Source organism: Apium graveolens, chromosome 3, assembly GCF_009905375.1.
Source record: "Apium graveolens cultivar Ventura chromosome 3, ASM990537v1, whole genome shotgun sequence".
NCBI classification, from domain to species: Eukaryota; Viridiplantae; Streptophyta; class Magnoliopsida; order Apiales; family Apiaceae; genus Apium; species Apium graveolens.
The window spans coordinates 25,595,136-25,667,224 of NC_133649.1; the positions used below are offsets into that span (position 1 = coordinate 25,595,136).

Genomic DNA, 72,089 nt, shown 5'->3' on the forward strand with positions numbered 1-72,089 from the left:
ACAGATCAACAACTAGCATATTTCTTCACAAAACCATTGTGTGAAGCTACTTTTACAAGATAGGTAAATGAACTTGGAATGGTTTCAGGTTCTTTCTCTAAATCTGCTTAGTTTTGTTCTCTTACATCAGATTTTATGATCAGTATTTACAGAATTCAATCTCTTTGTGTATTCTGTGCTTAAATGAAAAATATGTTTAAGTACTGACTGTTGTCTGATCAATGTTTCTAAACTCTGATAGTGATATGTCTGTTTAGGTAACTATTCAATCCTATGAGGATAACTGTGCTAGATGCTGACCTAGTAGTCTTCAATAAACAAGGGATCCCATGTAAGAAGTAATTATTTCTGTGGAAATCTATTGACACAAGCAAATTCTGATAATTGAGCTTAGTTGAGTTTACTTTGTCTATCTTATTACTAAGTCACAAACTAGAACAATGCTGCTCATCTATTAAGTTTTGATGCTAGTAAACCTGTTGAATGAACTAAGTGCTGATAAACCTCACTTATCAAAAGAAAAAAAAATGAAACAAGGATTAAAAATCAGGTACTCCTTTGAGATCTAGAGTAAAAATGTGGAAGGGAAGACCCAAGTGCATTGCTGGTATTAAGTAATACGCATCAGAAAAGCAAATAAAATATTTTCTTGGTGACTTTTCACACTCTATGATTACTGGAGAAATATTCTGATAATAGCATAAATTCTGATAAGCATTCGTGACTCACTTACACTGAGAAGCCACTGTAAAAAGGAATTCAAAAAGATGCACAAAATTAGCACACAATAGTTGAGGTGGACTCAAGCATGAACTCATTCACCATTAGGTTTCAGGATAATGACAGCTCTTTAGCAAAGTTTTAGTTATTCCTTATTTCTAAGATGTACAGAAGTGAATCAGACTTTACTCTTTATCTGATATTTAGCTTAATGCACACACTAACCACTCCATATGAATGATGAAAATCACTGTGGTGATCTATGCTGTTTTAGATGAACAGTCATTGTGTCACATTGCACAAATTCTGAGGACAAGTTTTGATTGTATGTTCTGATGATTATGTTCTGAAGAATATAAATCAAAATTTGTGTGAGGATTTACTAAGATAGGCATTCATTTTTCGAGTTAAGAGATTATGTTCTGATGACTGTTAAGTTCTGATATAAGTCTAAGTTCTGATATTCACGTCTGATTCTTTACTTGACTTATTTGTGGATAAAATTTGACCTAACAGTCTCAGTTTAAACCTGAATATGTTAAAGTGGAAGATTAATAGTCACTATGGTTAGGGATAGTGGTACTCGTACTTGAACAGTCAACTTTTACTTGCTTCTTGTGCGCATTAAACCATGTTTTCTCTTTCCAATGAATGTTTTTCTTTTTCCAAATCCGGGGAGACGAGGTAGAATTAATTCCACCTGTAAGCATTAAATTTCTTTACGTCTCCTGGCATTCTCTTGCCTATATAAGCAACCACTTCACATCAGCCTTCCCATCAAATCTCTTCTCACAAACTCACCTTCATACTTTTTATATCAAAAATACCATGGTCAGATACAATATGTTTTTGAACTACGAAACTTTCAACATGGAGCTGAGTTGTGCTGATTGGCAGCAGGAATGGCACGTCACTGCCATTCCTGATGAGATATGGGACTCTGTTCCCCAGGAGGTACTCACCCACCTCCTGTTCTTCTATATGGATTACCATCACCATCTAGAGCGATTGGAGGAGGAAAGGCTGGAAGCTCTCCGCCAGCAAGAGCGAATCATTCGACTCGCTATTATGTTTGTCGAGAGTAGGAAGAAGAAATGATTTATTTTCTTCTTCCTGTTTTTCTTCATCATCAGCCTTGCCCTGCTTCTTGAGCTAGGACAAAGGCTGTTGACGTTAGGTTTAGCAGCTTAGGGAAATCTTGTACAAGTTCTGATGTAATTTAAATTTCATGAATGTATTCTCTTGATATATTAATGAAATTTGTTTTTGTTTCAAGATCTTGTCTCTGAGATATTTTGTAATGCATTGATAAATCCTGATATATATTCATATTCTGATGACCATATAAATTCTGTTTTCACTTAAGTTCTGATTTTATTTTATCAGTACTTGCTCATCTGATTTATTATGGTCCTTTTCACTTGAATTTTTTTTCAGAATATTGATGTTGCAGTGATAAATAATTAAATAAGTGGGAACGGTTTCATTTTTGAATTAAAACTGTTTCATCTTGATTAATGGAATAACTGGGTAAGTGGAACGTTTTTTTTCCTTGAAAAACTGCAAGTGGGTAAGTAATGATTACTGTTTTCTCGAGCCCAGTAACTATCCGTTATTACTGCATGTCTGACAGGTGTCCAACGGTTACATTTTTTTTAAGGTATAAGTAAGACAGAGAGAGGATTTTTTTTTTTTAATCTTTTATTTCCTTTCACACTTTTTCTCTCTAATTGCTTTTACTCTCTTACTTCTTCTAACGTTGGTTTTTCATATAGACATTCTATCAAACACCTAACAGGCACTTACACATCTCGATTAATTTCATGGCACCAAAGGATTTAATCATTGATGGAGCTAAATTTGTTCCAAACAATTATGCTGCTATTCTTGATAATGCTGAAGCTCCATCAGAATTGCATTTTGTGCAAGATCTTCTTGCACATAGTGAAATTGGGTATGCGTTAACCCAACCTTCCGTCTTCTCCAGTCTACAAGTTCTGACACTTTGGAGGACTGGAAACTTTGATAATGGTGGTCTAAATGGTACTCCTAGTATTGTTTTCGAAGTGGGTGATTCTTCATATGCAGTCACTCCTGGTACAATACGTAAGGCTCTACATCTCCCAGAAGGATGTACTTTTTCAATTCCAGAGAAATCAGCTCTTCAGGAGTTAATGGCCAGTTTGGGATATGAACAGAGTTTGGCAAAGCTTGGGCAGTTGAAACGGGCTCATATCAGGAGGGAGTGGAGCTTCTTCTTCGACTGCATCACTAAAGCTTTTAAGAACAAGTGTTCGAATTTTGATGTCATCCCCATAATGAGTCAGCACATCGGGTATGCCATTATAAATCAAACTCATTTTGATTTTGCAACGGCTATAATTGGTTTTATTGGGGATAGGATGACAGAGGATAGGAATGTTGTCTACTTTGCTCGATTCTGTCAACTTATATATACTTTTTGTACTGATGAACCTCAACTAATTAGTACCTCAACTCCACCTTTTAAAGTTGCAAAATGATACTTTAATGACCTGGTAAATGCTGACACTAAAAAACCAGTGGTTAGACCTTTACAGATTCCTCAGTCTGTAAAACAGATCTTAGTAAATGGTGCTCCTGATATTTATAAATCTATTTATCCTGATATCCAATCAACAACAACCTCCCAAACTCCACAACAACCATCAGCACCTACCACCCATACTACTCAACCTACACTAAGGAAATATCTTAGATCATATCTCTCAACTTCACAGACAGTTCTACCCTCATCCTCAGAACCTCCTGTGAACCCTTCATCTTCTAAGCCTAAGAGGACAAAGACTGTTCCTCAAACACCTCAAAAGAGAAGGAGGATTGCTTTGAGAGATGAATCTGATACTGAGGAACAGGTTCCTTCTTTAGAACATGTTGTTAAAGTAGTTGAGAAAGTGACTTCTCAGAAGGATTCTGGAATTGGGGGATCTAGGCTTCTCAAGAGGCTTAGAATAATGACTGTTCCTGAAACTTCCAAGGAATCCATATCTACAAAGAGATACAAGAAACAGAGGGAAAAAAGGCCAGTTTCAGATGATGAAGAAGCAGCAGCTAAGGAAGGGGATCAGGAATCTCTGATCTCACAAGAAAAGGAATCTGCTCCAGTCCCTACTTCTCCATCAACTCCATCTCAGGAAGCTGTTACTGAAAAGGCCAACACACCATCTGTGTCTCCTGTTTAAAAGTCTGTATCTCCTGTTGTTCCAGGCACAAGTGCTGAAATTGATATCCGGACCTTGGTTATTCCTGAAGTACTTTACTTAGAAGCTCCAACAGCAACTAATCCATCAACAACACCTGTTACTGATGCTGCTCACACTCCAGAATTATCTACTACACCTTTTCTGCATCTAGATACTGATGATCAGAATATAGGTAAGCATCAGGATATGGCTGTTGATCAGAACTTGGAACCAGATTGGCAATTAGAGGATGTTGAAGCCTCCATTGCTACTCACACTGTTGTTCTATCAGAGGATACTGATTCTGTAAGTTCTGATGCTGCAAATGCTGGAGATACTGGTGATGCTGCTCTACAAGCAGATACTGATGAAGCAGGTCCTTCAGGACATGCCCCTCAATAAATAGTTCTTAAATCTGAACTTGTTAAGAAGTTTGTTACCAGAGAAGCACCAGTGCCTTGGAGTGAAACTCCTGCTGGTCAGGAGTGGACTACGGAATGGAACTCAATTACTTGTGTTCCATCTGCAAAGAATCTGGCTGAGCAATTGACAAAAGCTGATGAGATGTTAAATACTGATGATTTCAAAACCCAGCTTAGAGTCACTGAATTGAGTACTAAACATCTTCAAGGTCTCCATTCAACTACTCATGCAGAGCTACATAAGATTCAGGAAGAATTCATCAAACAGGAACAAGTTCAAAAGATTGATAAGAAAAAGTTCTTCCAACCTACCTTTGACAGGATTGCTTATATTGAGAAGACTCAAGAGAAGCAACAAGCTCATATTGATGATATTCTGAAAAATCAAGCTTCTCAGCAATCTCAACTTACTAAAATCCAAGCCTCAGTGGAATTGCTTGTCTCTCTTCTACTACCCGCTGATGCCAAAAAGGGGGAGAAAGTAATTAAGTCCAAATGCAAGACTGACAAGACACTGAAAGGGAAGGATGATGAAAATAATGATCAAGGAAATCCTGGAATGGGTAGAGGTCATAGTCAAGGTAGAGGTTTCTCATCAAGAAAAGCTGAAATTACAAGTCACAGGACAAGTTCTGATGCTGGTAAAAGGATAAGTTCTGATGAACTTTTAGATCTTGATGAAGAAATGTCAAGACAGTTATTTCTTCAGGAACATCCAGGAATGGACTTGGAGAGTTTAATGGAAGAAGAAGTCAGACGTAAATCAGAAAAAGTCACATCTAAATTTGAAGCTTCTGGTAAAAAGACACTTCCAAAACTTAAAGGCATTGTGATAAAAGAAAGGACAAATACTGAAGTAACATTAGCTAAATCACAACCGCGGATAGATCCAAGATCCAAGGGTAAAGAAAAGGTTGGTGAACCTATCAAGGTTTATGTTCCTCCTGAGAATGAAGAAATCACTGATGAAAAGGATGATCTTGCTCTGACTTCAAGAAAAATTCTTAAAACAACCTCTGACATGGCTCAAGTTGTTCAGAGTCAAGAGACAGTAAGTTCTGATATTCCAAAGAAGCAAGTAACCTCTGACATAGCTCAAGTTAACTTGATATCAGAAGATAGACCAAAGAAACTCCTACCAGGATTCACTAAAGCAAAACAGACTCAACCTTTGAAGACTGCTGCAAGTGGTTTTGAAGCAAGAGTGGTTACTGGAAAGGAAGCAAGAGATAAAACTGGATTGGGAAGTGCTGATGAAAGAAGAATACAGAACACTACCAATGATCCAACTTCCTTAAGTGAACCAGGTATTGGAGCAACTCCTGAGAGATTGAATCAACTGGAATCTGTACAAATGGTTTACCATACATACTTGAAAGAACACATCTTGTTGTACTTCATGACAGATGGTAGGGTTTATCATATAAGGCAAAATGCCATTCCATTGAAGTATTTTGAAGAACTCGAGCATGTACTATTCTTACTTCAAGTGGATGACAGATTGACAGGAAGTGCTGCAAACTATTTGAAGGATCAGATTCAGAGATAGAAAAGACTTTATTCTGTTAAGTCTGACAGCACATATGTTCCAAAGTACAGAGATCACAAGGGTGATATAGTTGAAATGAAGCCCAACACTGCTAAAATTATAACTACCTTTCTGGGTTACAGGGTTGTGGAATTCAATCTTGAGTCTGATAAAGCTTACTTGATCAGACTGGATTAGGATATAAGAAAAGCAAAGATTAATGATCTCAGGGCTGCAATCTTTCAAATTGGTGAAGATAATGCAGAGCTTAAAGATGCTAAAAGGAGGATGATTGATGAACTTAGATATGCTGAGAGATGTTTGTTGAAGAACTATCTCAGAACAACTCCTGACATCAGAGAGATCGGAAGATGAAGCCAAGTCAAGATCTACAACTGATTAAATTCTGATATTTGTACAGACTGAAGCTGTTATCAGAAGTTAAATGTTGGTAAAGCTTTAAGGACTGTAAGTTATAGTTATCTAGTCTAATTCTCATGCATTTGTACTTAATGTTTTTGACATCATCAAATATATGTTAAACTTGTATATTATGCTAATTTACAAGTTGGGGGAGATTGTTAGATATATTTGATAATGTCATGGCTAATATGATTTATGTTTAGTTTTCATATCTTACTTAAATAGGATAAATCAGTACTTACTGGAAGTCAGGACTTAAGGATATCTGTACTTATATTATCAGGAGATAATCATCAGAAGATGGATATCAGAACTTAAGTGCTGGAGTATGTTTAGATAAGGATAGTAGCTGATTAAAGGAAAGAAGATCGAGATAAACATAAGAAGAGATATGCATGAAGAAGGAGTACCGTGAAGAATGTAATACTTGGAAGAAAAGATATCTGATTGATGTATTTTAGGAAGCAGAATTATATTCCATATCAATTAGCGATTATCTTGTAACTGTGTAGTATATAAACACAGACATAGGGTTTACACTAGAAGTGTTTATCATATTTGAGAAGATTATTCGTAGTAACCCTAGAAGCTCTCGTGATATTTGTTCATCACTGAGAGGTAAAAGTTATATACTGTAACAGACTTTATTGTTTCAATAAAGTTTATTTTCTGTTACTTGAGATATTAAAGTTTGATTTGATTGTACTTTACACTGTATTCACCCCCTCTACAGTGTGTGTGACCTAACAAATTCCATTCTAATTCATTGACCACTATTCTTTTTTTGAAATAGCAGACTTCATGGAAATTGAACCTAAATACCCTAATGTTTGGTAGATGCTAATTTTTGTTTTCATGATGGTTCCTCCGGTTTCGCTGCTAATTCTTCTCCTTCACATTTCTCATTCTTATCTCCTTTTTTATTAATGGGGCTCTTCAATTTTCTATCCAGGCTTGTTTTCACTTATGTTGGGGAGGATGTTTTGGGAAGGCACGATGCACATGTCTGTTGTATTGAATATTATTATACAACCAGTACCCACATTCTTCCTATCTGCTTGTTATTGATTTTGTGTTTAAAATTAGTTCTATAATACATTATCATCTGGTAATTTATCATTTTCCCCATTATACCAACCATTTGTTTAATTTAAACCGTTTTTTAGTCTAAGTGGTCAGTGGTAGTTGGGATAAAAACCTTAACTGTTGGGACCTTAGAGAATTATTGGTCGGGAACTTATTCTTGTTGAAACTTCACATCCAAAAACGTAAATTAATATAATTAATTGATTTGTAATATTTGAAGTCAGCCACGGTTGTCTTGTACTATTAAATGCTTCTATATTTATGCGATGTGAATCTTAGTTCAGACGCATATAGGAGCCAACTTGTAACTTCTAACATTGGTTAAGAGCGTGAAGTTTGGAAGCCCATTTAAGAACTAGCTACGACTTATGTGTATCACGATTGCATGTATATATGGAATGAGTATTAGTATCGAGTGATCTGGTATGCAATGTGGTGATTGTAGCAATTCCATATTTCTTAGATAATTACCTAAATGAAAACATTGCATTGCTTTTTGTAGAAAAGCAAACATATATCATTCTAAATTGATGGACTTGAAACATTTCTTGTTACTGGTATGCAGTATGAACATGCTTGAAACACTTGAAAATATTACATTACTTTATGTAGAAAATCATATCTTTATAATGTAATTAACCATATTACTATAACTTGATATTTACTGATATTTTGAACCAATATTTGTAGGCTCTTTATTTTACTGTTTTACTTATTGATTGATGTTGATATTGCACCATACTCATTTTTATCCTAATACCAACTACAGGTTAACCAGAGGATAATTATATTGCATATCTGTATGTTGGATTAGCTAGTGTACATGTATGATGGATTTATCCGTATGACCCATGTGAGTTATAAGATTTTAGAGAATGCTTCTATTAACATCATTCTTATTCTTGTTTAGATCAAAACTAGTGCTCCATGCTGAAGTGGGTGATTGGCCAAATATAATCAGGTAAACATTGAAATAGAAAGTAAAACTAATTACTTAGTATCATTTTTAGATTTTATATCTATCAAGTGTAATTTTGAATTTTGGCATATAATGTATCAAAACTGTCGTGCAATTTGCGGCTTTGAAGAAATCTATTGGTCAGCAAATGTTCATTTTGGTGGGGAAGCATTCACATCACCATAAGATATAAGAAAGCTTAACACTCGACATCCATTTAATAAGAAGTTGAACAAGAGCCTTCTGGCTTGAAGATCAACCACACATTCACAGAGATGTTGGCAAGTTGGCTACTTAATCAGAGAAGTCATTCCATGCGGCCTTCTTGTAGCTGTAGCCAATACTGAAAGTTATTATTTCTTTGCCATTATATGTTTGGACTTTAGACTCAAGTACTAGATGTAAGGTGATGTAGTGGTATAGGCCGATTTTGTTTGGGATGTATTAACATTTATTTTGTTGGATTCGGTATCGAGCAAAATTTGGAATGTGAATGCTTTTTTGGTATAATTTTGTGATAATATATGAAAAATAAAACATGATAGTAAAATCTGGATTAATAAAAAGTGTTGCACATATGTGTTGCTAATATAATGTGAAAATATTATAATAGGAAATCATGTGTTGCAGATAAATGTTGCTAAAAACTAAAAAGCATTGCAACATGTGAAATAATATTGCAGCTAAGTGTTGCAATAAATTTACCTTGCAATACTTTTACCTCAATAAGTGTTACAAAAAAATGTTGGAGAGGTCTATTGCAACATCATATGTGTTACTAAAACAGAGAAAAGTGTTGCAACAAAATGATTATTGTAATATTTTGTGGGGTCGGGGATCCGGGTTGTCACGAGTTTCATTTCTGTTAATAACACTTAATCTTGAATAAACAACTAACTACTGCATACTATGACCCCACAATACACACACACACACACGCACCACACGTTGTAGTCTCAGAGATGAACCCAAAATAGCACAAGTCATATGATCCACAAATTATAAGTTATTACACCTCAAAAGAATTTCTGAATAAATTTACATGTTCCTTGCCATTATAACAATTCATAGATATACATAAGTCTGATATATCAAAAGTTGAAAGCCTAGCATATTGGTAGCTCCTACCTCGGCCACAGCAGCATCGACGCCTACAGGAAATTGTGGAAGGTTTCCTGTCCGTTCACGAATTGGGAGCTTGGTCACGTTCATCTTGTCTAGTTCTTGTTGTGTGATGAATGAATAAAGCAATGGTGAGCAACACAACCCACCAAAATAACATATAACTGATTAACAATATATGTACATTTTTATAGTATTTATGAAAGTCTTGGTCAAGCAAATATGAACCAAGTTTGATATCTTAACGTGATAAAGTCGCAAAATACTCAAAATATATATATAGTTTGTTCAATAGTGCAAAGTATCTTTATCGATAACTTTATGAAAATATTTTTAAGCATAAGATAATCAAAAACTAGATATACTCACTTACAAGATACTTTAAAATAATTATATATCTTTCTCATAAAACTTACTTGAAAACTTTAGTTCAAGAATAATTAGTTTTCAAAAATTCATCTCATAGATGAAGTTACATGGTGATTCAAGATACAACCTTTTCATAATTTGAACATATATAATAAAGGTATTATATAAGTGGAAATGTTCAAAGCACCATTTAAGTGTGAGTTCTCAATCACTAACAACACTTTTGATAAATTAGCCAATGAGCTTTCCCATACAGAGTTGTATTCAAATTAAATTTGAGGAAAGAAAGGAACCTCTGGAATAAACCACGATACCTTGATGATCAAGCAATTTATAATTCATTTTACTTTACTACTAGTAGAAGGACGAATTTCCTTTTGGTCATCACCATGGCTGCATTAGGGCATTATGATGGACTGTCCCACAGCCTCCTACACATTGATGGACTGTCTCACGGCCTCTTACACTTATCCCGATACACTAGGTGTCGGGCACTTCCAGTTCCTTAAAAAATCCTATCTTTATAATTGAAATCCAAAATTAATCGTCATTCCCCAAGCGTATATTAGCTCGTTGATAGGTACAATACTTTTATGAAATCACTTCCAAATATTTGGGAAGTATTTACGAATATGGGTTGACTTGAAGCCACGCCCAAAACTCGTTACTGGGAATCTTCCTGTAAGTAAACTGGTTTCAAGACTTACTTCCCAAATGTTGGGTAAGTAATAAAATTCTTTTTGTTTATTCAGCAACTTCGTTGCAAATATAAAAAAATACAACACTGAGCAGGATCCCCTATTTTTGAGCGAATATTTAAATCTCTTTCATAGAAAAGATTTACACTTAAAATGGGGTTGGGGGTCCTCTCTATTTTTTTTTGAAAATGGTTTTAATAAAGTTCGAAAATAATATATTTAAAGTAAGGATGATTTAAATAATATCAATCATTTTCAAAATTATTAGACGAATATTGAAACATTATTCTTTAAGGATATAAAGAATATTATTTAATAAAATAAGTGTATCCATAAGTCCTCGAAATAATATTCAAAATTAATATTCATTTAATAAATAAAATAAGTTTCATAAGCAGAATCTTTTTTCGAATAATCAAAATAATCTTTGATCGTAATAAAAACCTTAAATGAATACTCATAAAATAATATTCACTTATAATTTAAAACTATCGAATAAGTATTATTCGATTAATAGTTTTAAAAACTATATATATAATATACTCGGGAACATTGTCTCCCAGGTTTAGGTAAAATGTTCAACTTGTATGTCTTACTCTAAGGGGATACGCAAAATATCACTAAATACTAGCATAAGTATTATGCAATAGGGCTGAGCAAAAAATCTAATTAAAACTGAAACCGGACTGAAACTGTAAAAACCGGACAAAACCGATCCGAATAAAACTGATCTGAAACCAAAACCGGAAAATAAAAAAAAACGAACCGATTTAAATGGCTCGGTTACGGCTATACGTTCCAACCGAACTGTTAAAAACCGAACTGGTTACTAACTTTAGTAAATAAATATTTTATTTACATATATAATTTAATTTTTAGGTTATATTATAAATTTTTTAAAAATTTACAACTGTCTTGTTATGTAAACCTTCTATAGCCTCTCTACAGATTATTTTCGTAGTCTGCATACTTTTATAAATTATGAATGTGTAATTGAAATTATCTAAGTTGTTACATTACTAGTGTTTTGCTTGGGTTCAGTATTAGTGTTGATTATTCTTCAAATTACATGTGCAAGATTTATTTGCACTTAAAGTTGTTTTTTACAGAATCTGAAGTTATAATTATAACAACCCGAATCCGGGGTCAAGATTTGGTGTCACTAAACAATCTTTACATAAAATAAAATAATATACAAATAACCCCTTAAATCCGGATCATTTACAGGTTATGATATGAAACAAGAATCTAACCTTCTACCATTCACAACAACTAGAATACAATTTAATGACATTCCCTCTTGAAAAGTTTAGATTCTAGCTGTTGTGAATGGTAGAAGGTTAGATTCTTGTTTCATACCATAACCTGTAAATGATCCAGATTTACGGGGTTATTTTTATATTATTTTATTTTATTTAAAGATTGTTTAGTGACACCAAATCTTGACCCCGGATTTGGGTTGTTAAAAGTTGGCATCAGAGCAACAGGTTATTGGTCCCTGAAATAAGAATAGGTGAGAATAAGATAGGAGTGATAGGCCATATAAGATAGGAAAGACCTAGGCATACTCACTTTAAGTTCAAATTGAGTGCGAATTAGGATTAGCAGATCCGATAAGGAATTGGTAAGATAGGATCGTTGAGGAAAGTGTAAGGCAAATATAGCAACGCTATAGATATATTGAGTTCTCAGACCCTATAGTAATGACGAATCAACAGCTCGACGGAGACTGGGTATGTTACCTTATTTTTCATGTGGTTTTAAAGAAAAATGCAATTGATTCTTGTGAGAACTTCGTATAAGGGAAGCTAGGTGAGTTTTAGTATGATTTAACTTAGAATTAGGTAGTAGGACAAGCTCCACGCTGGAGACAACAAGTTGATGGAAGCTGATGAAGGGCCAAAGCTGCACGTTTCAAAGGCACCACCGTTGTGAGAAGATTCTTATCATTTATTGGAGCGTTGCGCAAGGAATGATATCTACCTTATTAGGTATAGGTAAGACTAGCAAGAAGATGCGACCTTATCTACAGACAGAATGTTGAGTTGCATTAGTGGTTGTAAGTATAACATCAAAGACGATGACGAGAATATCAAAGATAGTGTCGAGTTAGAGTTACGAATAAAATGGTATACAACGGTAGAGGATATTTCGTCGACTGATCAATACGAACAGAATCCAAGGAAAAATAGAAGACATACCAAAGTGGAGAGAAACTTATATGGGCATTCTTTTAATTAGATATTTCATTAGCGGATTATAAGAATAACAAGTAACTTATATAGTAATGACGACCAAATATTTGATTTTCAAAATTTTAAAATGAGATTTCAAAAAAGATTTTCTTAATCAACTTTCAAAAGATCTTTGCATAAAAATGAGTTTCACAATTTGGTTGTCGAAGTATTACTTAAGTTCTTGTTATTATAAATAGAAAATGACCTAGAAGGATAATGGATCTAGACTCAGTGTTGTTAGTTCGGAGGACCAAGTAGACCCACTAGCAGGAAGAAGGTTTAAAGTTTTTCCGTGAAAGACAAATGTAAACTTTGTTTAATAACATCAACAATTGAACCAACATGTTAAAACATTATTTACCCAATTCATGAAATTATTAAAATTTAACAAGATTCATGATTCGAACAGACAGAGGATGATTGAAGGAAATGGAAGACTCTTTCAGATGAGTGGTAAATAATCGTATTTCTATCGACGAAGTTGAGGCGTTACGTGATCGATGATTATTCTACGTGGCATAGGTGAAATCAGAAGCATTGATCATAAATTTTGTAAGGACGCAATTATGATCGAATTATTAAAGGATTTAATGTGAAGGCATTTCCAGACGACATTCCAAAGTGATGATGTGACCAAAATTGTGAACCCGTTATTCAAATGATCCTTGAAGGATATTTAAGTGAAGCGTGGACGGTGACCAACAGTGTCATTTTTTTTCTCTAATACGACAACATATGTTCTTCTTGATTTGTGAATACGTATGAGATCCTCTTTATTAATAAATTATATGAAGCAAAAATGATAGTAAATGTATTGTATTCCTTCCGAACTATTTCTCTTCTCAAAATATTGCTTCCTGATTGAGAAAAACGGTGTTGTGATGAGACACTTTCTCGGAATGATGAAAAGTCTGGTGGGACGTCACTTAATCATGTGATGTATGCCATATAGTATAAAAGACTGGCCATCTTGAGTACAAATATGGTTGTCTCATTCATATCTAAATCTTCACTCATTCTTCTTCCTTCAATTTATTGACTTACAGATTCTCCCAATTGTTTTGTCGCATTATTATTCCTTACCCAGTTGTTCAATCAAAATCATATTCACAAACTCTCTTCTATTCTTTGAAGATTTTAGAAGAAGTGGAATAGTCCCGTGTAGCAGATGGAATTAAATGTCGAACATAGATATGAATGCAAGCTGATAAATGGTGGACATCTGCGGACGAGGAAGAATGGTTACACCAATAATGTAGTTGTTACAAAGACATCAAATCAGACAGTTTTTTGTGTTACGGGGATTTCATCAGTACGGTAAATTGCATGAACACGATGCACTTTAAGTTAAAAGATTTTGACGTGAGATGAATAGTTAGCGAATCGTAACAAGTAAATTAACTATAAATAATTAAGTAATGTTGTGCACATCAGACAGAGCGAATGAGTGTCGGGACGACAACCGAAAATCAAGGAATTCTGAACAATAACTCAGACAGGCAATTAATTTTTCTCAAATAAAGCATTAATTTTCGTCGCGGGAAGATATTTGTCGTGAAGATTCAAGATCGAAGAAATCTTAATTGCAAACAAATTTCGAACGTGTTCTTCAGGAAATTGTGAGGTTTTCTAACTTGAGTAAATAAGTTATGGTGAATTTAATACCCACAATTGGGTCAGTGACGAAAGTTTGATACGGGAACATAAGTGGAGACGAAGTAATGATGATTCGACTGTGAAACCTTTTAAGAAATAATAATATGATGATTGAGTTTTCACCAGATTGTGATGATGATAATTAAGACCATGCATGGTTATTAAAAGATCAATAGATTAGTTAATGAAATTGAGGGTGTATCGTCAAAGATAGAGGGTTGGTGTGATTGGTTGAAGAATGCGGTATAATTCTTAAAAGTAACTATACACAATTAGTAATGGCAAGAAATAAGTTAAAAGAATCGTGAAATAGGTTTTTTGAGAAACAATAAGATAATTTTAAGCTCATTAGTAATATTTTGTAATATTATGAAAGAACTGAGAAAAGCATGGTTATATTAATCATTGTTGGTTTAAGACCCTATTCCAATTAAAAGATATATGTTATGTTAGTAGTATATATGATTATCAGCAAGATGTATTCTGAATTATGTTAAATTGATGAATTTGGTGGATGGAAGTGGATGAATATGATTGTGGATGCTTTGGTTGATTGATGGTGTCGACTTGAGCCGACTGGTAGTCGATGGTATAGAGGAAGTGGTGCCCAAATTTTCAAGAAATTTCCTTACTTTTAAGGATAAAGAAGTATACTTTCATATGTTATTTAGATCCTCAGTGGTACTCCAAATAATTGCGATCTCGGTTCTTGAAAAAAAAGTTGTTATGACCAAACCGACTTTATATTATTGGTCTTTGATTTCATTTAGCTAGTCATCACTTGGTTTAATTGATCAATTAAAAAAGTTAATTGATTAACTTTACCAACTAATGGGTAGTTAACTGGAAATCGATTCCAATTAGATTAAGCCAGATTCTGACAAGATTTCCAGATCCGAAATCAAAGCAACTAAGAATTTTGGGGAATTAAAGATCTTAGTAGAAATCGGATGTCTAGTAGAATTAGCGCGATGTTACTGCAAGTCTGTGCAAGATTTTATCTAGATGAATATGCCTTTTTCGATAAAAAAGAGGAACAGAAAGTTATTGGTACGTGCTAGTGAGAAGAATATTTTCAAGAACTGAAGGTTCAAGATGGAGCAAAGAGATTTTATCATCTGTAATAGCGTTCCAGGAAGGACTTGAATGTATACCCATATCGAATGATGATTTAATGGAAGTTACTATAAAATACTAGAAAGCTCGTGAATATAAGCATCTATTGTGAGACAAAGGCTGACAAAGTCCGCAGGTGCATAGGTAGAAAAGAAGATATTCAGATGGAACAGACCTCAGTAATCTGAAGGTTATCGTCAACTGGGAAAGGCTAAATTTGAGATAGGGAATAGTGAGAATTAATCAGAAGTAAAAGTGTGTGATCAGTAGTGATTTAAGTAATGCTAAGAAAATAGCTGTCAATGGGTTTGGATGATTTTGGTGGTAAGAAATTTTAATGTTTACAAATAACAAGCCTTCATTCCAGTGTTAACTCCAGAAATGGCTTATCTAATAAACAAACAAGATTAGTATTATCAAGAAAAAGAAATCTCTTATGTTTAAAAGAAATAATAAATAATGATAATGGAGAACTAATTAAGAAAAGAAGTGGAATCAAAAGGATGATAAAGAGATTTTATAAAATGGTTCAGGGTATAAGCAAGCTGTGAACGTCAGTTGTGCCAGAACTGATATGAGAATGAAGTGAAATGCCAAAAATTGGAGATAGGAATTTCATCCAAAGAATGCACGTAAACAGGGAAGATTAAACAAAGGTATTGGTGGCGAATGTATGCCTTTTCTGGCGCCCTATAGGTACCGTATGGCTGCGAGATACTAGTGTTGTTTCGTGACTGATCATCAGGAACAGCATGAAATATAATTGGTTCTAATCTAAACTGTTGTCTCTAAATTATTTTAATAATCATAGAATAAATGATTTATCAACCGATTCTGTTTTGAATAAAAGTTAAATTACAGTTTTGATTCAGTCCTTAATGTATGTTGATACTTATTTTGTTGTTAAATATCAAAGGTGGTATTAGTATAGATGATTGATGTTGACCTCAGCATGGGATGTTGTGAGCATCAAAGTTCGTACTGATATCTAATTTGATATGACAACAAAATGAGTATTAACATCAAGAGTTCGGTTTTGAAAGGGAAGGACATGCAAGTAATTGTCGTAGCTACTGAAGAACCAAAACCTGCATCAAAAGGGGTGAACATGATATTGTAATGATCTCAAAATGAATATAGTTCAAAAACCAGAGGCGAAGAAAGCGTTATTTGAATTATTAGGAATAGGTTGACCAAACCTGATTATCCTTTTATTGTTAAATGCTTTACCCAGGGAATAAAGTTTATTATTACTTCAAGGAGATTGTAGTATGTTACCAGATTCAAGTATAAATTGTAATTAATCGATCTGATTAACATGTTGGCAGAAGTGTGGGAAATACTACGAACCGTGATGAATCAAAATACGTGATACCCTTCATGAGTAGATATGCACAAATAAGGCAGAAGTAAGAGATAAGGGTTGGTTAAATCGTGGCAACTCGTGAAATTCAGGTTACTCCGAGAATATAATACAAGACATAAAGATAAAAGATGGTTTTTGATAATGTGGCGTGAAGAAAAGAAGGAGCGTTATATGTGGCGGAACGTCAGAGAAGAACATCGCAATAAAAAATTTATATCAGGATCCCCTAGAATTAAATAAATGATAAAATAGGTTATAGTATAGGGGAAAGGTATCCAAATTAATAAATTATCTTTCAGGTAATAAAAGATTCCCGCTCGATAAATACATTCGATAGTGAGTAACAAGAAGTTAAGGTATACTATTAAGTGGTGAGTTAAATGCAATTGCCGAAATTTTCTTTTGAATTTTAAATTTTAGAATAGATTTAAGATATTTAGAAACCGAGGACGCCATGAGCTCAGTATATCGGGCGCAGATGGATGAAAAGTATAAGAGATCGATTAAAGGTTCTCGAATACGATTAATAACGATCATAGGTCAGGCTAATCGAAAAGAAAGAGATATGGAAAGTAAAGTAGAACAGCCAGTGAAAATGGGAGGCATTCATGAGCACGAATTATTAAAATTAGAAAGAAAAAAGATTAGTATAGATTAAATTAGTCCTTTAAGAAGGTAAGATAGGTGGAAAGATTGCGAATGAGTTGGCCTTGTTGTCACAGGTATAACGAGTTCAAAAGACGTTTATATGTATATAACCAGGAAGAGTAATTTAGCTCCATATGTATGAAATGGAGGTTTGAGTCAAGTTGCATGGACAACTGATAGATTTGATGTCGGTAGGAAACCGTTGAGTAGTGGTTAAAACGATGAGTTCTGAGAAATTCTAAGTGAGATACTTGAAAAATATCATTATATGTTCCTTAGTATGATTCTGAGGACAGAATTTTTTTAAGGGGGGAAGGATGTAACATCCGGGAAATATCGTGTAATTATTTTTATCAATAAATAATTATTATGTGATTAATATGTGAATTTTGGTGAATTATTTGATGATTGATGTTAATATTTGGGTGTTTATGTCTGATAAAATTAGGATATTTTAATTTTTAATTATCCTGAATATGATATAGATAATTTTGGTATTTTTCTGGGAGTTCTTGGATTGTTATGTGATTTTATAAGGATTTATAGAATTAATAATTATTACTTTTATGTAATTATAAAATTACTTTTTAGAATTGGAACTCGTCCCACTTCAACCGTTTTGCATTTTTACAACCCAAAACTCTTTCGAAAACTCCTTCCTAACCTAATATGATGATTCTGAACACTTTTCGTGTTTTGACTTTTTCAATCCGGGATACGGTTTGACCTGTACGAGTCCCGGCATAAAATTTTCGATCCGCTAATCATTTTACAGTTCGATAAAACCCGTATTCCCGAAAGGCGAGGTCTTATTACCTTATTTTTGTATAAAATGTTTTATAAGAGGCTCTGTTTTGATAATTATCCAAATCTGGTGTAAAATTATATCGTTATATAGTTACTTAGCTGCTAAGTAATCTATTTTCGGATCCGATATGTAAATGTAATTATGGAATTATTAAATAAATAAAATATGTGATGGTTCTGTTAGCTGTGTGTTGCCTATTGTTAATTTTAGGTGATTGTTAAGTACGAAAATTGCTTGTATGATTAATGACTGAGATGTATGAATTTATTTTGTTTTTAAAGTGATTTTATTGAATATTTATTCTCATAACTGTTAAAATTGTTTCTAAAATTATTTTTCTTACTTTATAATTTTATTTATTATTTTTAGGAATTTATAAAATTTAGAAATCAATATTTTATTGATTATTTATCTCTAAATGATTTTCTGATTGCATTTAATTGTAAAATCAGTATTTAAATCCAGAATGCTTCAAAAATCATGAATATTTTATTTTATTAATTCTTGAATATTCTGAGAATTTTAAAATTACTTTGGGAATTGTTCTGACCAAATTTACTTGTGCGTTGATTCGTTTAATTGTTAAAATGCGGATACGAGTTGCATTTTAAAAATGGGTTAAAAATTATAAACAATTTATATATTACTAATTTTATGTACTTCGGGATTTTTAAAACTATATCCGTGAGTTTTCGAATTATTTTATCCGCTAAATTCTCGTTCCAAAGTGAGAGTTGTCCCGATAAAGATAGCAAAGTCAAAAGGGGGCAGATGTTAATCGGGTTTAACTCGTTTCTTCTTCTTTTCAGTTCATGTTCCTCCTCCTAATCCCTCAATCAATCTCTCTCGCGCGCATATCTTCCCACTCTCTCTCCCCGTCGATTTCTTCTGTCTCTCTCTCTCGATTACCTTCTCCTCTCCTATTTTCTCCGTTTATTCCCCTGTGTCGTTCTTTTCTCCGTTTCTCAGTTGCTCCGCTCGCTGCTGCCACCGCGTTTTCCGGTGAGAGGCAGTGCTGTTGCTTCTTTTTATTCCATATATATATATATATATATATATATATATATATATATGTTCCTGTGTATATGTGTGTGTTGTGTCATGTATGTGTGTCGTATTATGTGTGTGTGTTGCGGTGGTGAAGGGGCGGTGACGCCGCCTTGATTACCTGTCTTACCGATTGTATTTCTCTGTTCTGTTTCTTTGCTGCGCGTATGCGCGTGGGATGGTTGGTTCATTTTTTTGATATTATTTCATTAATTTCTGCAAGAGTTAATTGATTTGGATTTCGTGAAATGAAATATAATTTTGGTGCGGAAATTTTTAATTAATCGGTGGAATTTATTTGGAAACACGAATAATATCGGGCACCAATAAATTTTACCGCCATCGGCGATGAGCCTCGGCGAGCCGACGGTGGACGATGATGATTGATTATGAGTCCTAAATTATAAATAAATAAAATCAGTTGTAAAGTTAATTTTGAAACGAAAACGAATAATAATAATTAATAACTGAATTGTACTGGTGTTTTGGGATTGTGAATGAGACTGATTGTTGAATTGTTGTCGTCAAATTATTTTGACGAGTAGGCTGATAAACAAAGGAGACGCTGCCCGACTTTTGGGAAATTAATTCTGAAAATACGGGAACGTAACCTATAATTATCGGAGCCGTCGAACAACAAAATATAATTATATTATACGAAACCTAATTCAGTGGCATGACCATATATTTTGTGAATGATCGATTACCCTGTTTTTCAAGATGACGAATATACGTACTTTCCGAAAATAAATACCAAACCGAATTTCGAAGAGGTGAACCATAATTGTTATGTGTATTTCAATAATACATATAATTATGAATCGGGATATGAAATGGAATGGGTAGAAGTGATAGTGATATTGTATTAAGCTTAAGCGATTATCTGAATTAGGGTATTTCAACCTTGTAGGTTCTAGTCAAAAGACCCGAGGATTGACGTCAGACTAAGAATAGCCTAGTGGTCAATCGTCAGGCTCAACAAGTTTCCCATCGAAGGACATGAAGGATAGAATCGTATCCAGAATAGACTAGTATTTTGACGATAAAGTCGAACGTTCGAGTCGAACCAAAGTCAACCAGTAATAGTGGTTAAAGCTTATCAAGGCAAGTATTCCTAACTTTTCTCGTAACATACTGCAAATACTTCATTCCTATTCTAAGTTCAAAATAGTCAACTGTTTTATATTTTGCTGCAATTACTCTTAATTATGCAAGTTCCTTTTATTATTGTTCCTATATTATCGATTGATCTCTTGAGCAAATACTTATTCTTCCGGGTTATTTGTGAACCCTGAATTGGAATGTTTTGAAATCAAAATGATTTGACATCAAAATACTCTACGGGCTGGATGGTTACTATATATATATATATATATAAATATGAGGGCCAATGATGAGCTGGACCCTATGGGCCGGGAATGGACCGGACCCTTGGGCCATAGTGCCTGGGTACCCGAATGGATCTATATATTGAGATATAGATCTACACTATATCCTGACTAATCAGCAGGGTATGAGTGTGAATGTTATATTAGTGTCCAGTCTAATTTATTGTTGATCACCATTAACGACATTCCCTCTTGAAAAGTTTATGATTCTAAAATCGGACAAAACCCTGATTCAGGAGATGAATTTGGGAATTGCTTGTTACTTTTGATTTATATTTAAGGGTTGGTACAACCAATGTTTATTCGCTCAACTCTCTCAAATAAATAGAATTGTCTAAAATTATTTAAAGATTTTGTCCGGAAATTTTCCTTTGATATTGATGCGTGGAACTCAGTTATATGTACTTGTTGGGCATTTTTGGCTCACTCTTACTTTGTAAATTCTTTTTTCTTTCAGAAATAAATAAGGATAAAAGTGAATAGCTTTTGATAGACAATAGAAGTTAGAGAGATCTTCGCTGCGAGAGGACGAAGATGTTAGAGAAATATGACAAGGGCATTAGTACAAAGGTATTTAAACTTGTATTCTAGTTGTGAATGGTAAAAGGTTAGATTCTTGTTTCATACCATAACCTGTAAACGATCCGGATTTAAGGGGTTATTTGTATATTATTTTATTTTTTGTAAATATTGTTTAGTGACACCAAATCTTGACCCCGGATTTGGGTTGTTACAATAAGTTGCAGGTAACCAGACTTTTCTTTACCAGCAAAACTTCAACTTCTCTCATGCTCATCTCTTTAACATCACCTTGGTTAGATTTTTAAAAATAATTAAGACATATTTTACATTAAACTTAATAATTATTTCCTAAAAAGCAAACTGAATTTTTCATTTTGCCTTTTCTGTTAATTACTTAGTACTATGCGAACTTTGCACTAATTTTTCATTATTTTTATATTTCGGATAGAGGCCGGTACCCTTTTATTAAATTGCTCGTTTGTATATAACTCTTCATTTTTGTTTTTGTCAGTTTTGTAACCGAAACCGAGCCGATTATAACTGAGCCGGTATTTTTTAAACCGAAACTGAATCCAAACAGGCGGTTGCGGTTTTTTATTTTAGAAACTGAATATGTATGGTTGCGGTTCCGGTTTTATCCAAAAATCGAGCTGAACCAACCACGCTCTCCCCTAATATGCAAGCTCTACTTTAAAGTAATTGTATTTGACAATGAAATATCACGATTTCAAAATATGCATGCATATATGTATATATATATATATATCATATCAACATGCTTCCCAAAACATACATATATATATAAATATATATATATATGTCGCAAGATTTTTCTAACAATACTCATACAATTATCTCAAGAAAACGCAAATATATATATATATATATATATATCATCACAGCAACGGTAATACGGGTAAAAAACTTGTCTAAGCGTCCGAGGGTGGTAATGAGCTTAGGGTGGGTCCGGTAACCTATAAAGAACAACATAAACCGGAATTAATCCTCGATCGCTTAAGAAACTAGACTTTACTCATGTATACCTTAACGCTCGCTTTCACACTTAAAGGTTTAGGTTAGTCGCTCGCGTACCCTCGGCTCCACCCTTTTAATAAAATTGACTGTTAAACATTTTAAGGTGAATCCTTTGCAAGAATCTTATTAACTGCCTAAGCCACTTTACATAATTGTTTCATGTTCCGATAAGTCTTTTAGGGGCCTTAAACATGGTCATGAAACATCGTTACTTAAAACGGTCGTTTCTTCTAAACCGTAAATCGGATTAAAGTGATTCACATATCAAAATGAAGCTTAAATCATAACCTATCAAATAATGGCAGTGGTTAGTTCATAGAAGTTGGTGTTCGGGTCCAAAATTATGCACAAAAATAGTTCTTAGAAAAATGGGCATTACGACGGCTATACGTTAACAATTCCCAAAATTTAACGACACCAATTCACCCCATTCCAACAACAATCCAACCACAAATCAAGATTTAAAATTTTACAACTTAAACTAAGTCAAAACATGCTCAAGAACATCCAACCAATCAATCTCACTCATGGTTCAACAATCACAAAAACAACTTTAACAAACATTACACTAAACATGTTTAATCTCTCATTCACTAATCAACCATCAAAACATCCATTTACAATCCTTAAAACATAAAATTAAAACTCATACAACACAATCTTGAATACTAAGATTTCAAGAGTTTATACCTTCCTTGGAGTGTGGGTAGTCCATAGCAAGCCTCTAGGAACCTCTAACTCTCTCTACCAAGCTTGGATCTTAAAGAAAACATAAGAAAGCAAAATTTTAGTTCTTGAAAACACTGTTCATCAAGAACTTTGATGAATTATTTAGCTAAGAAATCCTTAGAATCTTGGCTTCAAACTTATAGCATAACTAAGTTATGAATTATGGAAGCTAAGGAAACAAACCTCTTAATTTTTGAAGGTGTGTAGCTTGAGTTTTGAAAATTCTTTGCTTGCTTTTCTTATAAAAGTCTATTGCAAATAGATGGAGGGAGAATATGAATTTTGCTTGCTTGGTTGCTTTGGTAAATGAAATGAATGGCTTGGTTTATGCTTAACCTTGGTTAATTGGTTGATTAAAATATTTGGCTAAGAATTAATCTTGAATAAATATCTTGGCCAATGCTTGCATCATCTTCTTGCCACTTGTCATCTCCTTGTGGTGTGATGGTGTCACTATTTTCTAATTCCACTTCATTAATCTCTCTAGCTGCTTGTACAAACTTGTTTCTTGACCGTTTATTTGTTTTACGATTCGCTTATCTCTCATTCTCATTGATCGTTTGAGGGATCATGTCAGGGATCTTATCATTTGGGTTTCCCTAAACCTTTCTTAATATCTTATATTCCATTAATGATCCTCTATTATAATCCTTAAATTGAATTCATTTTTAATCATGTTACCGTATACTTAATTCCTTTGGTATCTGATGGATATTTGGGAAAATCAAAGTGTCTGAATTCGAATTCTGAGGACCTTTACATACACTCATTTACATTATAGAGTACTAACATGATCTCGGAATTTCCATAACAGAACTCTTATCTAGGGTGGTCTGATAATTTTACTCAATCAGCAAAATCAGCAAAAGTTACTATTTATCAGGGTTTCAAAAATTTCCAAAAATTGGGATTATTACATATTACATCTATAATATCTTTCTATGTTTGATCCATAAAGGCCTCATTCTGAGAAATCAAGATATGTTGTTTGTTCACTCTCACTTCCTCTGTTTTTTCACAAAGAACCTATATTCTTTTGCACATCTCCTTAGCGGTCGTATATATAAAGATACTACCAAATATTGACGGATCTATGGAATCAATTATAATAAGTTACAAATGACTATCAAGGGCAACTTTCTCCTTCTTGGAATCATTCCACTTAAACATATATTTTGGAATAGTTCTTCTAGAGTGATGAATGTGCCTATTATATTTTCTTTGATGACTTCAACAGGAACAAAGGTACCATTCTTGAGAATTTCAAGATATATAGGGTTTGTAGCTTTGATAAACAGGAGTATCTTCATCTTCAATAGATTTTAATGCTCTTTGTCAAACTGAGATATCTTGATGCTGCAAGTCTTTTGTCCACTCATCATCTTGATCTTTACTATTGTTTGATGAATAACCTGCTCTGATACTAATTTTTAGATATTTAGTGTACTAGGACTTGAATATAGGAGTGAATGAATTTTGATTTTTTTATGTTTTTTTAATCTGATCCGGCAAATTATTGTATAGCAACTTGAATTTTGTGTGTGTGTGTGTGTATGTGTGTATTTAAGTCTGAATGTTGCTACAACTTGTATTTGCAAAATACAAACTCAACTTTTGTTTCTTAGAGATTTTTAAGTGTTTTCACCCCTAAACTCTTAAAAACTTGGATACAGAACATGCAAAACTAACAGAACTTCAAAGAAGGTCGAGTACACTTATAAAACCGTGTGTAAGGATGCCTTTTACATTTTTGGTATGACTTGTAAATAATGTAATATGATTCCTAAATGCCCTACTACAAGTAGAATGCGCCACATTTTTAACTTTACTTTCTTTTATCCATAAGATATACCAGGTCCTTCAAGCTGTTTTTTCTTAAATTACTCTCCAAACTAAGTCGCAGACTTTACCTTGTCAATCCATTTTCTATGAAGTAATCAGTCATAGATTGATAAGCTGATTAATTTTTCTCTGAAAAATCTTCCAGTTGTTTGTCTTTATTGTGAATCTCGGGATTGTCTAAGTCTTCATTCGATAAGTCTGAGTTAATTGTTAGAGAACTGCATTACTTGAGTCAGCATTTAGGATTTCTCGAATTGGCTATATGGCTGGCTTCTAGAATCCGGTTTTGCATACTTTTCGAATTAATTGAAACTAACAGGTGGCACGGACTTCTCGAATTGGTTTACTTGACACTTCTTGAATCTATACATTTGTCCATCTCGAATTAGTACAAATGCACTTTTCGAATCAGTGCAATGTGCATTTCTCTGATGGACGTCTCGAATGAACTGTGAGACATCTCGAATTGGTCCATGTAAGCACTTCTCGACTGGTTTAGTCTGGACTTCCCGAATTGAGATTTGGTGAAAATTCATTATTTGCTGCAACTCATTTATTTGATATCTTCTTGATTTTCAAGGCATAATCACAAATCTTCTTCTAGAAATTGTCCAGTCATCTATACCTCTATAAAGTACTGGAGTTGCTCCAATGTCCCACTCCAGAATGAGCTTGTTCGGATGTAAGGGTCCAAGGTTAAGTGGCTATACAAGTAGATAAACTTGTTAAATACATTATCACGCATGCCTCTTTAACTAACACCGTTCAACCCGATTTTTTGTTCAAAATCAACCCAGCAATACAAACCAGCGCATAAGATCAACAAAATCAACTAATCACGGGAACCAAAAACTGACGGTCAAATCAGAAATTGGCCAAACCTTATCAATTTATATACCAAATCGAAACTTACGACCATACTAATCTAAATATGTAATTATATCGAACAATCAACAATGAAGCCAAAAAATTGAAAGAGTGAAAAGAAACCATATTTCCCACGAAGAACTCGAACATCAACAAATTATACATCAAATGATTGCAAATTGAAAGATAGAACTAATTATAACCATCAAATTAATGAAAAATACTTTGGAAAAGAAAAAAACCAGTTTGACGAAGAAAAGTCAAAACTGAATTGTTCAAATCGATTACCTTTTAGAGAAACTGTTTAGAGAAACTGTTAACAGACATAGGTAAAGATTATTTGGCTTCGATTTGAGAACTCAAGCGTTGAATTTGGATTTCAGATCTCTTTCAAATTAGAGTTGATTCTTAGAAAGCTAAAAGAATAAGGTTTGGAGAATTTTTCGGAATTTAGTTTATTTTCCTATTTTTGGAAATTTTCTAATTATTTTGAAATTATTTATATAATCACAAAAACCCACCTAAAAATATTTGCGGCCTAATTATTTCATTTAATTAAAAAATTATCCCAAAATTTATAATTAATTAGGAATAATTTTAAAAATATTATTTTTTTAATAAATATAAAAATCATGCCAATATTATTTAAAAAATAAGAATTTTTCATAAAAGTTAAAAAAATTATGATAATCTTGATTTTATAAAAATGAAAATAAGGGCTACATATTTTTTAATGAAAACATATTTCTAGAAATTGCAAATAATTACAAAAAAAATCCATAAAACTGTCGAAGGGCATATGGGACTACTAAAATATTAATGGGGTATCTTGATTAATAAAATGGACTCATTTTGAATACTATTGGCTAAACGAATATTATTTGAGATAAAAAAAATCATAAATTAATACATAAAAATACACGATACCATGTCAATTACCATGTATGAGATAACACCCTTTGAGATGGAAGTGCATCAAACAAAATAAAATATGTATAATTTCATTTACGAATTTTATAGTGTATACTCATAAATATATGCTACAATTATCAAATTACATGAATTTATTGATTAATACATATTTTTTAATAATAACGATTTATTTAACGCATAATAAAACATTCAAAAAATATTCCTTTTTTGGATCAATTTTTCCCAGATTTTTTTCTCAAAGCGCCCCCTGACTTATGCGCATCATGAGATCAAAGCCATCGATAAAATTAAAAAAAAAAGTCTTAACATGCATTTGGAAAAATAAAGGAATTAGGGAGAAAATTCCAGGGTACAAGTAAAAGTGAAAGCAGTGTATGAAAGCAAACCCGCCTGACAATCATCAAAACCAAAACCCTTGAGTTGGGGCTGGGTAAATTGTAAATTAATAAATTTTGTTCAAGTTGTAACATGGGGAAAGATGAAGAAGAGAGTAGAGGTGTATCAGATGAGAGACAAATAAACGAGGAATACAAAACATGGAAAAAGAACACTCCATTGTTGTATGATTTGGTTATTACCCATGCTCTTGAATGGCCTTCTCTTACTGTTCAGTGGCTCCCACCTTCTCAACTTCCTCACAAGCTCATTCTTGGGACCCACACCTCTGAGAATGAACCCAATTATCTCATGCTTGCTCAGGTTAATCTCCCTTCTCAAGATCTAGATACTAATCTTGATACCAACAATGCTGTTTCTCCTCATCAGCCTAATCCTCAGGTACTTTCTTTTTCTGTAAAGATTCAATCTTTTTGTTTTCTTGAGTAGAATTGGTACAGTTTTTGTTGTGGGCTTGTGAATTGCTGAGTGAATTATGTTTTGGTAAAGATTTTGCGGGCAAAGATTGAATCTTTTTCTCCTTTCTATTTTTCTGTAAAGATTTAGTCTTTTTTGTTTTGTTGAGTAGAATTTATACATATTGATTTTTGTTGTGGGCCTGTGAATTGCTGAATTAATTATGTTGTCATAAAGATTTCGAGGGCAAAGATTGAATCGTTTTCTTCTTTGTATTTTGGGTTCTTGTGTAGTTCTAGCATTCAATTGCAATACTGTGTCTCTGCTAATTGTTACAAACTTTTATATTTATTCCGATAATAGAGGATTTGAAGAGAAGAAGATATGAAACAAGGATGTGAAAGTATTCTCGATATTCAGTTAGAATTACTGTTAAATATTTCACACTAGTTTAGGGAATAAGCAACAATGCTAGTAGAAATACAACTAACCCATTATATTAAAGATGTCACGATAACTGGAATAACTAAAAGAACAGTTATATATGCTTTTTGGTTTATATCTGTCATGTACTCCTATATGAATTTAGATGTTAAGTAGACTTCATCCCTAATCTTACTTTAATACAAGTTGCACATGTATCTTAGTTATTCTAAATTGCGTACTGTTTTTGGTTGTCTGATTAAAACTTTCATTAATAGGTGCAAATAATTCAACAAATTAACCATGATGGAGAGGTTAATCGGGCTCGTTATATGCCCCAAAACCCATTTATCATCGCCACAAAGACTGTGAGTGCAGAAGTCTATGTGTTTGATTATAGCAAACACCCATCAAAGCCTCCTCTAGATGGAGCTTGTAGTCCCGATTTGAGATTAAGGGGCCACAGCACTGAAGGATATGGCTTGTCGTGGAGTCCATTCAAGCAGGGCCACTTATTGAGTGGTTCAGATGATGCTCAGATATGCCTGTGGGACATTAATGCAGTTCCCAAGAATAAGGCTCTGGATGCTATGCAAACATTCAAGGTATTACACTCACATTCCTTATATATATTTTTGTATCTGATAAATCCTCACAAGTTCATTTAATTTTGCGTAAGTGATAGATAATACTAAAGTAAGACATATTGACCAACTAGAGTTGTTTCCTGCATATATATAAATTCTGAAAAGTTTATAGTTCCGAAAGACTTAGTTAAAAAGAAAAAGGCACAGAGTTGATTAGTTAATCTCCAAATAAACACTGTTGTGAATTTTGAATCCGTGCAATTTTTATTTACATCTTACTCTCCATTGTGTATGCGGTATGGTTTTTTTGGTTCTTACAGTAGTTATATTTTCTGGATATAGGTTCATGAAGGTGTTGTTGAAGATGTTGCATGGCATCAAAAGCATGAAAACCTATTTGGGTCTGTCGGTGACGATCATTATTTGCACATATGGGATCTACGAGCTCCAGTTGTAACCAAGCCTAGTCAATCTGTAGTTGCTCATCAAAGTGAGGTGGGTAAATGGATTTTATCATAATGGCACCGTAATTCTTCCAGAAAAGCAAGTCCAATGCTAAATGCAAAATAATTATAGCCATTGATATAATATGGCACGAAAAAATGTTTTTGGTGCTATAATAGGACTTGCACTTTAATGCTAGTTGCAGTTCGCAACCAAGTAATTCCATATTTAACCAACTTTTTATCCAACTTTTCCAACTTTCATTTCAAATCCACCCTCTTTTATTTCTTATATAGTTGATATATTATGTGGCCAGGATACTAATTCTATCCTTGGTTGCAAATTTGGAACCAACTATGCATATTTGCATACAAGTATGCAATTGCTTTGGAGTGGTGAATTTTTCCTTTTGGTTCCAAATTGTAACTCAATCAAGTATAGCATTGCATTGGACTTACTCTTAGAAACTAGGTACCTCTGATTGTGTGTGTGTGTGTGTGTATTTGTGTTAGAGATCTGGTAATAATAATCAAGTACATATCTTTTTTAGAAATGATTAGTGGTCACCCATTAGATGTACTTACATCTCTAACACCAAATATACCCGGGAGTAAACCTCGATATTGATATGTGGATAGCGATAAGCAAGTACTTAATTCATCTACAAACTATTGATATCCTTGTACTTGAGTCCTTGCTTAGCCTGAAACTGTATTATTCTTGCCAGTTTTACAAATTTGTATATTTACAAAATTGCTTTGAATATACAGGAAATTTGCGTATAAAAAATTATTTAGTATATTGTTTAATTTTACCTACATTCTCTATAATATATGTGCTGCTGTTGCTTGGAGATGATCATAATTTGTTTTTCAAAATGGTTTTGTAGGTGAACTGTTTAGCTTTTAATCCTTTCAATGAATGGGTGCTAGTGACAGGGTCCACTGATAGCACTGTTAAGTTATTTGATCTGCGTAAACTGTCCAGTGCTGTCCATACCCTTGACAGTCATAAGTAAGACAACTCCCTTTCATGTTTTACGAGTCCCTTTCTTTGGATTTCATGAATACTGTTATGCATTTTTTGAGAATGAATGTGCTGTTTATCTATGTACTACTTGGATATATGTAAATGGAATATGTTTAGTTAATTCTTACTTGTGAGCTCAAGGTCTTTTCTTATGAAACAGAGAGGAGATTTTCCAGGTTGGGTGGAGTCCACAACATGAAACAATGTTAGGTTCATGTTGTCTTGGCAGGAGACTAATGGTGTGGGATCTTAGCAGGTACTTTTTTCATTTACTCTTAGATATTGTGTGTTTGTATATTTACTAATAAGGGAATGTATACCTTTTGTTTTTGCTTGAGAACCGAGAAGTGAGAAGCTTTACGTAAAATTTGTACAGTGCTTATGCACTAGATTCATAATAACTAAAATATCACAAGTTGAGAATCAAGTATGATTAATCTCTTATTTTGTAATGTCTGTCTCTCAGACCCATTTCAAATACTAATCTAGCTACGTCATTGGTATTTTTTGCAATGTTTGCCCACTTTTTCGTTTTCTTGATTATCCTATTATTATTGAAAACTATCTTGTTCCTGAACTTCGGTATTTGGAGATTATATTTTTGTAAAATAAATTTTCTGTTTATGTACTATTCTCTTCCTTCTCCTAGCCACCATGTGCATGCTATGTTACCATACTTTCATAATTGCTTCTTTTTCCTATTTCCCTATGTATTTGTGTTCTTGTATTCTTCACCGTTTCATGACCAGAAGTTACGTAACTCATATCTGCGTTTTCCGTGGCCATAGTTTTCTTTTGGGTATAAACCGAGATAATATAGCAGTTCCTATCAGAGTGAACTCTGAACACATAATTACAAGGACAGCATTGGGATGGTTTTTACTTTTTACTTGGTTTCTGGAAGCTTCGTAGCTTTATGAATCCTCACTAATGCTTATTTCCTGAGCAATAAGCATTAACCTTTGAATTCATTATATGAGTCGGGTTGATGCATGGGCTTGATTTCTGTCTTCATTGTAGTAAATATATCGTACGTGATGTTTGTTTTGATTCACAATGACAGGATTGGCGAGGAGCAAACACCACAGGAAGCTGAAGATGGGCCACCAGAGTTGCTTTTCGTGCATGGTGGCCACACAAGTAAAATTTCAGATTTCTCTTGGAACCAGAGTGAAGATTGGGTTATAGCTAGTGTGGCTGAAGACAACATACTTCAAGTCTGGCAGATGGCAGACCATATTTACCTTGGCGAGGAAACGGCACCTGGAGACAATGCAACTAAAGGTTCTGGTGCATAAGTTTCCTGATCTGAAGAGGAGGGATTTGTAGGCTGAACAATTAGAAATTCAATTTCTTTTAGTTTCTCTGTTCCTCTATGACAAGGAGCAGGAAATTAAAAGATTAATTTGTATTTTCTTATTTAGTAACAAAAATAATTGTAATTTATTATGAACTTTAAAGATATAAGATAATTAAATTATTACAAATATTTTAGTTATATAGTAGTAGAGTAGTAAAAGTTTTTGTATCCTTTATTTACCTATATGCCAAGTATATTAATATGAGGGAGGAGTATATACTGTAAAAATATTAAGATTTCCTCTTACATTTTAAGAGTATCTCCAAGGGGTGCACCTGTTAGTAATAAAACATAGATAAAACCTTTTATGCTAAAATTTTAATATGTAAAAAAATACAACTCCAAGGCAGACATGAGTGACAACTAAAATTTTAAAAATATAGATAATACGTAAAAAAAGTACAACTCCAAGGCAGACATGAGCACCATTATCTAAATTTTAAAAATATAGATGATATGTAAAAAAATACAACTCCAAGGCAGACATGAGTGGCAGCTAAAATTTTAAAAATATAGATAATAAGTAAAAAAAATACAACTCCAAGACAGACATGAGCACCATTATTTATCTCCAAATATGAAAAATTCTCGCGTTTTATCACACACATATATATTATTTTAATTTTATGTAATGTGAAAAGTGGAATTATTTTATAAAAAATTGTAACTTTTTTCATTGTTAACCAAATTTCATTAAATACTTATATAATAATTTTAATATATTTTATAATTTTAAAATTATTAATAAACTAATATAATAATAAAATTAGTTAAATATTTTATAATATATGAACATAATATTTTTAACTAATTTTTCTGATGTTTATATTATAAGAATAATATCCTTACATATGTTTAATTAATTTAATATTTTAGTTTCACTTGTATTCACTAAAAAATAAATAGTTGATTATTAATAATTTATTCACAACTATATATGTTGAAAAAATTATTTAATATAATTGTTGAAATTTAAAAATAACAATAAAACTCATTTCAAATATAGCTAATCATTTTAGCAAATTTTACATAATATCTATTTTGTTCTATTTTAGCTAATAAATATAGCTAATAGGCTAATGAATATAGCTAATAGTTCTTATTTTTCACTTTGACATGATCTTGAAGATGGAGGTAGGTTAATCTATCAAGACTTTTGAAGGTTTTTTGAATTTTTAAAATGTTGTGTATTCAATTTGGATTTTTGAAAATTCATTAAAGTGAAAATATTTAATTTGGATTTGAATTTTTTTATTTAAAATATTGAGATATTAAATCAGGCTTTTTTTAATTCATTCATTCATTAATTAATCAAATTTAAAAAAACATGTCTTTTGTAGCATTCTGAGTATTGAGTATTTCGATAGGAACTATATATGAAATCTGAAAAAAATTTCATTGCAAAAGTTGAAATTTTACCAAGTAATATGCTAGAATTTTGTTTAATCGATTTATGATTTTTTATTATATTATTCATTTTAAACCAATCAACTGACCTAACTTGAACCAACTTGTAAAAAGTATAGGGTTGAAGTGTATAATACTCCGTCCTCCCTCTTAATTATTATTATTTCTGAAGAATATCTAACACACATTTTAAAATGAATAAAAATTATAGTTCTATATTTTTAAAAAAAAACTTTTTCTAAAGAAAAATAGAATATTTAAACTTTTATACAGAAAAAAAGAAATTATAAAAATTTATAATAATATACTTTTTATTCTTCTTTAAAATATGTGCTGAACAATTTATCAAAAATGATAACAATCTGGAGATGCGGACGGAGTAATTACTTTTCATTTCGTGTTAAAATTATCAAGACTATTTAGCAAAGGAAAAAGAAGTTATGAAGACTGAGTTTATTGGGTTGGGCTGTTAAACTGTGCAAAGAAACCATGTAATAGAAACGGAAACAGCACAACATGAATTGGGCCAAATTTTAGGCCTCAGGAAACAAAAGAAAACCGGCCTAAAACAAGAAAACACCAATCTCAACATCTATTATCGTATAATAAAACCCTAGCCGAGAGAAGAGGATTTTACAAGTTGAGTTTTCACTTGTCAGAGAGAGAGATTGAGAGAGACAGCAGCTATGCCGAAATCAAAGCGAAACAAAGCAGGTGAGTAGTCTTTCTTTGTTTTCTTTATTGTAGATATAAAATAATATTACATACATATGTTGAAAGTACTTATGATATGAATTGATTGCAGTGACATTGTCTAAGACAAAGAAGAAAGGGAGAGAACATAAGGAGACAATAGTCAACTCAATCAGAGATGCTGTTGAGAAATACAACTCTGTTTATGTTTTTAATTTTGAGAATATGAGAAATCTCAAGTTTAAGGAATTTAGAGACCAACTTAGAGCTACTAGCAAGTATGTACTTAGATATCTACTCTCTTTTTTATTTACTTGTTTTGATTAATGAACTTGGTATCGGGCTCGATACGATATGTTGCGGTTGTTATAAAGTTTTAATTTTGTGGTATTTTGGAGTTGGACTCTTTGGAAATAAAATAAAAAATTTGATGGTAGGTACATGATACGGTTGTAAATTTTCTGTTGAAGGTTTGATTTTTATCTTTTTTTTGTCGGAGAAATGAACATTTGAAGTGTGTTTAGGGTGATTGATAATGGGTATTTTTGGATTATTGTGTTTTTACTTGAACTTTTGTATGTGTTAGGTTTTTTCTTGGATCAAACAAGGTGATGCAGGTGTCGTTAGGGCGGTCTGTTGGTGATGAGATTAGGACTGGACTTCACAAGGTTTCTAAGGTATGAGGGGACCCAAATACTTATATGTGAGACCCATTTCTGGAATAATGAAAATGTTGTTCTTATACTGTTCGATGTTGTTTTCAGCTTCTTCGAGGGGATTCTGGTCTTTGCTGCTCCAATTTGCCCAAGGAAGAGGTTGAAAAGTATGTTTTCTCCTACCTTTATACTTGACTTGTAAATTCCTTTTCTCTGCAGTCATATCCATTGGACAAATACATAATTACCTCTTCCTTTTAAATATTCATCTTGGATCCATAGCCAATTAGTTTGTTCAATAAACTGGCTTTGTGCTTTCTCATTGTTAACATCTATACTAAAATTACTGCAACTGATTTTGAAAATGTTTGACCACATCGTTCACATATGGGTAGCTACTAGTACCTTATATGTTATTTTGTAATGAACTGTTTCCAAGATACCTTGTGGCTTTGAAGCTTTCACTGTTTATTAACTCTTTCACCTTTCTTAACGTTTTTTCTTTAACAGAATATTCAATGAATATGAAGATTATGATTTTGCAAGGACTGGTAGCGTTGCAACAGAAACGGTATCATCTCATCCTTTCTGTACATATGAGTTGTATAAGACTAAGTTGCAAGTTCGTCCGTTTGTCTCAACCGTACTTAAGACCCATACTTGACACCCTATGTTAAATTCCAATCAAAGCCCCCTGCATGTAAATGTGTTCTTAGGGTTTATGTAAAACAAAAATCTTAAACACAATTTAGCCTATAGTCTTGACCTTATGGGCCCCTAACTTGCATTTGATAGCATCTTTCACACACACCCACGGGTATACAATATTTTTTAAAAATATTTTAAGTTTATTAACAGCTACTGGCAGGAGTTACTATATCAGATTTTGAAAAAAGTTCATGATCATGGTTATATTTGCTATACTTCAAACCAAATTGGATTGATGCATAGATCCTATTATATGTAAAAAAAATTATTTATCTGAATAGGTATTGTTCCATTTTTATCAAATTTCTCGCCTCTCTTTGTACTATATATAATGTATTTACAACATGTTATGTGTCAAATTTGAACATTTTGCATATAAATAATATATATGTGCTACTTTTCATTTAGGTTGACCTCAAAGAAGGTCCTCTTGAGCAATTCACTCACGAAATGGAGCCTTTTCTGCGAAAGCAAGGGATGCCTGTTAGGTTAAACAAAGGTGCTCCCCCCCCATCAGGCTATCACCCTCTCTTTATCTTCCTCCCCCCCCCCTATTACTCTCTCTCAAACTTGCACACACAAAAACAGCTTTCGCTTATTATTGATGGTACAATTTTGCGGGGAGCAGGTGTGGTGGAGCTAGTTTCAGATTTTGTTGTCTGTGAAGAGGGAAAGCCAATATCACCTGAGGCATCTCGGATTCTGGTTAGTTATTTGACCTTTAAATACTCTTAACTATCATCCCCTTCCCTTTTTTGTAGTTGTGCTTTTTAAAGCGATGCATATTGTACATCAGTAGGAAGAGAAAAATTGAGTAGCTTATAACTGTCTTAAAATGAAGCCTCTGAGGACAATGTCTTTTATAATTAATGTGCTTATTCTCTATAGTTTCAGTTGTATTTTTTACCTATACAATCAATAAGTATATACTTATATTCTTTATAATACAACCTGAATATATTTATATAGACGCGCGCACAAACACATATTGTTATATATTACTGGAAAAGAATGTCTGAATCGTTTATGTGTCTAGTACATAAAGCAGTTGGACAAAAATTCAGAATTTGTTTCTTTAACGCTCATAGACGTTTTTTTTCTGTGTATGCTATATCTGCAAGTTTTTTATATTAACTGACTTCTGTTGTCATGCAGCGTCTTCTGGGGATCAAGATGGCTACCTTTAAGCTTCACCTGATTTGCAGGTGGAGCCCTGAGGATTTTGAAGTTTACAAAGAAGGTTTGGAGGGCTCAGATATTGAATCCTCATAGATGCTTTTGCAAGTGATATATTTTTTCTCTGTACCATGGAATATATTAAATTATCTCTAATAGTGTAAGATTATGCCCGAGATATGTTTAGGTTGTTTCAGATATCAATCTGGCAGCTGACTAAATTTTGTTAAACATCGACAGTGAGAAATATTATTACCAGTTATCAATGCCCGCTTGAAATTTGTACCTGTTTTCAAATAGTGACTCAGTGAAGAAACCTTGTTTGATCCCAATTTTTGAATAACTTTGTTTGATCCCAATTTCTGAATTACAATATTGTCAAGTTTCAAGGTTGTGACTCTTGTTTAGGCAAATATTTATTGGCATGCAAAAACTGCAGAGTTGTTTTTAGGTCTTTGAACAATTTTTTGGGTTTCAAACAACATATTGTTTTTGACCAAATTTGTTGGCCTTTTCAGATTAGTAATGAGGGCTTATGAAGTGATCAATTCAAATGTTAAATTATTTTCTGAATTTTATATATTAGGATGTATTAAATTTTTTATAATTTATTAAAAAATTATTGTATTCAATTCAGATAAAAAAATTTGCTATACAATTAGGATTTTTTTTAATCTATGATATTCAGTAAGGATATATATATAATGGCACTTCAAAAATGATTAATTTTTGTATATTTATGAAACAATAGAAATAGATTTGAATATAATTTCAACCAATCTTTTATATCTTTAGAAATCTGTTCAAAAAATATGACTTTGAAATATTTGTTAGAAATTACATATCAACTCAAAAGACATGAAACTCTATCACTATCTCCCGTGTTTTTTAGATCTTTTAGATGAACAAAATAGAAAAAAGGGGTTGGATGTTGATGGAAAACAGAAGATGAACAAATAAAAGGGGTTGGATGTTGATGGAAAAAAAAAAAGAAATAATTCGGCATATATTTTCTTTCTTACTATCTCAAGTTTTTGAAAAAAAAAATGAAAAAAATAAATATATCAAAATATTCAATACAATTATCACTACAAGTACAATATATTCAATACAATTATCATTACAAGTAGAATATATCATTCCTCCTCATCATCTCACTTTTGAAACAACTTAAAGAAAATAACAAGTACAAATATTTTCTTTTATGTCCATATTAAACTAGGGAGCACTGTCCATATTAAAAATCAACAAAACCTAAGATAAAACTAAAATAGACAGAAATTTCTAAAATTTTATATATTAATAATCCATTTAAAAAATTTAAAGACTCAATACCTTTTAAGAACATTTTAAGATAAAATATTTTTAACCAAGTCTCAAGTTGATAGTCATTAGACCACTTTAGAGAGAATTAAATTGATCATTGCTTCCTAGTACTAACTACCCGACACTTTATATATTTTTATTTTCGCAATTTGTCATATCCATTTGTAGAGAACAGATAGAAAATGGCAGGTATTGGGTAGCATTCATACATAAATTTACAGAGGTGATGGTGATTGGATTAGGAAGGAATTGGCAATAGGAAAATGCATCATTTTGGCCCCCTAAAATCTATAAACCAGCAAAAATGGCTTACAATTTTCAGTTAACATTGACATTTTTTTGAGCATTATCGACGCACATTGGCCTTATCATGTCCTGAAAAAAAATCCTCAAATCCAGGAAAGGGGATCGGATAGGAGTGGGGCGTCTGGATGCCCATCCCTGTATCTGTTCAAAAAGATCTAGTATCTATATTAAGCTTCACCTGAGGAATGGGGTGACACAACCCGTTTAAAATCAGCCAATTTGATTAACCAAATCCTTGATAATCAACTCCTACGTTCAACAAGAGATATCAAATTTCATATTAATACTACAATGACTAAAGTCTAGAGTCTAGACGAACACCACACACCACAATTGGAAATTTTAAATGCTGAGAATTCAATTTTTTTCATCCTCCAAAAGCTTCAACTCTTTGCGCCAATCTTCTATCTTTGCCAACTTTACCAGTTGTTCTGGTTTCAGTTCTCCTTGAACATTTTTCTGTTTTTGGGCTTCTGCTAGCCGTATCTGGAAAAAAAAATAGGAAACCAGTAAAAAAATTATTTCTTATTGGTAAAGGGGCATATCTACTTAATTAACAATTAAATAAAAAGTTATTTAGGCACAGATGACAAACCTTCTATATCATAAATATGGACTATTCATCATTTAAAAACAAGCTTTTTGCAAGGGGATAACATTAAATCAAATTTAATTAGCAAAAAAAAAAAATAAATAAAGTTAGTGCCCAATGCTATAAATACATCGACTATACTCAAAATCTTATATCTTTTTTAAAAAGTTGACATAAACTTTCAGGTTCTTCTGTTCCAGTTAATAACACTAAAAACCAAAAATCAAATCCTCTACTGTACTCATATACATCCTCCCTAAACAATTATTCAATAAAAATATATCTACTATAAGCTGGTCGACTAAATTAATCTCGTCATAATATTGGGGCATAGCGGCAAGTATATGAACTATAATAAGCACATTGGCCAATCCTTTAAGAATCAATATATATTAACTGCTTACGACCACATATGCGGCTAGACGCCGTCTACAATTGTGTGGAAATGATATCGATGCAAACTAACTATTAACAAGTGAAAGTAATTTTCTGTAGGTGACGTGATATCCATGATGCAAACTACAGGAACCTAAACCCTGTATATATACATCTGACGATTATAGTCTAGAAATTGGTAAACAACCACTAAAATTTGACACCCGCAAATTTAAGAGGGTTCATTTTATAATTTAACGGCATCAGGGATTCAAAAACGCCTGTACATTATTACATATTACCAATTTATGTGGTGAGAGTAACAACTAACAATCTAAATTATCAAAAAAACAACTAACAATCTAAAATGATCCACATAGTCCAACAAAACAAGCAATAGTCCATGTATGACTTGATAATATATTATTTATCAAGAGGTCAAGTCAGTGAGTCACATATAAAGTATGAACTATTATTCTTCTTAAGAATGAAAAATTTGCAAGCAAGAAGCAACGCTTAAACTAAAACTAGACAGCAACGTAAGTGCACACTGCGCAGAAAAAGATTGAGATTATTTCAGATATAATAATTTTAGTGGGTGTCCCATGCATGATGTATTTACCTTCTTTTTTAATGCTCGGATCTTTTTATCGATATCAGGAACAGGATCTTGTGAACCCAAAGGCTCTACTGAATCTGACGAAGCAATTGCTGCAGAAGAATTTGTAGCAATATTTAGATCGTTCAACTCCGAGGTGACCACCTCAACAGCTGGTGCTTGATTCAAATCTTCAACAGATGAAACTTTATCTTTGTTCAAGTCCTTATCAAGGGCAGCCTGCTAGATTAACAAGTAAAATTCAATATCAAGATATAAACACAAGAATATGAAGTAATGTTAAGATAAAGTGATTCGTTGGACAATAAATATTCTTAGCTTCTATATGTACATAAATATTCAACAATTGTTAACTTGAAACAGATTTCTGCTACTAGTTCACTTTTTAAAATGTTTATTTTTTTCACAAAGATTTTCTGTACATTTATTCCAGTTGATTCTATGCCTCGTTTGTTTCGTCAACTTTGTGGTTATTGGGGTAACCAAAACTTACTTTAAACCAAATTACATTGCATAATTTCTAGGTATATAAATAAGTGTGCTTGGTTAATTACTATGCAAGTAGAAGTTATATAAAATATTTAATTTGGGTTACTTGCACCATTTTAAAGTTAAATGGACCAAGTAAATTGTGGCTACCGTGGGTAGACAGGGACACGAGGTTTTGGAATAACCATAAGTACCTAGGAACCATGAGTTACTTTGTTCAATTCTAATTATGCAACTTCTATCAGATCCAACAAACATGCAGTTTCATCACTGGGTTACATCAAAACAAACCAGGCCTTAATATATGAATGGTATTATAGTTATTGTCATGGCCTCAAGGTCACCCTCACATTGTCTAACCTATAGTTAGAATAATTTCTTATACAAATGCAGAGGAACACATTTATCAATTCAGAGGGAGTTATCGGTAATTTCAAAGGAAGTGAATTCCGTCTCGACGATTGCTTAGCAGAATCTCGAGCCATCTATCTCTTCCTCTTAATCATGTTTGTCTACTAGAGGGAAAGATTAAGCTACATTGGTGGCATTAGAGGTGAAAGAGACTAGTGTTTTATTCCTCTGGTTTATTGTTTATTTAAAGTAAATCATTAAGCATAAATTTGCAAGCTTTTGGCTTTAACTCGCACTTCATCACCAAATTAAATCTTGCATCTACTTGCAAAATAAGTAACTAAACTATTCACAACACCATCGTGTATCTGCATTGCGTATACCTGTAATCGCTTTTCCTTCTTCCTTTTATTTCTTTTAGCAGACTTAGTAGTCTTAGGTTTCGCAGCAACACTGGGGTCAGAACCCGGCGGCATTCCCTCGAGAGACTCCATTTCCTTCTTCCACTGCCACCAATTATGAATATAACAATATCCAAATGTCAATCTCCTAAAATACTCAATCACTAATTATCGAATTTTATCCAACATTTCGATAAACAATCCTAAATTAGAAAAGAGGGGGGGGAGAGGAGACTTACAAGGGCGCCTTTGGATTGATAGATAGCAACTTCATCTTGAGGAACATAACCAGCCCTAATTCGAATGGGTTTACGAAGAGTGCCGTCGGGTCTTCGGGTCGGGCCAAGAATCCTCTCTCCTTCTTTTAGGGTCTTACCTACTTGTGCTTCTAATTTTCGTGCTTCTTCTTCTCTCGCCATACTCCCCTTTTGGATTCACACCAAATCTCTCCTGCTACATACATATATCAGTGTTGCTATTCATTCTAGTTTATTTTTTTCCTTAAAGAAGAACATTGATTTAAATTCTAGTATGGGATAATTTATTTAATATGGTATTCTTTTATATTAATTTCTTTTTTAATAAAATATTAGCTATTTATCTATCTATACTATACAACAAACATTTTTATTATTATTTATAAAATTACAAATAAATTTTTAGGTTCGAATCCTGCCAACAACAAACATTTATATTAATATTTATAATAAATATACTAACCAAGTTCACAAATTCGAACTCCGCCAACATCAAACATTTAATTATTATTTATAAATAAGGTTAATGATTCAAATCTCATAACCATATACTACTTTATACTATACTATTTGATTTAATTTAAAGTTATACACAATCAAATTATAATTATATTGTTATTAATTAACGTATTTATTTATTTATGTTAGAATTTCAATAAAATCATATAAAATATAAATAAAAATAAAAATATTAACGGAGCCCGTGCATCACACGGGTTTTAAGCTAGTAATATATAAAAATATTAATGAGAAAAATGCCCTTACGTACGTATTTAGAGAGCTTATATGAGTACGTTTAGTAAAACTACTTAGTTTTGGGGCAAGTTTAAAAAGATCACCCTCTAATAAATAAAAACAAAATTTTAATAAAAATTACCTAAGTCCATTAGGTTAAACTTAAAGTGTGCGACTCCTTGATTGCACAAACTTGTGTCCATTATCATCATATTATCATGGATGAACGAGATTCAATATAGAGCAATAATAAATGATACAATTTTTTCATATGACGGTATTGAAGATACAGATCAAAACGAGCTTTTAGTAAGTTTTGAAGCAGAGGCAGAAGATGATGATGAATCCCGTGAACTTGCAAATTACAATGAACTCATAAACTACTCTTTTACACCTCGTGTTGGTATGGAGTTCCCTGATAGCGATAGTGCTTATGAATTTTATAAAAAAAATGCTTTAATACATGGATTTGTTGTCTTATATTCATCTCAAAGGTTAAAAAATGGTGGTGATTTTTATCGAAACATGTTTATTTGTAATAAAGAAGGAGTTGAAAGTGTTGATAAACGCGAAGAGGGGAGGGAAATTAAAAAACAACATCGTGAGATAAGAGAAAATTGTAACACCCATATGATTGTTCAAGTAAACCCCATAGAGGTAACTGGTGCATCAAAAATTTTATTAATGTGCACACTCACCCAATGATAAATTCTCCGGAAAAAGAGTCCATTTAAGGACTCATGAAAAGGCTTGTGATGAAGCACTCGTCAGAAATACAATCGATGAATATTACTAATGTGGTGTTGGGCCTTCCAAAATTTCTCAACTGATAAATTCTACGAGTCATAGTTATGTCAAGATCACACCGCAACAATTTACTTATCAATTGAAAATTATTCGAAAAAGTAACATTAAAAGAGAATGTACTAGTGTTTTGCAAAAATTATTTGAGAGGCAAGCTCAAGATTCTCAGTTTTATTATTCTATTGAAGTTGACGAGAATCAAGTCTGTACAAGTATGTTTTGAGCTGATGGTAGAGCTAGGAACTCATATTTATTGTTTGGTGATGTGCTTGTTTTCGATGTCACCAATAGAACGAACAATTTTTTGTTGCCATTTGCACCATTTACTAGTGTTAATCTTCATTTGCAATTTACATTATTTGGTTGTGCATTACTTGCTGATGAGCGTGAAGAAACATTTGTTTAGTTATTTGACTACTGGCTAAAGTGTATGGGGAATAAAGCTTCAGGGACAATAATAACCGACCAAGTTCCGGCAATTTGTAATGCAATTAGAAGGTTTTTTCCACTTACTCATCATAGATATTGTCAATGGCATTTAAGTCTTCATGAACCTGAGCACCTTTGTTCACTATAGACATTCTATAATCCTGAGTTTGATGGGCAAAAAAGACGAGGGATATTGAAGAATCTAAAAAATTATGGTTTAAAATGAAAGAAAAATACAAGCACAATTTTGATGAGCCTCTAAATCAGAAACATAAAAATGAGGTTAAGTCTTAGTATTGGCTAGAAACCATATATGGACAATGAGTTCATTGTGTTATTCCCAAACAATGCAACAAGAATTACAGAAGGGGGGTTGAATGTAATTCTGGCTATTTTTTCTGATTTTAAGAATGTTCTTACTTAGCATATAACTGTGTTTGATTTGCAATAGTGCGGAATGAAAGAATAATAGAAATCAAAACACAAAACAATAAAACACAAGACTTTAAAACTTTCTGGTGGATTTGAACTTATCCACCAGAGATATATATAAAGTTGAGAACTCTGTGATGCTTGAATAACACACAATTATTTACAAGAGAACTTACAAAATTACAGAGAAATGCTTAACAGATGCAGCTTTATCTATCTCTCTGAAAATAATGCTTACTAAGTTATTGTTCTACTTGCTACACTTGGTTTATATATCACCAAGTTACATGATAGTAAGACAAGACAATAAAACAAAATTACATCTAGTCTAACTCCATGCTGTTATATTACTCTATCCAGCATCTTTGAATATCTTCATATTTGCATGGAAATGGTAATGCTTCTTTATTCTCTAAATCCTTCAATTAGGCTGTCACATTCCATTTGCAAACATCTGACGCATATGACTGTGTTGTCACTATCAACTGCTATTTTGAATATTATTATCCGTCGGGATTATCTGGATCATCCGTCGGGAGTCTTGTTGATTATCCGTTGGGAGCCTTTGTAGTTCATCTATCGGGAGTCTTTCTGCCACTTGACTCTATTTCACTTATACAGAATTACAAGACATCTTATATTTATAATTAGCCAACCTATTTTGTATATCAATCTAGTAGTTAATATGACTTAAAAAATCCTACAGCATCTACTCAACTAAAATATTGTTGTTTACATAAATGTGCTACAATACTTATTGTTACATAATCTACACTCTCGATGGATGTTAAATTATCATCCGTCAGAACTATAAAGTTCATCCGTCGGGACTATACTAAAATATCCGTCGAGAGCTACAAAGACACTAAGTCAAATCTACTAAGGTGTTTTGTTCAACTTATCATCAAGTTCACAACATATTTCTAACAATCTCCCCCAATTTATGTCTACTGGAATTATAGGCATAAATTAAGAGAAACTTGATGATAACAAAATACCCTAAATATACAGATTGAATAATAGTAGATAAAACTATTAAGTGCTACTATTTATTTGAAAATTGAACAAAGTAAATTGTACAAAGAGTTCTCACAATCATTATCAAGGTGCTCCTCTAGTCTGAGCAGATGTTATCTATTTCCTTGATTGTCTAGATTTCTTCCCAAGCTTCCTGTTGTTTTCTTCTATTTGATATTGGAGTTGTTTGTGAAATTCAAGTTCTTCAGCATTTGATAGATCCAGCTTTTCTTGTATTTCCAATAGAGTATCATTGCTAGAGATACTCAATTGGTCATCCTGTCTGAAGAATCTTCTTACACATTTATCATCCATGAATTCCATCAGCCAGTGAGGCCTCAAATACACTCTATTTATGTGAAGGGAATTGATAGAGTCCTTGGGAGTGCATCTGAGGCTTTGTTGCTCCTTAGATCTTCTATCTTCTTTAGTACCATTCTTTTAGCAGTCACATTAAACCCAAAATTTTTCTTGAATGATGAGAAGATTTTTATCAAAACATAACAGCTTCTTGAAATATCCTGTGAAGGGGCCATATGATCTCTTTCCAACCCTTGTATTTGAATACTAGTCTTTCAGAGAGATTTCTGTGAGCATCAATTGCTCTCACTTCTTCTAGTTCATCCATGTAGAGATTTATATCTGAAAATTCTTTGATGTCACAGATGTATAGAAGATCCCCCTTGTTGACAGTTGGTTGAGCTTTGGTTAGTGTGGCGCCCTCCAAACCCGGGTTAGAAGTTTGGGGTCCACACACACACACACCTTATTTATAACCTGCTTAAAATAATAATAAAGATAATAATAATATGCAGTGACCCTACTTACCAACTACCATGGATCCCAACAGGTTAAAGTATGCACACAAGCCACACACACACACTTATATTACAAACGCCCAAATCGCAGCTATTCAAACTTACTGCTGAATATTAAACATTATTACAAACTTCATAAACTTAAACTATTCCAAAAGCTGTCAGCTAGCGTAACTCGATCAACCTCGACCCCTAGCTCTCGTACTGCATTGGGGATCCTCGCTACCAACAGGTTCCTTCTTAACTAGAAAAGAACATAAACAATATCGCACAAATAAGCTAACTAGCTCAGCAAGTCACATTGACAAGACTGAGAATAATGATCATCAAGTAAAAAAAGTTAAGGTATCAAGTGAAGAATGATTAATGATTTAGAATTGGATATTATATTTTTATTTTTAAAAAAGGTTAGACCCGAGCAACGCATACAGCTCTACTCTAATTACTGGATCCAAGGCACACATTGGCCTAACTTGACCACCAATCTGGTCTAACCACGAATCTGATCCACAATTTTATAAAACAATCCAATTCTAACATAATAACAGAATAAACAATGCAAGACAATAAACAAAATAATAAGCAACATTGGATGTCCAATAATAAAATGGTTTCAATCTTCACAAATGAAATATGGCTATCAAATGGTGAAAGAAATGGATAACAAAAGAATCAAAGTTTCAAGGTTATAAGGATTTGGTCTTTCATAGCGTAAGGTACAATGGTTTGAATATGTAAGCAATCTGATTCAGTGTTTGGTTTTTAGTTTGCATGTATTTGTGGAGTAGTATCGTATATCTGTGGTTCGTATTCGGGGATTTAACAATCAATGGTTCAGAAAGAATAAGGTTTACGGCTCAAAGATCAATAGCTGGAATCAAGTTTTAGGGTTCAGTGCTTCAAAGCACTGGAAATATAAAACAGGACTATTAATTATCTACAATATGTCTCGAGAAAGTTTAGAACACTTGCCTGGTACTAGCTTGCTATACTTCACCAATTTCCAATCACAATTCTCCTACTCCTCGATTATCTGTTTCCCTTTTCTACGCCTTGCCTCTTCTGCTCACATACCATAAGTATATATCAATACTCAACTCATATGATTCTATTCAGTATACACTTCTATCTACCCTTCGTTTTACCCAAATCCGACTAACGGATTGAAAGTCATGCTAAAAACAAGTAAACACCGAACATATAGACCGACAGTCAAACAAACAAGTCACATATAGCACATAGCACGTCAAAAAATCAATGAAATTTCATTTATAAGGAAATCTCGGGTCTTGAACAGTCTTTCGGGTATTTAATTTGATTTTTAAAACATTTTTCGGAGTCAAAACGAGTCGTTGGGTCAATTTTAAAGCAATAGACAGGGTTCAGTGTGCCAAATCTGGCTTCAAAATAATTTTATAATAATTATCGAGCCTTGAAAATAATTTAAAATAATATTTTAAAGCTCAAAACTATTTTTCGGAATTTTTAAATTATTATTAAATAATTAAATCTAATTAAATAATTAATTAAAATCATTAATAATTAATTAAATCAAATAATCAATTAATTTTTGAATTAATTGACCAATTAATTAATTAATTATTAACTAAAATTAATTAACTAATTAATTCAGATTTATTTTTGAATTAAAAATAATTCTAGGAATTAAAATAATAATTTTTAGAATTTTCAGTAATTAAAAATGAATTTTTATAATTAAAATAAATAAGAAATATAATTTTAAATAATTTATAAACAGGAATCCCTCATTTGTAAAATTTACAAACTCCAGGGACCAAACTGCATCGTTCTTAAAAGTATGGGTACTAAACTGTAATTTTCACAGGGTTCGCCGGAAAACACCTCTGTCTCGCCGGAGAAGACGATCGGGGAATCCTCAGGCCACCCCCACCTCCAGATCACATCTACACGACACCAGGAACACAACCATGCCATCAATTCATTCTAATAATCCCTGAGTTGGCCGGAAATTGACCGAGAAGTTCGCCGGTTTCCGGCGAGCTCGGCGTAAACTTCAAATGACAACTCCCTCCTCTACAGACCTCGTCGATTTTCAAGACTTATACGAATCGATTGCAAATTTCATAAGGAACACAATCCACCCCTCTAGAACATCTATCTATCCCGAAATAAGAAACCCCCAAATTCAATCAAGAACAATCAAACGAATTATAAACCTTAATTTCGAAATTCGAAAATCAAACTCAATTTTGAACATGTTGTTGAACTCCAAATCAGTCATATGACATATCAAAATCATCAGGAAAACAAGTTCTACAATAGGCAAGCATCAATCAATCAAACAATCATCCGAACAGAAATTCATATTTTTAATCAAAATAATTCGAAAATAAATAAAAATATATAAAATCAACCTTTGATTCTGCAGTAAAACGAGCTCTGGAATCTGATAGAACACTTTAAAACCTCCATTTTGGTTACTAGAGCTTCTCGAGCAGATTTTAATAACACCTTGATTTTGTAGTTTGATTCTCAGAAAGGTTTATGAATATATGTATTTTCCCTGTAAAATTATATAATTTCTGTTTGCAAATGATTTTCGGTACGAAATAAAATACGGTAAAGGCTATTTATAATTACGGAAAATTAGTATCCCGTTGGATCATTCCGGATATAAAATAGTACGTTTATTTATAAAAACAGATCCAAACGGTACCGGTTTTCGGGATAATTATCCAAATCAGTACAATTTGTACTGCGGTCTTGGTCTCAGCGCCTGGTTACACGTATTACGAGGTGATAATTATAATAGTTTAATAAAAAGATCCTGTTTATCAAAATTACGAGTTTTATTGATTTACCGAAACGAATTTTGTATCGAAAATATTGCGCCGGGACCTGCACAGGACAAACCGTACGCCTGATCGAAAAAGTCAAAACATGGAAAATGCTCGGAATATTGCAATTAGGTTAGAAAGGATTTTTTGGAAGAGTTTTGGGTTATAAAAACGTAAAAACGGGTGAAGTCGGCTGGTTACCGATTAAATTAAATAGTTTATAAATACTTGAAAAAAGAATTTATAAAATCCATAAATTTTCTATAGAATCATAAATCAACATAAAAATAAATAGGAAGATATGACAATTATCTATATTTTACTTTGGACATATAAAAATTAAAATACTCAATTAATATTATTTTTAAACATCCAAACACATATACCACTTAACAAATAATTCAAAGAATAAATACTAAACATGCATAATATTTATTTATTAGCAAAAATAATTATACGATATATCCCAGATATTACATCCTTCCCTCCTTAAAAGGATTCTGTCCTCAGAATCTCCTAAGAAAACAAATGAGGGTACTTTTCTCTCATATCACTTTCTAACTCCCCGGTTGACTCTTCAACCTTTGGGTTTCTCCACAGTACTCTGACTAACTTTACCACTTTATTTCTTAACACTTTCTCTCTTTCTTCTAGAATCTCTATCGGACTCTCTACATACGACAAATCTTCTTGAAGCTCTATTGGCTCGTATTCGATTACATGCCTGGAGTCTGGATTATACTTCTTAAGCATCGATACGTGAAAAACATTGTGAATGTGCTCCATGTGCGGGGGTAACGCCAACTCGTAAGCTACTTTGCCAACACGCTTTAGAATTTCAAAAGGTCCAACATATCTAGGGCTCAGTTTTCCTTTCTTCCCAAATCTTGTCAATCCTTTCCACGGCGATACTTTCAGTAATACCAGATTTCTTTCTTCGAATTCCATATCTTTCCTTGATTGATCTGCATACTTCCTTTGACGGTCTTGCGCTGCCATCAATCTCTTTTGAATAACTTCAATAACTTCCTTTGTCTGCTGCACCAATTCAGGTCCAAGTATTTTGCGTTCTCCTACTTCGTCCCAATATATAAAAGATCGATATTTGCGTCCATAAAGAGCTTCGTAGGGTGGCATCCCAATACTGGCATGATAACTGTTGTTGTAAGCAAATTCTACCAAGGGTAAATGCTTATCCCAACTTCCTTTGAAATCAATGACACAAACACGTAACATGTCTTCGATTGTCTGGATTGTTCTTTCACTCTGGCCGTCCGTATGTGGATGGTAAGTCGTACTCATATTCAGTCTCGTTCCCAAACATTCTTGAAAACTCTTCCAAAATCTTGAATTAAATCTCGGATCTCGATCAGATACGATAGACACATGAACTCCATGACGAATTATAATTTTTTTCAGGTACATATGAACTAACTTATCTAGTAAAAATCTTTCATTTATAGGCAGAAAATGAGCTGATTTAGTAAGTCTGTCCACTATAACCCAAATGGCATCATGATTAGCTTTCGTCCTTGGTAATCCAACTATGAAATCCATGGAAATATGCTCCCACTTCCACTTTGGAATCTCTAATGGCTGCAATAATCCACTTGGTCTCTGATGCTCTACTTTAACTCTCTGACATGTATAACATCTGCTAACCCATTCCACAATCTCCCTCTTCATATCTGGCCACCAATAATTTTCCTTTAAATCTATGTACATCTTGGTACTCCCTGGATGGATTGAATATCTAGAATTATGAGCTTCTTGAAAAATTTCATTCTTCAACTCCGTCACTGATGGAATCCAAATTCTAGAAAAAAACCTAAGAATACCTTGATCGTCCTTTTGCGTGCACAATTCCTCACCTACCAAACGGTTAATGTCCTGATCCATTACCTCTTCTTGACACTTCCTTATCTTCTCTAATAACTCCGGCTGGAAAGTCATACTATACACTTTTGCTTCATCAAGCTTGCAAACTCTAATCTCCAATTCCAGTTTCTGAAATTCCTTGTATATCTCTTCGGGTACTGATAACACATTCAACTTTTCTTTCCGACTTAACGTGTCCGCCACAACGTTTGCTTTACCGGGATGATAGTTAATCGTGCAGTCGTAATCCTTAATCAACTCTAACCATCTTCCCTGTCTCATATTAAGCTCCTTCTGTGTGAATATGTACTTCAAGCTTTTGTGATCCGTATAAATCTCGCATTTTTCTCCATATAGATAATATCTCCAAATCTTCAAAGCGAATACTATAGCTGCTAGCTCCAAATCATGAGTAGGATATTTTAGTTCGTGTGGTTTCAATTGCCTTGACGCATACGCAATAACCTTATCGTGCTGCATCAGAACGCATCTGAGTCCTTTATGAGAAGCATCGCTATAGATTACAAAATTTCCTTGATCGTCTGGAAGTGAAAAAACAGGTGTCGTGATTAATCTTCGCTTCAATTCCTGAAAACTTTCTTCACATTTATCATTCCATATAAACTTTTCATTCTTCCGTGTAAGCTTTGTCAATGGTGTTGCAATCCTTGAGAAATTTTGAACAAATCGGCGATAATATCCCGCTAATCCCAAGAAACTTCTTACCTCTGTTGGTGTTCTCGGTCTATCCCAATTTGTAATTACTTCAATCTTCGCTGGGTCCACTTTGATCCCTTCATTACTGACTATGTGTCCTAAGAACTAGACTTCCTGTAACCAAAACTCACACTTTGAGAATTTGGCATATAACTTCTTTTTCCTTAAAATCTCCGAAATTGTTCTCAAATGTTTTGCATGATCCTCTTTTGTCTTTGAATAAATCAAAATATCATCTATAAACACAATAACAAACTTATCCAAGTATTCCTTGAAAATTATGTTCATCAGGTCCATGAATGCTGTCGGGGCATTGGTCAATCCAAATGACATCACTAAGAATTCTTAATGTCCGTACCTCATTCTGAAAGTTGTCTTTGGTATATCCTCTGGCTTGATCTTTAGTTGGTGATATCCCGATCTCAAATCGATCTTGGAGAAGTACTTGGCTCATTTTAATTGGTCGAACAAATTATCAATCCTTGGCAATGGATACTTGTTCTTGATTGTAAGCTTGTTGAGCTCTCGGTAGTCGATGCACAGTCTCATGCTCCCATCCTTCTTTTTGACAAATAGTACCGGTGCACCCCACGGGGAAATACTGGGTCTGATTACTCCTTTCTCTAACAACTCTTGTAATTGCTTTGCTAGTTTCTTCATCTCAACGGGCGCCATTCTGTACGGGGCCTTGGATTGGTTCCGTTTCAGGTGCTAAGTCGATCGTAAACTCAATTTTTCTGTCTGGAGGAAGTCCTGGTAACTCATCGGGAAACACGTCTAGAAATTCATTGACTACTGGAATATCTTCAAGTTTTGCTGCCTCCTGACTTCTATCAATCACATATGCAATAAAATGCTCGCATCCTTGTCGTAGTAACTTTTTAGCTTGGTCATCATTAAGAACTTCTTTGTTTGTTTCTGGCCCTTAAACGTTACTATCCTTTCGTCTGGCGTCTTCACCATTACCTTCTTATTTCGACAATCTATCTGGGCATCGTGCTTAGATAACCAATCCATCCCTAAGATAACGTCAAACTCTCCTAGCTTAAATGGTATCAAATCCACACAAAACTTACTACCAGAAATCTCAACTTCATAATTCCCACAAACTTGATTAACAGATATACGTTCTTGATTTGCTAATTCCACAGTCATTATTTCATTTAAATTCTCAACTGGACAATTTAACTTATTAACAAAATCTTGTGAAATAAATGACCGAGTTGCCCCCGAATCTATTAACACTTTGGCACATAAAGAATTCACATTAAGCGTACCTGCCATGACATCAGTATCCTGGATAGCGTCCTTCACAGATATATCAAAAACTCTAGCCCTTGGAGTCTCATTCACTGCGGGAGTAGATCCCATAATTCTCAATGCATGGCTGACTGAGGCTGATGTCTTGCAATCCCTGGCTATATGTCCTGGCTTTCCATATTTAAAGCATGTAAATCCAGTAGCTGGAACCTTAACCGCTGGATTCCGAGTAGGCTGATCCTTTTTTACTGGTTCTCTTATTGGCTGATTGCGGCACTCCCTCGAATAGTGCCCTTTCTGATTATGCTTGAAACAAACTACATTTAACTTATTACAAACTCCTCCATGTTTCTTCCCACATACCCGATAATGTAGAAAAGTTAACCTCAAATGATTTGGCTGATTCACATTGACTGAACGGTTGCCCTGGCCTCCGTCGCCTGTATTTTGCTTCTTGAAATTAAAATTTCTCCCTGGCTAAAACTTTCCCTTCTTAAAATTTGGAAACTTCCCTGGTTGTGACTGTCCTTCATTTCCTTCAAACTTCCTCTTCTTACTTTCCTTTTCTTTCTGTGAAATCTCACTCTCAGTTTCTGCAATCATGGCCTTCTGTACAACTCCTGCATAGGTATCCAATTCAAATATGGCTACCTTCCCTTTAATCCATGGCTTCAGACCTTGATGGAATCTCTTGGCCTTCTTCCTATCAGTATCTACATATGATGGCACATACCTTGACAATTCTTCAAACTTACTTTCATAATCAGCTACCGACATATTTCCTTACTTTAACTCTAAAAACTTCAGCTCCATCTGATCCTGAACAAACTGGGGAAAATACTTTTCTAAAAACAATTCTTTGAACCTCTCCCAAGTAATAACATCTGTACCTTCCAATGTCTTCACAGTCTCCCACCAATAGGAGGCCTCGTTCTTCAAATAATAACTTGCAAACTCCACCTTCTGTTCTTCCTTCACTTTAACTAAAGCAAATGACTTCTCTATTTCCTTTAACCAAACATTCGCTTCAATCGGATCTAAGGAACCCTTGAATTCTGGTGGATTCACCGCCTGAAAAGTTTTGAAAGTTACCTGGGGACTGGTTTGTCTTTGTTGCTGTTGAGTCAGGTGAACTGTTTGTTGAGCCAAGATTTGAAGAATCCGGGCTACTGTTGGGTCTATGGGTCCTGGGTTTGCATTCTGGTTGGTATTATCTTGGTTGTTATTGTTGTTGTTGGTTTCTTCATTCTGGGTGTTGGTGCGGGTATTTCTTCTGGGAGGCATTTTCTATAAAGAATCAATCAACTTATTTAGCCTTTAAATCAAAACCTTTGCATAAAAGAAAAGTTTTGTAATATAGAAATATCTCCTTTTGAAAACAGTTATAACAGTTGAACTAAGTAAATTGCATGCTTCTTTACAGAATATAAACAGTTAAGGGAATAGGGTATATGGTATCACAGGGGTATAACTGGTGCAATAAATAAGGTAAAGTAAAATAGGTGCAGTAATGTAAATGATAATGCTGGAAAGGAAAATGTACTAATATATATAGATCAAAAGTTTTAGGTAGTACAAGCGTTAAAACGCTTCGGAAGTAAAAGCAAAAGGGTACAACAAATCTACTCACTAGTCAGCAGATCTAGTCTATAAATACAACCTAAAAGTCTACTGATACATACTACACACTACTGTATATACTAAACAACCACAACAGCACTGCTCAACATCTCCATCCCTGTATCTCTGGCTCATGACAAGTCTGGACCTCCAATCTCCTCAAGCTCCTCTAGAACCCACTTAGCCCACTCCACAAGAAAATCAGGGGTGATATCCTCATTCGTAGCCTCAACAATCCTCACAACAGCTGCTCTCCGAAACACCTGAAGCTCTCTCTGAGTCGCCTCTCACCACTCCCGACATCTCTGGTACGCATTATATATAATAACTCCTGAATCTGACCCTGTAGGAATTGCTGCTCCATAAGGCAAGCCTCGAACTGATAATATGGGATAGGATAGGAAGATAATTGAAAAGGTACATCTGTAACTGAGTAACCAGTAAGACTTGAATCAGCAGGTGGGGGTCCTCTGATAGGTGGCCTCATTCCTGGGGGTGGAATAGCTTGTAGTGGTACGGGCTGCAACACAGGTGGAGGTAAAATAGCCAACACTGGTGGAGCAATAGGACGTGGATCTAAAGACGCTCCTCCAACTGAGGGCTCTGAGTGATCAACTGATATGGGGATGAAAGAGTCGGCCATCACTGCTATCTGAAATCATATCGTAATATAAGAATCTCGAACCACAACGCGAATCATACTAATACCTGTTATACCATCGCACTCAACCTCTTGACGATCTATCTTTCTATTTCCTTACTTCCAATCCCAACCCTCTACCCATTCCCGTCAACTTAGGCTTGTGTCAGTGACTTATAACCTGTAGCTCTGATACCAAACCTGTGGCGCCCTTCAAACCCGGGTTAGAAGTTTGGGGTCCACACACACACACCTTATTTATAACCTGCTTAAAACAATAATAAAGATAATAATAATATGCAGTGACCCTACTTACCAACTACCACGGATCGCAACAGGTTAAAGTATGCACACAAGCCACACACACACATTTATATTACAAACACCCAAATCCCAGCTATTCAAACTTACAACTGAATATTAAACATTATTACAAACTTCATAAACTTAAATTATTCCAAAAGCTATCAGCTAGCTTAACTCGATCAACATGGACCCCTAGCTATCGCACTGTATTGGGGATCCTCGCTACCAACAGGTTCCTTCTTAACTGGAAAAGAACATAAACAACATCGCACAAATGAGCTAACTAGCTCAGCAAGTCACATTGACAAGACTGAGAATAATGATCATCAAGTGAAAAGAGTTAAGGTATCAAGTGAACAATGATTAATGATTTAGAATTGGATATCATATTTTTATTTTTAAAAACCAAGGTTAGGCTGCTAATCAGTCACGCACTAAACCCGAGCAAGGCACACAGCTCTGCTCTAATTACTGGATCCAAGGCATACATTGGCCTAACTTGACCACCAATCTGGTCTGACCACGAATCTGGTCCACAATTTTATAAAATAATCCAATTCTAACATAATAACAAAATAAACAATGCAAGACAATAAACAAAATCATAAGCAACATTGGATGTCCAATAATAAGATGGTTTCAATCTTCACAAATGAAATATGGCTATCAAATGGTAAAAGAAATGGATAACAAAAGAATCAAAGTTTCAAGGTTATAAGGATTTGGTCTTTCAGAGCGTAAGGTACAATGGTTTGAATATGTAAGCAATCTGATTCAGTGTTTGGTATTTAGTTTGAATGGATTTGTGGAGTAGTATCGTATATCTGTGGTTTGTATTCGGGGATTTAACAATCAATGGTTCAGAAAGAATAAGGTTTACGGCTCAAAGATCAATAGCTGGAATCAAGGTTTAGGGTTCAGTGCTTCAAAGCACTGGCAATATAAAACAGGACTATTAATTATCTACAATATGTCTCGAGAAAGTTTAGAACACTTTCCTGGTACTAGCTTGCTATACTTCACCAATTTCCAATCACAATTCTCCTACTCCTCAACTATCTGTTTCCCTTTCCTACGCCTTGCCTCTTCTGCTCACATACCATAAGTATCTATCAATACTCAACTCATATGATTCTATTCAGTATACACTTCTATCTACCCTTCGTTTTACCCAAATCCGACTAACGGATTGGAAGTCATGCTAAAAATAAGTAAACACTAAACATATAGACCGACAGTCAAACAAACAAATCACATATTACACATAGCATGTCAAACAATCAATGAAATTTCATTTAGAAGGAAATCTCGGGTCTTGAACAGTCTTTCGGGTATTTAATATGATTTTTAAAACATGTTTCAGAGTCAAAACGGGTCGTTGGGTCAATTTTAAAGCAATAAACAGGGTTTGGTTGGCGAAATCTGGCTTCAAAATAATTTTATAATAATTATTGAGCCTTGAAAACAATTTAAAATAATATTTTAAAGCTCAAAACTATTTTTCGGAATTTTTAAATCATTAATAAATAATTAAATCTAATTAAATAATTAAATAAAATCAATTAAAATCAATTAATAATTAACTAAATCAATTAATCAATTAATTTTCGAATTAATTGACCAATTAACTAATTAATTATTAACTAATTAATTCAGGTTTATTTTGAATTAAAAATAATTCTTGGAATTAAAATAATAATTTTTGGAATTTTCAGTAATTAAAAATGAATTTTTATAATTAAAATAAATAAGAAATATAATTTTTAAATAATTTATAAACAGGAATCCCTTATTTGCAAAATTTACAAATTAAAGGGACCAAACTGCATCGTTCTTAAAAGTATGGGTACTAAACTGTAATTTTCACAGGGTTCACCGGAAAACACCCCTGTCTCGCCGGAGAAGACGATCCAGGGATGCTCAGACCACCACCACCTCCAGATCACATCTACACGACACCAGGAACACAACCATGCCATCAATTCATTCTAATAATCCCTGAGTTGGCCGAGAAGGTCGCTGGTTTCCGGCGAGCTCGACGTAAACTTCAAATGACAACTCCCTCCTCTACATACCTCGTCGATTTGCAAGACTTATACGAATCGATTGCAAATTTCATAGGGAACACAACCCACCCCTCCAGAACATCTATCTATCCCGAAATAAGAAACCCCCAAATTCAATCAAGAACATTCAAACGAATTATAAACCCTAATTTCAAAATTCGAAAATCAAACTCAATTTTGAACATGTTATTGAACTCCAAATCAGTCATATGACATATCAAAATCTTCAGGAAAACAACCTCTACAACATGCAAGCATCAAATCATTCAAACAATCATCCGAACAAAAATTCATATTTTTAATCAAAATAATTCGAAAATAAATAAAAATATATAAAATCAACCTTTGATTCTGTAGTAAAACGAGTTCTGGAATCTGATAGAACACTTCAAAACCTCCATTTTGGTTACTAGAGCTTCCCGAGAAGATTTCAATAACACCTTGATTTTGCAGTTTGATTCTCAGAAAGGTTTATGAATATATGTATTTTCTCTGTAAAATTATATAATTTCTGTTTGCAAATGATTTTCGTACGAAATAAAATACGATAAAGGCTATTTATAACTACGGAAAATTAGTATCCTGTTGGATCATTCCGGATATAAAATAGTACGTTTATTTATAAAAACAGATCCAAACGGTACCAGTTTTCGGGATAATTATCCAAATCAGTATAATTTGTACTGCGGTCTTGGTCTCAGCGCCTGGTTACACGTATTACGAGGTGATAATTATAATAGTTTAATAAAAAGATCCCGTTTATCAAAAATACGAGTTTTTTTGATTTACTGAAACGAATTTTGTGTCGAAAATATTACGCCGTGACCCGCACAGGACAAACCGTACGCCGGATTGAAAAAGTCGAAACATGGAAAATGCTCGAAATATTGCAATTAGGTTAGGAAGGAGTTTTCGGAAGAGTTTCGGGTTATAAAAACGTAAAAACGGGTGAAGTCGGCTGGTTCCCGATTAAATTAAATAGTTTATAAATACTCGAAAAAAGAATTTATAAAATCCATAAATTTCCTATAAAATCATAAACCAACATAAAAATAAATAGGAAGATATGACAATTATCTATATTTTACTTTGGACATATAAAAATTAAAATACTCAATTTATATTATTTTTAAACATCCAAACATATATACCACTTAACAAATAATTCATAGAATAAATACTGAACATGCATAATATTTATTTATTAGCAAAAATAATTACACGATATATCCCAGATATTACAGTTAGGGTTTTGGTTCTGAGACTCACAGACTTGACCTTCTTGATTGCTCTTGTCTTTATCTTCTTTAGCTTGTTGAAGATTGGTAGATTAAGCTAAGGTATAGGCAAACTTTCCCAGTCTATTGGCTCATCCTTGGAAACTATAGGCTCACCATGAAAATTCTTTGTTGGATCCACCTTAAATTCCTCTATGTACCACTGAGGGCTTGAATGTTTGAGTTGAAGTTGTAGATTGTTTGGGAAAGTAGTCTTCCATCTTGTCATCATCAAAATCCAGCATTCTTTTGGAATGGAGCTTGTATCTGAACTTCCTTTTATGTTGAGGTTCTTTGTACATTTTATGATCCTGATCTTCAGCTACTACAGGTGGTTTCTCAGAAATCTCAGTTGCAGTTTTCACAGCTTGAAGCTTGGCTACTATAGCAGCTTGTTTTTTCTTCTGTTTGAGCTTCTTGGCCTATAAAGTAACTTGCTTCTTTTCTTGCTTGATTCTTTGTTTTTCTTCCTTTTTAACTTCTGCAAACTGAGGGTGTCCAGCCACCACACAGATTTCTTTCCCATTCCTGTAGATTTTGGTAATTCTTTTCTTTTATACTGAGTCAGTTGGATATTTGAAGAATGCAATGGACATTGCCAATAGCTTCTTTTCATCTGGCTTTGGAGTCTCAAACATGAGATCCAAGGGATTTTTGTCACATGACTTTGGATAATTTCTTTTGGGCTTCAAAACTATGTTGGCTTTTGGAGACTTTATGCATGAACATTGGCCTTTTTCCAAACTGCCTAGACTCATATCATTCACAAAGATTTGCTTGACTTGAGAGAAGTGATAGAAGGACTTGTTTGGTTTCTCAATATGACCAAATTTCTTCATTATTTCTTCATCTATTTTCCTCCATTTGTCATCTAATTCCTTCTCAACAGCCGCAATATCAAGGTTTTTGAAATTTGTCTTTAAATCCAACTTAGCAGCTGCTATCTGGATCAGATCAATGTTGTCCAAGACTGGTGGCTTAGGAAATGTAATTTTTGGAACAATTACTTGGTTGACTTGTATGTTTAGCAGATTCTCCCCCTCACTGATTTGCTCTCCTTGACTAACTGGGACAATTGAATCTTTCTCCCCCTTTTTGTTAGCATCAAGTTGAGTGGAGGTAGAAGTCTGTGCAGCCACCAGCTTTTGAAGCAACTGAGTTTGCTGGGCTTGATGTAAATGAATTGTAGTGAGAGAAACTTCCACTGCTTTTAGTCTTGTATCCAGGGAGTCTACCTTCATGGTTAGATCAGTATTTTTCCTGAGTTATCTCTGTATGTCAAGAATGGTTGTGTTTGGAAACTTGGAATCCAATCTGTCAGAAACAGCCAGCTTGACTTGATATGTTTCAGTTTTAATGGCAGTGACATCCTAATTATATTGAAGAGACTGGATTTTGTGCAGTTGGAGAGAGTTGAGATGTGCTTGTAGAAGTTTCTTGGTGTTAGCATTGGTGGTGGCTTAAAGAGCTATATGTGTTTGTTGAATGAAATGGAAGAGGGTAGACTTAAAGTGCTGCTCATCACATTTCTTGGAAAACACCCAAGATGGAGTGTTTGAACTGGAGCTAGGGCCTGCTTCTCCCCTATGTCCATAAACTCTTCTTCATCACCATCTTCATCCCCAAAAAGATCTTCAGAACCACCATTTCCATAGTCAACATCATCACTGGCTGGGGTTGGCATGCCTGTGATGGCATATTTAGCCCTCTGCATTGAAGTTGTAGTATGCACTAAGTTTAGTAGCTTCTCAGCCTCCGCATTGCCCTGTCCAGCTAAAATTTGATATACTGTAACAGGATGAGTAAATGTCTCAGCATCCAAAGAGATAGAATCTATTACAGCTTGATATTATTGCTGAAATAGTTTCTCTTTTTCTGCATCACTGACATTCATTGATTCATTAGCAATGGATTCCACCCTTATCTCTCATGAACCTACTTTTCTCTAATTTTCTCTTTCTTTTTTCATCAAGGGCTCCCCTTGGCTCACCACCCTCACACCCTTACCTTCACCTACTCAGGTGGGACTCCCCTCACTCACTTTTGCCAGGCTGGAAGAAATAACATGTATATTTTCTCTCATTTCCTCTCCTTTTGCCTGAGAGCAACTCAGCCTCTCACTTTGTTCACACCCTTCCCTCAAACTTAGGAGTGATTGTACAACTACCAACTCATCTACACTTGTAACAATAGTTAAAAAATCAGCTTGTGTAGAGAGTACCAACAAATGAGGAACATCCATCGGGGTAGTAGTTAGGATAGCCGACAGATGACTCCTGTTAGGCACATCCGTCGGGATACAATCACTAGCCGACAGATGGACAATAATCACCGAAATAGAGGAAATGATAGAGTTTGGAGTTGAAACTATTATGGAATCTGTGTAATTGATGATAATTTAGGCACAGAGTCTCAACAGTTCCTGAAAGAATTGGCAAGTAAGCCAATAAATCATCTAAAAGATGATGCTCACTTGCACTGAATTTTGGCTTCTCCAACAGAGTTAAAAAGGAGAATTAGGGATTGATGTGTGTATCATATCCATATCCAGAGAATTGGTGGGAGAGTTTTGTGTGTTTGGTGTTTCTATTGTTAAAGATTTTGGTTGTGACTCCATATTTATTGGAGCCACATCAAACTGAATTTGAGAGGGTGCCGTGACTGAGTCTTTAGCTGCAGTTTGCACTATGTGTGATCCTTGTGCATCCCCAAGTTTTCTAGTTCTCTTCTTTCTGGTATAAGTTTGGGGTGAATCAGTGTCCCTAATACTTTTGGCCTGTGCTCCTGGTTGGGAGCTTGTTTCAATAGTAGCATCCTTTTGGGAGGATGAAACCAAAGATGAGCTAATTTCCTTATTAAGCACCACAGTTTGTTGGGAAACTGTGGTGTGGCTTGGTTTGGGTACACTCACCTCTCTATCCTTATTGTTAGGGTTTCTTTTATATTCACCCTGTCCCTCACCTATCTTACCACCCTTCACACTCCCCTCTTTGGTTTTGGTGGATTTTGAAACTGGCATATTTTGAGAGACACCAGAGTGTGGTTTCTTTGATTTGGATTTAGAAGATTTAGGTTTTGTGGCTTGGGTAGGCATTTGTTGGGTCATTGAAACAGATTCCATAGCCACACTCAATGGCAAAGAAATTTGAGAGGTAGAGATAGTGGAGACAATAGTATTTACCTCACTTACCTGTGGACCTTCCATAACAGGCAATTAAACCAGAGGCACCTCCTTATGGTGATTAGCTCTGTTAAAATCTGTAATAATTCTCCTTTATTGAACCCAACAATCCATTTTGTTGGTTGGGTTCACAATCTCAAGATTTCACAAAGATGATTAGCAATAATCATAAAGAATCTGGCATAATAGACACTTCTAGATCTCTTCTTAATCTCCCCTGACTTATAGCCTAACTCAAACATGACAGTATCACTAAAGTTGTAGTAATTATCAGTAACTAGCATGTAGAGCATGGCAGTATTGATAGAATCAAAGTTACTTATCTTACCAGAAAACACCTTGGTAACTACATCACACAGATAACTCCACTCTTTCCTAGGACCTAGCCTTCTAATCTCACTTAACTTAGTTGTAGGAAGTGCATAGCCAATAGAATTAAGTAAGTTAACTAAATTAACATCTGTGTGTGGTTTAGTATTAGTGTTTTTAGGAATCTTAAAGCATGCTTGAATAGTATCACTGTTAATGAAGAATTCCTTACCTTTCACAGAGAGAGTTATGGTCTTGTCAGTTGCCTGATACACAGCAGTTGTCCACATCTCTTCCACAACTTCACAGTAGATTATGGGTGATTCCAGCATGGCATAGCTAAGCTTGCATCCCTTCACAAAATCCATCATTTTGTGATAATCCTCATATGCTGGATTCTCTTTGTTCACTAGTGCCACAAAGTTGTTCTTCTTATATATGAATTTAGATTGAGACATGATTTTTACTACTGGTGCCATTGTTAAAGAAAGGAAATTTGTAGAAAGAAAGGGATTTTGCTTTGAGAGAGAAGAGAACAGTTAATTTCAAAAAAGAGAGATAAAAGCAAAAATAAACTGAAGTTAGGCTTTTATGTACTGTCAGATAAAATGGGATAAAAATAAAAGGTAAAAATTAAAGACCCAATTAAAATTGCCCAAAATAGTCGTTTAAAAATAAAACTGTCAAAATTCTATCAATTATCCGTCGTGATATACTTACAGACTGTAAGTATATCAGATGGATATTGTTCAGAATTTTAACGGCTAAGTTGTTGACAATTCGACGAATGATAATAAAGCAATTATTCGTCGGGTTTAAAATAATCCAGAAAAGTAATTGATTTTTACCAAGCTATTATATTTCGACGGATTATCAAACTCGATGGATAATGAACGTCCGTCGAGATGTAAATTTTGATTTAGCTAAAATTTCATCTAAAACAGAAAAATCAATTAAGTTTTTGGTTGCATTACAACTTTCAAAATTATCAGAAATAATTTAAAAATAATTAAGCAAACCTAACTCACTTACCAACCTAGTAAATGTGGATTCATCAAGTGGCTTGGTAAAGATATCTGCAAGGTGCTTCTCACTTGGAACAAAATGAAGTTCCACAATACCATTCATCACATGTTCCCTAATGAAGTGGTACTTAATGTTAATGTACTTTGTTCTTGAATGCTGTACTGGATTTTCAGTGATGGCAATTGCACTTGTGTTATCACAGAAAATAGGAATTCTGTCCACTTGCAAACCATAGTCCAACAATTGGTTTTTCATCCATTGAATATGTGCACATCAACTACCAACAACAATATACTCAGCTTCAATTATAGAAGTAGAAACTGAATTTTACTTTTTACTGAATCAGGATACTAGCTTATTTCCTAGAAATTGACAGGTTCCTGTTATACTTTTTCTATCTATTTTACAACCTGCATAATCTGCATCTGAATAACCAGTTAGGTCAAAACCAGAATCTCCAGGGTACTAAATGCCAAGTTTTGGTGTGCCCTTGAGATATCTAAAAATTCTCTTAATATCTACTAAGTGAGATTCTCTAGGATCAGCCTGAAATCTAGCACAAAGACAAGTAGCAAACATTATATCTGGCCTACTAGCTGTTAAGTACAGAAGTGAGCCAACCATGTCTCTATAGCTTGAAATATCCACAGACTTTTCAGTTGTATTTAATTCAAGTTTAGTTGCAATAGTCATGAGAGTTTTTGCAGATGTGCAATCCATTAGATCAAACTTCTTTAAAAGATCATAAATATATTTGGTTTGACTAATGAATATTTCATCACTAACTTGCTTAACTTGTAAACCAAGAAAGTAAGTTAGTTCTCCCATCATGCTCATTTCATACTTACTTTGCATCAATTTGGCAAACTTTTTGCAAAGTTTTTCATCTGTAAAGCCAAATATAATATCATCTACATATATTTGAACAAGTATATTAGAGCCATTTACATTTCTAAAGAATAAAGTTTTGTTAACAGTACATCTTGTGAAGTGATTTTCTAAGAGAAATTTTGACAAAGTGTCATACTAGGCTCTAAGTGCTTGCTTCAATCCATAAAGTGCTTTCGAAAGATAGTAGACATATTCTGGAAAATTTGGGTCTTTAAAACCAGGAGGCTGACTGACATAGACTTCCTCCCCCAAATCTCGATTCAGAAAGGCACTTTTGACATCCATTTGACAAACTTTGAAGTTGGCATGGGCTGCATAGGCTAAGAAAATTCTAATGGCTTCAAGTCTTGCAAGAGGAGCAAAAGTTTAATCAAAATCTATTCCTTCTTGTTGACAGTAGCCCTTAGTAACCAATCTAGCTTTGTTCCTAACAACTATGCCATTTTCATCCATCTTGTTTCTGAATACCCACTTGTTGTCAATTGGATTCTTTCCTTTAGGCTTGGGTACCAGCTTCTATACCTTGTTTGTAACACCCCCAGATCCGGGGTCGGGGATCCGGGTCGTCACGGTCTTTCTTTCCACAATATCACTTCACTTAATTAATAATAAATAACCTTATGCTGTGACCCCACACTAACACACACCACAACCCGTTATAGTCTCAGAGATGAAATTTAAATAAGTACAAGTCTTTGAATCCACAATTTAAAAGTTATTACAACCCAAAATGATTACTTGATAAATTTACAGTTAATTGCCATTATCTGCCACAAGTTATAATTATACATAATTGATTCTCAAAAGTAGATGGTCTGATCTACAATAGATCTACCTCTGCAGCTATAGCAGCTACAACATCAACGGGAAGACGCGGGACGCTTCCCACGCGCTTGTGCTGGGTCTGCTGGAGTCTGGCCATCTTTCCTAACTGTTATTGTGTGATGAAGAAATAAAGCAAGGGTGAGCAGCAAGCCCACCAAAATAATATGTATAATGATTAACAATATATGAGCCTTCTCATAGTACTCATGAAAGTCTTGGTCAAAAGAAATGAACCACGTTGATATCTTAATGCGATGAAGTCGCAAAATATTCAGTATATATATATATACATATATACTTTTCAAAATATGGGAAGTCCTCTTCCATGCATAATATACACAAAGTTACAGTTTATAACTGTATAAAAATATCGTTGCAAGGTGATCTAATATATCTAACCTTGTCTCAACGTTTTTCTGAAAATCTTTGTCATTCATAAGACGATTATTAACTAGATATAAGTTTAAAAGATGAAGTTATAAGGTACTCCAATATACTTATATCTTTCCCAAATACTACTTGAACTACCCCCGTTCAAGTTATAATCAGTTTCAAAGGTTCATCACATAGATGAGACTACAAGACAAGATTTGAATAGATTCAATCTTTGAATATCATTATAAATAATGAAGTTACGAGATACTTCATTAAGTCCCGATATATAAATATATTCATATATATCTCCCATACATTTCCTGAAAACCTCTGTCATGTAATGTATGAACAGAGTTGCAATATCCAATGAATTTGGAAGGAAAAGAATTTTGGCATAAACCAGATATCTTGCTGATCAGGCAAAGATACCAATAAGTAACCTTTTCTACTGTAGATGGATGAATTCCTCACCGGTCATCACCCTGGCCGCATTAGGACCTCGCGCTAGACCGTTACCCGGCCACTCACGCGTTGATGGACTGTCACCCAGCCACTTACACATTCATAGACCGTACCCCGGCCTGTCGCTTATGCCGACTCAATCAGATGGACTTACTTCCCGAACATTGGGCAAGTAATCAAATTGTTTTCTCAAAACAGCAACCATGTTGCGAATATAAAATACACCACAGAGCCGGATCCCCAAGATTTTGAGCAAATATTCAAGTCTCCTTCGAAAGGAAGATCTTAAATCGGAAAACGAGTTTTGGGATCCGCTCTAACTTTTAAAATCATTTTGAAGACTCGAAAACATTTTTAAGAATGTTTGGAGTAAAGCTGATTTAATGAAATAAATCAGTCCCGATATATTAGAAAATATCTGAGTATTATTATTTAAATAATATTCCCATAAAGAATAATCTTTATAAAAATAATTGAAGTAGAAGTTTTAAAACTTATACTTGAAATGGATATTAAATAACCAAAGATACACTTATATGAAAGTATTATCTTTATTTGAATAATCGAAAATAAGTTTGATTATCGAAACATTATTCTTTAATAAAATAAAGAATATATCTCAGCAAATAATCGGAGTCATAGATCCTCAAATGAATATTCAAATAATATTCAAATAATAAAATAAAAGGAGTCATAAGTCCTCGAATGAATATTCGTAATAATATTCATTAAATAAAATAAAGTTATCGAATAAACCTTATTCGATTAATAGTTTTGAAAACTATAACCATATATATATAAATATATATATATATATATATATAAAATCTACTCGGGATCCTCGACTCCCGGTTTTAGAAAAATGTTTTCACCTTTGGGTCCCTATACTAAGGGTATACGCAAATACCGCTTATCTCTAGCATAGGTATTATGCAACGAATAAGCATTTGAACCAACAAATATATAAATCAAGAATACGAAACAGGCATGCATATATATACCATATCAGCATGCTTCAATATATCGCAACATTTGCTAATTAACCAACATGCATCTATCGCAAGATAATGCATATACATATATTCATCACAACAACAGTATAACGGGTAGAAAACTTGCCTGAGCGACTGGGGGTTACGAATGGCTCGGGACGAGTCTGGCAACCTATAAGCAACAAGTAAGTTGGAATTAAACCAAAGTCACTTGTAAATCTATACTCTAACCAACTCAGACTCTAACGCTCGTTTTGCGCTTACTGATTTGCTTAAGTCACCCGGGTACCCTCGGCTCCACCATTTTTAATAATTTAACCTTTACGAGTTTTAAGGCGATTCCTTCGCGAGTGTCTTACCAACTGCCTAACACACTTACCATAAATGTTTCATACATTAATTAACCCTTTTCGGTCTTTAACCTATGTTTCAAAGTAAGGCGAGGGGAAAAGTTTCGTTCGCGAAACGCCGTTACTTGAAACAGTCGTTTCTCCTAAACCGTGCATCGGAATCGAACGAACTACATATCAAAACGAAGCTCGGCACATGAGCTATCTAAACATGGCAGTGGTCATAATATAGCAGGGGGTTCTCGGGTCCTAATGTTATGCACAAAAACAGTCTACAGAAAATTGGACGTTACGACAGCTATGTTTACGCGATTTCCCAAATTTAAACCAATTCAAACAACCACAATTTCAACTCCAATTCACAACCCAATCAAACCTCCATCTAAACTACATTACAACAGCCCCCATCAACTCAATATTACCAATTTATTCATCTAAACCAAGTCAAAAAAAAGTGACCAAGAACTTCAAATCTAACAAGCATCATTCCTAACTCCAAAATCAACAAAACCACTTACTAAACAAAGCTCTATTATGAGTACACACTCATTACATTAACCCATCATCTAAAATTATGAAATCCAAACCAACAAAACTTAATACTAAGGGTTTGAGAAGTTATACCTTCCTTGGAGAGTGGACAATCAAGAGAATGGCTTGGAATCACCCTTAAAGTCCTTATCCAAGCTTAATCTAAACAAAACTTCAAGAACACAAATTTTATTTCTTGAAAAACACTATTCACCATCTTCTTCCATGATTTATAGAAAAAGATTGGCTTGGAATTAGAAGCTTAAACTTATAGGAAGTATGTAACTATCCATGGGGAAGCTTAGATAATTACCTTGCTAAATAGTAAGTGGTGGAGCTTGGATCTTCATTTTTTAAGGAATGGGCCGAGAGCATGAAGAAGAAGAAGAGAGATTTTTGTGTTTTGCCTTGTTTTGCTTTTGGTTGGTTGGTTTTTGTTGTTTGATTTAGTCAATTACCTTGTTGCCCTTGAATTTGTGTGGTTCTCATTCAACCACACCTCCTTCCTTCCCATGTCATGCCTACATCACTTTGTGATGTCATCACCCCTCTTTTGTCCTCTTTCTATTGGTTGGATGACATCATCCCCACTAATCCCTTTGATTAGCTTTTAATTGTTTGCCTAATGACCGCTGATCTGTTATACGGTTCGCTTAACTTTCGTTTTCGTTTATCGTTTGAGGGATCATACCCGGGATCTTATTACTTAGGTTCCCTTAACCTTTCTCAATATATTGTATTCCTTCTATGATCCTCTCTTATAATCCTTTAATTTAAATTCTTTTTATCCTGTTACCTTTTTCTCAATTCTTTCCGTATCTAGTGGATTTCCGGGAAAAATCAAAGTGTTCGGATTTGGATTCTGACGATCTTTACATACACTTATATCCCATATGAAGTACTAATAAAATCTCAGAATATCCATATCAGAACCCCTACATAGTGTGACATGAAAAGTTTTCTCATTCAGCAAAAACACTATTCATAAGGGTTTCAAAAATTTCCAAAAATTGGGGTTATTACAGTCTCCCCTCCTTAAAAGGGGTTATTACAGTCTCCCCTCCCCTCTTAGCATTACACTTTCTAACTCTCGAGTATATTTTCCCATATTGTGGTCCTGCCACCAAACTCTGCCTAGTTTGATAATCCTTCCCCTAAGCACTTGTTCCTTTTCACTCTATAACCCTTCCTGGTTGCTCCATATAGGTTACGTCGGGTTGCATGTCTATGCGCTCATATGCCCCTATTTGTCTGGCATCCGAATTACACTTCCTTAACATTGATACGTGGAACACGTTATGAACTTGCTACAGGTTCGGGGGTAGGGCTAGCTCATATGCTAACTTCCCAAACGTCTTAATATATCTGAGGGTCCAACAAATTGTAGACTTAGCTTTCCTTTCTTTCCGAACCTCATCAATCCTTCCCAAGGGATACCTATAACATTACTAGGTCCCCTATTTCATACTCTTTATCCTTTCGTGTCAAATCAACATACTTATCATGTCCATCTTGGGCTACTACCAGCCGTCCTCTGATTAGATCTATCATATCCTTGGTCCTTTAGACCACTGCTGGTCCGAGCATCTTGCGCTCTACAACTTCATCCTAACATAAGGGAGATCGATATTGTCTTCCCTCAAGGATCTCATAAGGCGATATCTCAATACTGACATACGATCTATTGTCGTAAGAAAACTCAATCCGTGTTAAGTGATCATTCCAATTTCTTTCAAGTCTATTGCACAAACTCTCATTATAGCTTTTAGCATTAGAGCTTTTGCTTCTCAATACCCATTCTTTTCCAGTTCGTAATCGCTACTACCTTCCGTTCCTAATATTATACTGGTTATACTTTTGCTTGTTAGCGTTCTATAACCTTTTAATAACCACGTCAACCTTAGTATCACGAATGTGTTTCCATTCCGCATACTACCACCACTTTATTACTCCTTTATCAGTTGTTTCTATTTTCCAAAATTTGATCAATCAAATAGAAGTAAAGGAATTTGTTGAGAGATCACTATGATCATGAACACTTGTTATATCGCTTAGTTAGTACAGAAGGTGGCCAGCCTTTAGTACTTGACAAGCAATTAAATAATAGCTGGTATCCTACTAGGCTTCTATCACACAGATAGATAGTCATTCGGCAATACCTCCCCTTTCTGGAAGGGTTGTTCTTCTCAGCTTACATGAAATGAAAAGAAGAGAAAAGAACGAATTGAAGAGAATTGTATATATGAAAAAAAAAATATACTGCCACAAAATATCTGGCTTGGAACCTACCTCTGAACTATAGAGGTTTGTCATAGGAGAACAAATCATATACGTATATAAGTCAACATTAAGCATTATAGCCTCGTATTTCCCATGCCTAAATATTTTCGCTATCCCGTCCATCATTCTATTGACCCACACTCTTCCTCGAGCTTATACATAATCACCTTTGAAACTCCCTCGACATCGAAAATCGAATCTGGGATCTCATTCTATACATCATCGTTACTAGAATTCTATGCTTGCACCGCAACCTTCCTTGTATAATAATACGACTCTCTATTGATAAGAAAGAATAATTATTTACTAGGTAGATACTCAACTTAATTAGTCTATCAATGATAACTTATACACTACCACGACCCGATTAGTGGTACTCAATCTCAACACCCATTCCAATACAACTCTCACGGTTGTAATCAGTTCAATACTCGCATAATCATTGCTGCCTTACCATGGTCCACCACTGACCTACTATAGTCATTCATTTTCCATGAAGTCTTAATAGCTAACCATACGGAGTCCATACATCTCGTATCTAATTCTTCTAAGGAGGTAACATGATCACCGTTCATGATTCCTGAAGAACACTCCTGAACTTGACGTACTTTCATGACATGAAGTAGATAAAATTGCAGAAGAGTTTCAATCAAAGCAACGATAGCAGGTTAATACCATTCTTAATCATATGCCTTAAATAGAAGACTTAACTCAAAGGTTCGTCTAGTCCTTTTGGAAACATAGTCCTGGCTTATCTCAAGATAGTATCTTCTGAGATAGATAGCCCGCTCATGGCGATTACACGAATTAAACCTTTACTAACTACTATTACGGTTGGGTATTGCACAGTCATCAGAAGGAATGACAATCTTCCAACCCAAAATACAACCATCACAGCTTTAACCATCATCACTGTATTCCTTTGGTACAAGCACCTACAATTATCCTTTTACCTTTAAAGTGTCGGCCACCTCTTTGGCCTTTCCCGATAGTCATTGTTCCTTATAATCAATGTCTTTTAACCACCTTCAACTAAATTTTCTATCTCATTTCCATCACAGCTTATGTGAAGATGTTTTCATTAAAATCTGATAAGAAAGAAAGAAAAAAAAATCACCATTTTTCCATAAGTTATTGCCTCAGTCTTTAGAGGTTAATCACTGTCGCGACTGACTCTCGATCGTACTTAGAACATCTTTTGTCTTAGGTCCTAATTGCCCTGAACAATTTCGACCTTTACTGGTTCGATCCATACTTTCTCGTGGTTTAACATGTGCCCCACTTGGCACCATTATAATTACGTCATATTTCTTTTATCAACATTTTTATTCTTGAGAATTTTGAATATTACCTTTCTCCTTGTAAAACCTCTAAGGTTATCCTTCAATCGTTCCTCCTGTATTCCCTATATACAGGGCATATCAAAATACCATTCACTATTACTAGAACCATTGTCTATATACTTCTGAAAAATTTCTCCACTGATCCTTAAAGGCTGTTGTTACCTTAACCCTTTCTAATTCATCCTGTCAAAACTCATATTGTCCCTATTAAGGGTGAAATGCCAACCTTTATGCATTCCCCTAGGATTCATTTTAAGTTACCGATGTTCTATCCTTAATTCCACCTTTAAAAGGTACCTGCATCCTTCCATGGATAAATCAAGTCATATATCCCTGATAAGGGTGTCTTATTCAATCATTCCCACCTCGATAGTATATGCCTAATTTCACAATAACATCTGTATACAACATGAGGTCAATCAATATGGCCTCCAAAAGATAACAACGGTTATCCGCTTTTCTTGCCTAATGTGGTAACGATAACAAGGATGTTCTGGAAGATATTGGTCGTGTTCAACGTGAACTTCTTCTTAATAATTCTGTGTTTACTTTTGTTGTTTATCTCAACAGTCACCTCAATGTTGGGATATCTTTCATACCTGGCGTCTCCCTTTCTGGGTATCAAGCCACCGGTCTTACACTTCACATTCTTGAAGGTCACTTCCTTCATCCAATTTTCCTACCTTCTTACTTTCTTGTCTCCTTAGTCTATCCGCGTCTTATTATTTATCCTTCAAACTATCTCAAGGTTTCCTTGAATCCTCCCAACTTACTAGGGATAAAATATATGTATCTCTTATGCCTTCACCCAGCAATTTTAACTCATGGTGAATCACCCTCATCCTGACGATTACATACTTTTCTATTTCTATTGCTACGAGTCTTTAGGGTTTCCTCATACCCAATTCCTTTATCATTCCTCAAACTCTATTGCCTTTATATTCCTTTCCACTTCAGTTTCTTTTTATTTTCCTTTCTCTTATCGTTATTTCATGAACCAACACAACATAAGCATTGATTTCAAACATCCCGTCATTCTGGATTCGTGTCCTCAGAACGAATCTTGACAACTTTTACAACTTAGATTCATAATTTATCATACTCGTCTGTCTTTTTCTGACTCTAAAGCTTTTACACTATCTCCTTATCTTTGGGAATTACTTTCCCGAAAACAATTGACTGGACTTAAATCAGTTTATTATAATCTCTTGCTCCGTGCCTTTCTTGGTCTTTCACCAGCGGGTGGTCTCTCTCTTAGGAGGGTAAGTGACAAAAACAGTCCTTTTGAGATTCGTCAATCATTTAGAATCTCAAATGATTCCTATATTTCCTTTAGCCAGGCTCTTGCCTCGATTGGGTCAACCTGTTCCTTGGAACTCTGAGAGCTTAGAGACTTACAGGTCCTGAAAGAATTTCCTATCGCATTGTTTCCTCAAGGTGGTGGTTGGGGATAATAGTCTAAGTTCTGTCTAGACAGGTCCATGAATTGCCGTATAGGAGTACCGTCTCGGGTCTCCTTTCCTTACTCGTCTTTCTATTTCCTTAGTATGAAATGTTTTATCCTACTCCCCATAATTGGGGTCATCTTTTAATTTAAAATCCTCATTTCCCACTCCGATATGTCATGGGTTCCTTCTATCTTGATGGCGACCTCCCTGACTATCACGTTCAGGGTTTGCTCTAAATCTTATTCCTCAAACTATGGCTCTCATCTAAGTTCTCATCCTTACGCTCTTGAACTTTCGGAACCCAAATTCTATAGGAATACCTCATTATTTCCTTATCATCTTTCTCGGTATTAATCTCATATTTATTTGTTGGCTCTCTGCCTTCATTCATCACTTTTACTGGCACAATATGTTCTTTTCCAATAATTCGGGCTGTATTGCTATCTCAAACAGCTTTTCGGTACCGGCTCCGGTTACCTTCACTACTATTTCCAAAATCTCTTATAAACTCTCCCAAAGACATTAT

General features: G+C 34.1%; 3 protein-coding genes across 4 annotated transcripts; 2 read left to right on the forward strand and 1 right to left on the reverse strand.

Annotated features, from left to right (window-relative positions):
- The first annotated feature begins 27,046 nt into the window (after positions 1–27,046).
- On the forward strand, positions 27,047–31,514 carry LOC141712004 (histone-binding protein MSI1-like). Its single transcript, XM_074514761.1, has 6 exons — positions 27,047–27,518; positions 28,235–28,561; positions 28,886–29,038; positions 29,877–30,001; positions 30,177–30,272; positions 31,080–31,514. Exons 1-6 carry the CDS (start codon positions 27,210–27,212, stop codon positions 31,312–31,314), a joined length of 1,245 nt encoding a protein of 414 aa, XP_074370862.1. The 5' UTR covers positions 27,047–27,209; the 3' UTR covers positions 31,315–31,514.
- Positions 31,515–33,341: 1,827 nt separating this feature from the next.
- Positions 33,342–36,313, forward strand: LOC141712005 (uncharacterized). Its single transcript, XM_074514762.1, has 8 exons — positions 33,342–33,497; positions 33,589–33,754; positions 34,063–34,153; positions 34,241–34,299; positions 34,643–34,703; positions 35,249–35,339; positions 35,469–35,545; positions 35,996–36,313. Exons 1-8 carry the CDS (start codon positions 33,470–33,472, stop codon positions 36,110–36,112), a joined length of 690 nt encoding a protein of 229 aa, XP_074370863.1. The 5' UTR covers positions 33,342–33,469; the 3' UTR covers positions 36,113–36,313.
- A 1,538-nt stretch (positions 36,314–37,851) lies between these two features.
- LOC141712006 (partner of Y14 and mago) lies at positions 37,852–40,979 on the reverse strand. 2 transcript variants are annotated; one of them, XM_074514764.1, is made up of 4 exons: positions 40,715–40,979; positions 40,458–40,580; positions 39,238–39,453; positions 37,852–38,134 (listed from the first exon to the last, which is right to left on the reverse strand). In XM_074514764.1, the coding sequence occupies exons 1-4, from the start codon at positions 40,892–40,894 to the stop codon at positions 38,006–38,008; spliced, it is 648 nt and encodes a 215-aa protein (XP_074370865.1). In that variant the 5' UTR covers positions 40,895–40,979; the 3' UTR covers positions 37,852–38,005. The 2 variants fall into 2 exon arrangements, with proteins under 2 accessions (XP_074370865.1, XP_074370864.1); XM_074514763.1 differs by having other exon boundaries at positions 39,238–39,456.
- Between the last annotated feature and the right edge of the window lie 31,110 nt (positions 40,980–72,089).

Coding starts and splice junctions, on each gene's coding strand:
- LOC141712004 (XM_074514761.1), top strand. CDS start 27,210: ATGGGGAAAGATGAAGAAGAGAGTAGAGGTGTATCAGATGAGAGACAA. Junction 28,562..28,885: donor ATGCTATGCAAACATTCAAG/GTATTACACTCA, acceptor TTCTGGATATAG/GTTCATGAAGGTGTTGTTGA. Junction 30,002..30,176: donor CATACCCTTGACAGTCATAA/GTAAGACAACTC, acceptor CTTATGAAACAG/AGAGGAGATTTTCCAGGTTG.
- LOC141712005 (XM_074514762.1), top strand. CDS start 33,470: ATGCCGAAATCAAAGCGAAACAAAGCAG. Junction 33,498..33,588: donor ATCAAAGCGAAACAAAGCAG/GTGAGTAGTCTT, acceptor AATTGATTGCAG/TGACATTGTCTAAGACAAAG. Junction 34,300..34,642: donor CCCAAGGAAGAGGTTGAAAA/GTATGTTTTCTC, acceptor TTTCTTTAACAG/AATATTCAATGAATATGAAG.
- LOC141712006 (XM_074514763.1), bottom strand. CDS start 40,894: ATGGCGAGAGAAGAAGAAGCACGAAAATTAGAAGCACAAGTAGGTAAG. Junction 39,457..40,457: donor AGAAGGAAAAGCGATTACAG/GTATACGCAATG, acceptor TTGTTAATCTAG/CAGGCTGCCCTTGATAAGGA. Junction 38,135..39,237: donor TCCGAGCATTAAAAAAGAAG/GTAAATACATCA, acceptor TTTTTTTTCCAG/ATACGGCTAGCAGAAGCCCA.